Source organism: Coregonus lavaretus (assembly GCF_964263955.1).
Source record: "Coregonus lavaretus genome assembly, contig: HAP1_SCAFFOLD_859, whole genome shotgun sequence".
Lineage (NCBI taxonomy): Eukaryota > Metazoa > Chordata > Actinopteri > Salmoniformes > Salmonidae > Coregonus > Coregonus lavaretus.
This window is the reverse complement of record NW_028161861.1, coordinates 157,079-218,829: the sequence shown is the minus strand read 5'-3', so window position 1 is coordinate 218,829 and position 61,751 is coordinate 157,079. Positions and strand designations below refer to the sequence as shown.

Sequence of the window (61,751 nt, the reverse complement as noted above, 5' to 3'; positions counted from 1 at the left end):
AGTAGCCTATAGAAAACAGTCGGGCCCGCAACCTGGACCTACAGGCCGTGGTTTGCACACAAAAAAGGAGGACTTCAGGAGACCAGGGGAGTCTCTCAAGTTGGATTTAATTTACAGTGGGGAAAAAAAGTATTTAGTCAGCCACCAATTGTGCAAGTTCTCCCACTTAAAAAGATGAGAGAGGCCTGTAATTTTCATCATTGGTACACGTAAACTATGACAGACAAAATGAGAAAAAAAATTCCAGTAAATCACATTGTAGGATTTTTTATGAATTTATTTGCAAATTATGGTGGAAAATAAGTATTTGGTCAATAACAAAAGTTTCTCAATACTTTGTTATATACCCTTTGTTGGCAATGACACAGGTCAAACGTTTTCTGTAAGTCTTCACAAGGTTTTCACACACTGTTGCTGGTATTTTGGCCCATTCCTCCATGCAGATCTCCTCTAGAGCAGTGATGTTTTGGGGCTGTCGCTGGGCAACACGGACTTTCAACTCCCTCCAAAGATTTTCTATGGGGTTGAGATCTGGAGACTGGCTAGGCCACTCCAGGACCTTGAAATGCTTCTTACGAAGCCACTCCTTCGTTGCCCGGGCGGTGTGTTTGGGATCATTGTCATGCTGAAAGACCCAGCCACGTTTCATCTTCAATGCCCTTGCTGATGGAAGGAGGTTTTCACTCAAAATCTCACGATACATGGCCCCATTCATTCTTTCCTTTACACGGATCAGTCGTCCTGGTCCCTTTGCAGAAAAACAGCCCCAAAGCATGATGTTTCCACCCCCATGCTTCACAGTAGGTATGGTGTTCTTTGGATGCAACTCAGCATTCTTTGTCCTCCAAACACGACGAGTTGAGTTTTTACCAAAAAGTTCTATTTTGGTTTCATCTGACCATATGACATTCTCCCAATCCTCTTCTGGATCATCCAAATGCACACTAGCAAACTTCAGACGGGCCTGGACATGTACTGGCTTAAGCAGGGGGACACGTCTGGCACTGCAGGATTTGAGTCCCTGGCGGCGTAGTGTGTTACTGATGGTAGGCTTTGTTACTTTGGTCCCAGCTCTCTGCAGGTCATTCACTAGGTCCCCCCGTGTGGTTCTTGTGATCATTTTGACCCCACGGGGTGAGATCTTGCGTGGAGCCCCAGATCGAGGGAGATTATCAGTGGTCTTGTATGTCTTCCATTTCCTAATAATTGCTCCCACAGTTGATTTCTTCAAACCAAGCTGCTTACCTATTGCAGATTCAGTCTTCCCAGCCTGGTGCAGGTCTACAATTTTGTTTCTGGTGTCCTTTGACAGCTCTTTGGTCTTGGCCATATTGGAGTTTGGAGTGTGACTGTTTGAGGTTGTGGACAGGTGTCTTTTATACTGATAACAAGTTCAAACAGGTGCCATTAATACAGGTAACGAGTGGAGGACAGAGGAGCCTCTTAAAGAAGAAGTTACAGGTCTGTGAGAGCCAGAAATCTTGCTTGTTTGTAGGTGACCAAATACTTATTTTCCACCATAATTTGCAAATAAATTCATTAAAAATCCTACAATGTGATTTTCTGGATTTTATTTTCTCATTTTGTCTGTCATAGTTGACGTGTACCTATGATGAAAATGACAGGCCTCTCTCATCTTTTTAAGTGGGAGAACTTGCACAATTGGTGGCTGACTAAATACTTTTTTTCCCCACTGTAACGTACGCAGTTTGAGCTGGTCCAGAAAGGGATGTTTCAGGCTGCGCGACCAGGGGAGAACGACTGACCCCTCTCATTGAGTATCTCAAGTTGAAGGCCGACCGGAGTACCCCAAACATCAATGAGAGGGGCCAGTCATTCTCCCCTGGCTAAATGGTCGATATTCTATTGATATTATTGTGGTGTTCTCGGGTTGTTTACCTCCAGAGTATTGTCATAGTAACATGGACAATAAGGAACTAATGTATAATTGATGTCGATCCCAAAACTGGGACTGTGTCTGACATCCGTGACTGTCTGTCCGTCCGTCTGTCCGTCTGTGTTTCAGGTGAGAAGGGAGACACCTGCGTGAACTGTTTCTCCAGCCGCAACTGTGTCCCTGGAGCACCAGGCCCTCCCGGACCTCCCGGGTTCCCAGGTAAGACTGCACCCCTCTCACCTGGTCACCTATCTCTCTACCTGGTTCTGTATATCCTCACCTGGTAAGACAGAGTAGAGAGGAGAAAACAGACACCTGATTTGGCAATGTGCAGGCCACCGCAACACAATACTCTACATAACACCTCTCTCTCATGCTTCTCTCCTCCCACCTCCTCTTCTCCTTCTTTCATCCCTCTCTTCTCCCTCTCTTCTCCCTCTCTCCTCCTTCTCTCCTCCTTCTCTCCTCCTTCACTTCTCCTCTCTCAGGTCGACCAGGAGGACCAGGGGTTAAAGGTGACATAGGATTCCCAGGTGGCCCAGGGCCCTCAGGTTCTTCTGTAAGTACTTATTGCTTTTAATTTCCTACTTCCTGTTTTCAAACCTCCACTTCCTGTTTTCAAACCCCCACAATTCTAGGGACCAATGTTTCGGACTGTTTTATTGTTCAACAACATAAGAACATTGGATTTTTGCCCCACCTAGCTCATATTGACACTGGCTTGAAGCTGGTTTGAAACTGGGTCTACACTTAGAATACCTTTATAGTAGGCTAACCTAGAGGCTGACTAACTAACTTAGGGCCTGTTTCCCGGACACCAATTAGAGAATCTCCATTGAAAAAGCTTTTTAGTCTAGGATTAGGCTTAATCTGTGTCCTGGAAACTGTCCATAAGTGTCTATAATAGCCTTGACAGAGTATCTAACTGACCCCTCCATCCTTCCATCTCTCTCTCCTCCATCCCGCTCTCTACCCCAGGGTTTGCCCGGTCCCCAGGGTGCTCCTGGTTTCCCAGGAGAGAAGGGTGACCCAGGTAATGCTACTGCTTTGAACGGGGTGAGGGGAGACCAGGGAGACACAGGGCTTCCAGGACCCGCTGGCCTGCCTGGCCTGAACGGAAGACCTGGGTTGGATGGCGGTCCTGGAGCTCCTGGACTCAAAGGAAAATCTGTGAGTAGCGATGTGTTCCTCTCTCTCTCTTCCCTTCATCCATCCATCCATTCATCCATCCATCCCATCCAACCGTTCTTCACTCCCTCCATTTCTCCTTTACTCTATCCATCCTTCCATCCATTCATCCCTTCACTATTTCTCTTTCCCTCTATCCCTACCTCCATTTGTCTATCCATTCATTCATTCATCCATCCATCCATCCATCCATCCATCTATACCTCCATCCAACCATCCATCCATCCATCTCTCCCACAAGATAGCATTCTACATAACGCTCTCTCTCTCTCTCTCTCTCTCTCTCTCTCTCTCTCTCTCTCTCTCTCTCTCTCTCTCTCTCTCTCTCTCTCTTGCTCTCTCTCTGCAGGGATCTCTATTAGTGAAGGGTGAGCGAGGACCTCCAGGTGAGCCCGGTTTGCAGGGTCTCCCAGGTGACAGGGGTGGCACCGGATCCCCAGGCTTCGGCCCCCAGGGCCCCCCCGGAGAGAAGGGTGTCCAGGGTGTGTCGGGGAGAACAGGAACACCTGGAGCACCAGGTAAGATACGTTGGTTGATATTCTTGAAGACCAGGGATGTAGTAACTGAAATGTTGATAAAAGTGAGATACATTAACACATGGAGTCCAGGGATGTTGTGTATGTTATTTTTGTTATCATACATTTGCCATTAGCTGTGCCTGGCATCGATTACTACAACTGGTTACCATTAGCTGTGCCTGGCATCGATTACTACAACTGGTTACCATTAGCTTGCCTGGCATCGATTACTACAACTGGTTACCATTAGCTTTGCCTGACATCGATTACTACAACTGGTTACCATTAGCTTTGACTGACATTGATGACAACAACTGGTTACCATTAGCTTTGCCTGGCATCGATTACTACAACTGGTTACCATTAGCTGTGCCTGGCATCAATGACTACAACTGGTTACCATTAGCTGTGCCTGGCATCGATTACTACAACTGGTTACCATTAGCTTGCCTGGCATCGATTACTACAACTGGTTACCATTAGCTTGCCTGGCATCGATTACTACAACTGGTTACCATTAGCTTTGACTGACATCGATGACAACAACTGGTTACCATTAGCTTTGCCTGGCATCGATTACTACAACTGGTTACCATTAGCTTTGCCTGGCATCGATTACTACAACTGGTTACCATTAGCTTTGCCTGGCATCGATGACAACAACTGCTGCTCTTATAATAATATAATAATAATATGCCATTTAGCAGACGCTTTTATCCAAAGTGACTTACAGTCATGTGCGCATACATTTTTACGTATGGGTGGTTCCGGGGATCGAACCCACTACCCTGGCGTTACAAGCGCCATGCTCTACCAATTGAGCTACAGAGGACCACTCTTCTATGACTACAACTCTTGTACCCCAACTCCCTAATCTCTGACCCTTGACCTCTGACCTGTAGGAGGTAAAGGGGAGCCGGGTCAGACGATAGCAGAGAAGGGCCACCCAGGACCCCGAGGACAGGATGGAGACCCCGGTCTACCTGGAAGCCCAGGTAGATAACACCTGTACCTACACAGGTCTACATTCACCTGGATGGATAGAATTGGTACTTTAGCTTTCATCCAGAATGATGAGGTAGAAGGTAAAGTCGGTGGGAAAGTAACGGAGAGATGTTCGGTGTTGTTTGGGAGAATATTTGATGTAATTCTATGAGGTATACACTAGTGAACTGTTTAGTAGTAGTGTAGTAAATGTGTTCACTTCCGTGTCGACAGGTAACCCTGGCGGGCCAGGATTGCCCGGTTTCCCCGGGTCACCAGGTCCCAAGGGTGACCCCGGGCCCTCCGGCATCGGATTGCCAGGACCCCCCGGAGCTAAAGGTAAACACTAAATACATGGACAGACACAGTCTCACCTGTATGGTTATAATATGAACTCCAAGGTCCAATTTCCCGGACACAGATTAAGCCTAGCCCTGGACTAAGAAGGGTTTTCAATTAAGAATCTCTATTGAACATGCTTTTTGGACTGGGACTAGGCTTAAAGCCCTGACTTACAGTTGAAGTCGGACGTTTGCATACACTTAGGTTGGAGTCATTAAAACTCGTTTTTCAACCACTCCACACATTTCTTGTTAACAAACTATAGTTTTGGCAAGTCGGTTAGGACATCTACTTTGTGCATGACACAAGTAATTTTTCCAACAATTGTTTACACACAGATTATTTCACTTATAATTCACTGTATCACAATTCCAGTGGGTCAGAAGTTTACATACACTAAGTTGACTGTGCCTTTAAACAGCTTGGAAAATTCCAGAAAATGATGTCATGGCGTTAGAAGCTTCTGATAGATTAGTAAACTATTATCATCATCACTGACCTGTCATCTCACCTGTCCCCACCCGTAGGATTCCCTGGCTCACCTGGTGTGCCAGGTGGTCCCGGAAGTCCAGGTAGACCAGGTGTGGACGGGTTCCCCGGACAGCCAGGTGCACCTGGAGCTAAGGTACAGCCCCACAACTGTAGATAGAGACTACATTTACTACTGTAGATACAGACTAGCACTACTACTATAGATACAGACTAACACTACTACTATAGATACAGACTAACACTACTACTATAGATACAGACTAACACTACTACTATAGATACAGACTAACACTACTACTATAGATACAGACTAACACTACTACTATAGATACAGACTAACACTACTACTATAGATACAGACTAACACTACTACTATAGATACAGACTAACACTACTACTATAGATACAGACTAACACTACTACTATAGATACAGACTAACACTACTACTATAGATACAGACTAACACTACTACTATAGATACAGACTAACACTACTACTATAGATACAGACTAACTATACTACTATAGATACAGACTAACACTACTACTATAGATACAGACTAACACTACTACTATAGATACAGACTAACACTACTACTATAGATACAGACTAACACTACTACTATAGATACAGACTAACTATACTACTATAGATACAGACTAACACTACTACTATAGATACAGACTAACACTACTACTATAGATACAGACTAACACTACTACTATAGATACAGACTAGCACTACTACTATAGATACAGACTAACACTACTACTATAGATACAGACTAACACTACTACTATAGATACAGAATAATAGTACTACTATAGATACAGACTAGCACTACTACTATAGATACAGAATAATAGTACTACTATAGATACAGACTAACACTACTACTATAGATACAGACTAACACTACTACTATAGATACAGACTAACACTACTACTATAGATACAGACTAACACTACTACTATAGATACAGACTAACACTACTACTATAGATACAGACTAACACTACTACTATAGATACATACTAACTATACTACTATAGATACAGACTAACACTACTACTATAGATACAGACTAACACTACTACTATAGATACAGACTAACACTACTACTATAGATACAGACTAACACTACTACTATAGATACATACTAACTATACTACTATAGATACAGACTAGCACTACTACTATAAATACAGAATAATAGTACTACTATAGATACAGACTAGCACTACTACTATAGATACAGAATAATAGTACTACTATAGATACAGACTAACACTACTACTATAGATACAGACTAACACTACTACTATAGATACAGACTAACACTACTACTATAGATACAGACTAACACTACTACTATAGATACAGACTAACTATACTACTATAGATACAGACTAACACTACTACTATAGATACAGACTAACACTACTACTATAGATACAGACTAACACTACTACTATAGATACAGACTAACACTACTACTATAGATACATACTAACTATACTACTATAGATACAGACTAACACTACTACTATAGATACAGACTAACACTACTACTATAGATACAGACTAACACTACTACTATAGATACAGACTAACACTACTACTATAGATACAGACTAACACTACTACTATAGAGACAGACTAACACTACTACTATAGATACAGACTAACACTACTACTATAGATACATACTAACTATACTACTATAGATACAGACTAGCACTACTACTATAGATACAGACTAACACTACTACTATAGATACAGACTAACTATACTACTATAGATACAGACTAACACTACTACTATAGATACAGACTAACACTACTACTATAGATACAGACTAACTATACTACTATAGATACAGACTAACACTACTACTATAGATACAGACTAACTATACTACTATAGATACAGACTAACACTACTACTATAGATACAGACTAACACTACTACTATAGATACAGACTAACACTACTACTATAGATACAGACTAACACTACTACTATAGATACAGACTAACACTACTACTATAGAGACAGGCAGCAAGGTGGACCCGGAGCTAAGGTATGTACCACATCCCCACTACTGTAGATGGACTTAATTACTGTCATTTCCATGTACAGCAATGAGAATCCGAACTAGATAGCATTGGATCAAGCTAAGGTCAACAGCAAATGTAGACCTAGTTATCTGACAAACACAGTTGACTCTGTTTACATTTGTCTGTGTTTGGATATTCATTTACGTTTTTCTTTGTGTGTGTGTGTGTGTGTGTGTGTGTGTGTGTGTGTGTGTGTGTGTGTGTGTGTGTGTGTGTGTGTGTGTGTGTGTGTGTGTGTGTGTGTGTGTGTGTGTGTGTGTGTGTGTGTGATAGGGAGAGCCAGGATTCGGGCTGCCAGGTCCCCAGGGCCCACCAGGCTTCCTCGGATGTAAAGGATTACCTGGACCCAAAGGAGACTCTGGTTTCCCTGGCAACCCCGGCTTGCCAGGACGATCCGGCTTTGACGGCTACCCTGGTGCCAAAGGTACGGTTCCAACTTCTGATGGTGTGGTCGGTTGGAGTTTGGTGCTTAGAAACACTTTGTGGGTTTGATTCCCACATTGGTCACCTAATGTATACTGAATAAGTGTGTGTCAGTGGTTTCTGTCAGTGGTTTCGAATTAAAGTCATTTTTAAGATGACTATGTTATTATTTACTGTCTTTATATGTGAACAATATCATACTATAATCTAACCAAATATTTTCTGAACTGATTTTACCAGACACAGATTAAGCCTAGTTCAAGACTAAAAGCATGCTCAATGGAGAATCTTCAATAAAAGTTATCCTTAGTCCAGATATAGAGAATTTTATTAGCTAGCTAGTTTGTTAATATTGCTATATTAACAGTTGTGTGGTCTGTATCTGTCTGTCTGTCTCCCAGGTGACTCTGGAATCCCTGGTAGACCCGGAGCTTGTGGCCCTCCAGGATCACCCACCATCGGCTCCCAGGGTGTCCCCGGCCCTGTCGGACCCCCAGGACTTCTGGGTGTTCCAGGTAAGCCTTATAACGACAAACAGAACAGAGCTGACTTTTGACTAGCTGATTGATTAGAGATCGATAGAGTTTGATTCTGATATTGAGATTGTGATTAATATTGATACCATTGATTGAGATTTAGTTTGATAGAGATTGAATCTGATAGATCTATTGATTGGAGATTGAATGAGTTTGATTCTGATTGAGATTGAGTTATAGCATTTGATTGAGATTGATAGCATTTATATGTGGTTATATCTTCTAGTATCACCATATTGTAGATGTAATGCTAAGAATTGTTATCATATTAAACCTATGCAAAGGAAAACCCATGTAATATGTGTATTTATGCAGCATTTCAAAACACATAGTTACAGTGAGGGAAAAAAGTATTTGATCCCCTGCTGATTTTGTACGTTTGCCCACTGACAAAGAAATGATCAGTCTATAATTTTAATGGTAGGTTTATTTTAACAGTGAGAGACAGAATAAATAAAACAAATCCAGAAAAACGCATGTCAAAAATGTTATAAAACGTTTTGCATTTTAATGAGGGAAATAAGTATTTGACCCCCTCTCAATCAGAAAGATTTCTGGCTCCCAGGTGTCTTTTATACAGGTAACGAGCTGAGATTAGGAGCACACTCTTAAAGGGAGTGCTCCTAATCTCAGCTTGTTACCTGTATAAAAGACACCTGTCCACAGAAGCAATCAATCAATCAGATTCCAAACTCTCCACCATGGCCAAGACCAAAGAGCTCTCTGAGGATGTCAGGGACAAGATTGTAGACCTACACAAGGCTGGAATGGGCTACAAGACCATCGCCAAGCAGCTTGGTGAGAAGGTGACAACAGTTGGTGCGATTATTCGCAAATGGAAGAAACACAAAAGACCTGTCAATCTCCCTCTGCCTGGGGCTCCATGCAAGATCTCACCTCGTGGAGTTGCAATGATCATGAGAACGGTGAGGAATCAGCCCAGAACCTCACGGGAGGATCATGTCAATGATCTCAAGGCAGCTGGGACCATAGTCACCAAGAAAACAATTGGTAACACACTACGCCGTGAAGGACTGAAATCCTGCAGCGCCCGCAAGGTCCCCTTGCTCAAGAAAGCACAAATACATGCCCGTCTGAAGTTTGCCAATGAACATCTGAATGATTCAGAGGAGAACTGGGTGAAAGTGTTGTGGTCAGATGAGACCAAAATCGAGCTCTTTGGCATCAACTCAACTCGCCGTGTTTGGAGGAGGAGGAATGCTGCCTATGACCCCAAGAACACCATCCCCACCATCAAACATGGAGGTGGAAACATTATGCTTTGGGGGTGTTTTTCTGCTAAGGGGACAGGACAACTTCACCGCATCAAAGGGACGATGGACGGGGCCATGTACCGTCAAATCTTGGGTGAGAACCTCCTTCCCTCAGCCAGGGCATTGAAAATGGGTCGTGGATGGGTATTCCAGCATGACAATGACCCAAAACACACGGCCAAGGCAACAAAAGAGTGGCTCAAGAAGAAGCACATTAAGGTCCTGGAGTGGCCTAGCCAGTCTCTAGACCTTAATCCCATAGAAAATCTGTGGAGGGAGCTGAAGGTTCGAGTTACCAAACGTCAGCCTCAAAACCTTAATTACTTGGAGAAGATCTGCAAAGAGGAGTGGGACAAAATCCCTCCTGAGATGTGTGCAAACCTGTTGGCCAACTACAAGAAACGTCTGACCTCTGTGATTGCCAACAAGGGTTTTGCCACCAAGTACTAAGTCATGTTTTGCAGAGGGGTCAAATACTTATTTCCCACATTAAAATGCAAATCAATTTATAACATTTTTGACATGCGTTTTTCTGGATTTTTTTGTTATTATTCTGTCTCTCACTGTTCAAATAAACCTACCATGATCATGTCTTTGTCAGTGGGCAAACGTACATAATCAGCAGGGGATCAAATGCTTATTTCCCTCACTGTATCCTGTTGTTTTCACCAGTTTATCTTGTGTTTGAGATGACTGAATATGTGTTATCCAGAATGTCTGAGTCACACAGTGGTATGTGCATGGTCACCCTAAGGCCTCTTATACTAATGTTAATTATGTATCTCAGTGGACTGGCTTTGTGGTTCGAGCTATGTTCCCATACTTGTTATTAGGCCAGTAACCCCACCCCACTGCAAGGCTTTTGAGCACCAAAGGGTTTGTAAACAGTTTGTAAGTGGTTCACCTGTAAAGGGTTTGTTTGTTGAGCACTGAATGATGTCAACATGGCGATAGCATGTCTCTATGGGTGATCCTGTCTCAGAGAGATGCATTATGAATTATCAGTCAGTGACGGTAACCGCACCCTGTTCTTGGGAGTTCACTCTTCCTTCATCTTCATATTCTCATCTCACCTCACAACAATCTTTTTCTGTTCTTCTTTTGCGTGTTGTCAATGTCTCTTTGGCGAATCCCACTTGTGTAGCTGTCAGCTATCACCCACCTGCACAATTCCACAAGTCCAACTTTCCTGTACTTGTTCTCCTCACTCTTAAACACAATTTACCTTTCTGGTTCAAGCCAAAACCTCACCAATAACTTCACACTCTCCTCTACCTGCCTGTTACACAAAACAACTTACCAACCCCTTAGTCACCTCCACCCAGGGCACTCTCAGTTCTGAAGGCTCTTTCCTCATGTACAGTGGGGAAAAAAAGTATTTAGTCAGCCACCAATTGTGCAAGTTCTCCCACTTAAAAAGATGAGAGAGGCCTGTAATTTTCATCATAGGTACACGTCAACTATGACAGACAAAATGAGAAAAAAATATCCAGAAGATCACATTGTAGGATTTTTTATGAATTTATTTGCAAATTATGGTGGAAAATAAGTATTTGGTCAATAACAAAAGTTTCTCAATACTTTGTTATATACCCTTTGTTGGCAATGACACAGGTCAAACGTTTTCTGTAAGTCTTCACAAGGTTTTCACACACTGTTGCTGGTATTTTGGCCCATTCCTCCATGCAGATCTCCTCTAGAGCAGTGATGCTTTGGGGCTGTCGCTGGGCAACACAGACTTTCAACTCCCTCCAAAGATTTTCTATGGGGTTGAGATCTGGAGACTGGCTAGGCCACTCCAGGATCTTGAAATGCTTCTTACGAAGCCACTCCTTCGTTGCCCGGGCGGTGTGTTTGGGATCATTGTCATGCTCTAAGACCCAGCCACGTTTCATCTTCAATGCCCTTGCTGATGGAAGGAGGTTTTCACTCAAAATCTCACGATACATGGCCCCATTCATTCTTTCCTTTACACAGATCAGTCGTCCTGGTCCCTTTGCAGAAAAACAGCCCCAAAGCATGATGTTTCCACCCCCATGCTTCACAGTAGGTATGGTGTTCTTTGGATGCAACTCAGCATTCTTTGTCCTCCAAACACGACGAGTTGAGTTTTTACCAAAAAGTTCTATTTTGGTTTCATCTGACCATATGACATTCTCCCAATCCTCTTCTGGATCATCCAAATGCACTCTAGCAAACTTCAGATGGGCCTGGACATGTACTGGCTTAAGCAGGGGGACACGTCTGGCACTGCAGGATTTGAGTCCCTGGCGGTGTAGTGTGTTACTGATGGTAGGCTTTGTTACTTTGGTCCCAGCTCTCTGCAGGTCATTCACTAGGTCCCCCCGTGTGGTTCTGGGATTTTTGCTCACCGTTCTTGTGATCATTTCGACCCCACAGGGTGAGATCTTGCATGGAGCCCCAGATCGAGGGAGATTATCAGTGGTCTTGTATGTCTTCCATTTCCTAATAATTGCTCCCACAGTTGATTTCTTCAAACCAAGCTGCTTACCTATTGCAGATTCAGTCTTCCCAGCCTGGTGCAGGTCTACAATTTTGTTTCTGGTGTCCTTTGACAGCTCTTTGGTCTTGGCCATAGTGGAGTTTGGAGTGTGACTGTTTGAGGTTGTGGATAGGTGTCTTTTATACTGATAACAAGTTCAAACAGGTGCCATTAATACAGGTAACGAGTGGAGGACAGAGGAGCCTCTTAAATAATAAGTTACAGGTCTGTGAGAGCCAGAAATCTTGCTTGTTTGTAGGTGACCAAATACTTATTGTCCACCATAATTTGCAAATAAATTCATTAAAAATTCTACAATGTGATTTTCTGGATTTCTTTTTCTCAATTTGTCTGTCATAGTTGGCGTGTACCTATGATGAAAACTACAGGCCTCTCTCATCTTTTTAAGTGGGAGAACTTGCACAATTGGTGGCTGACTAAATACTTTTTTCGCCACTGTATGTCATGTTGGATAGACCTAGAATATTGTAACCCCTCACCCCCCTTCCCCACATCTCTTTCCCATTCTCCGATACACTCCATCCTTCCATCGGCTCCGTTTCGAACATTTGCCCTGCTTACCTGCCACTCTCTGAACTTTGACCTCAAAGCAAGGAAGGTATTGTACCGCAGCCTATCTGGACTAAAGTCTCTTTCTGGCAGCTGATTGGTTGATTGGTTAATTGGTACTGTATTTCTGTGTGATTGGTTGATTGGTTTAGGGACTGTACTTTTGTTCTGCGTGACATTACTCCAGCTATGAGGTAATGATATACAATTGGGTTATTTTATTCTGGACTGACATATGGGACCTTTACAATGTGTTGAATAGTCAATAGATTCCACTAGCACTACAAGTCAAATTCAAAAAGCTTTATTGTCCTTCAAATTTCCATAAAACGGAATATATATTTTTGCATTTGACAAAATGGACTTTCTGTGATGTCATAGATGAGGGACAGATGCTGATCAGAAAGTGATAATCTGTCCTGACACTGTCATTGATTCTCGGCGTTGCAGGATACTCAGGCAACAATGGAGATAAGGGAGACCCCGGTCTTCCCGGCCCGGGCATTCCAGGGTTGCCAGGCGACAGAGGAAGTCCCGGTTTTCCCGGCAGCCCCGGGGGAGTTGGACCTCAGGGTAACCCCGGTGGCCCCGGCCGCGACGGACTACCTGGCCTGCCTGGTAAGATAACATCAACGATGTCTGATCTATGGCAGCGTTTACCCAGGAGCTCAATTCAGATATGTTGTTCAATTATTGGTCTTTTGACCAATCGAATCAGATCTTTTGCCAATAATTAGGCAAAAGATCAGAATCAGTTTTAAACAGGCAGCCCAATTCTGATCTTTTGCCCAATTAGTGGCATACGATCAGAATTGGGCTGCCTGTGTAAACACACCCTATGTGTCTGTTTCAGTCTCTGTCTGATTATACATCTCTTTCTGTGTTATGTATGTATGGACGGCCCAGTAAGATATTATATTCAGTTTGACGTCTCTGACTGAATGTCTACAAGTCATGCTTGTTACTCTCCAACTGCATCCCAAATAGAATCCATTTCCCTTTATAATGCACTACTTTTGATAAGAGCACTGGTCCAAAGTAGTGGGAATAGGGTGCCTTTTGGAACGCATCCTCTGACTTCCAGTAAAGCCCCAAAGTAACCTGTGTTGATGGGAAGATGCCAGTCAGAAGATGTTTAACCTGTGTTGATGGGAAGATGCCAGTCAGAAGATGTTTAACCTGTGTTGATGGGAAGATGCCAGTCAGAAGATGTTTAACCTGTGTTGATGGGAAGATGCCAGTCAGAAGATGTTTAACCTGTGTTGATGGGAAGATGCCAGTCAGAAGATGTTTAACCCGTGTTGATGGGAAGATGCCAGTCAGAAGATGTTTAACCTGTGTTGATGGGAAGATGCCAGTCAGAAGATGTTTAACCTGTGTTGGTGGGAAGATGCCAGTCAGAAGATGTTTAACCTGTGTTGATGGGAAGATGCCAGTCAGAAGATGTTTAACCTGTGTTGATGGGAAGATGCCAGTCAGAAGATGTTTAACCTGTGTTGGTGGGAAGATGCCAGTCAGAAGATGTTTAACCTGTGTTGATGGGAAGATGCCAGTCAGAAGATATTTAACCTGTGTTGATGGGAAGATGCCAGTCAGAAGATGTTTAACCTGTGTTGATGGGAAGATGCCAGTCAGACGATGTGTAACCTGTGTTGATGGGAAGATGCCAGTCAGACAATGTGTAACCTGTGTTGATGGGAAGATGCCAGTCAGAATATGTGTAACCTGTCTCCTCTCTCTCTATTTTATCTGTCTTTATTTTCTGTTTGACGTTTTTTGACTGACTGTCTACATATCATGCTTGTTGCTCCATCTCTGACTTCCAGTAAGGTGATAACTTTTCCCAAAGTCCCTAACTTACCTGTCCTCTCTCTCTCTCTCTCTCTCTCTCTCTCTCTCTCTCTCTCTCTCTCTCTCTCTCTCTCTCTCTCTCTCTCTCTCTCTCTCTCTCTCTCTCTCTCTCTCTCTCTCTCTCTCTCTCTCTCTCTCTCTCTCTCAACAGGTGGTAAAGGAGACATGGGTGTGATGGGAGCTCCTGGATCTCTGGGATCCCCTGGCAACCCCGGAGGGCCTGGCTTCCCTGGACCTAAAGGCAACCACACACACACACACACACACACACACACACACACACACACACACACACACACACACCCACACACACACGCACACACACACACGCGCACACACCTAAAGGTACTGCTACTATATACACCATGGAGCTGTAGGACAACAGTCGCAATAGATCCACATATTACCAAGATCACACAGATGTCAGGTCTTACAATCAAACAAACGAGTCCAAAACATCTGCTGCATTAGCTATAAGGAAACCACAAACACATAAGCACACACATATTAGTACTCTATGTGTATTGGATAATAAACACTCTGACCCTGAGTGTCTCCATCCTCCAGGTGATGATGGTTTCCCAGGGCGACCAGGTGGACTCGGCTCTCCGGGTCTGAAGGGAGACAGGGGAGACTCCGGTCTCATAGGACTCCCAGGTCCCAGCATCCTTAACATTTCATTCAAGGGAGCCAAGGGAGATGCAGGAGAACCAGGTACGTCTGTTTGTCGGCCAGTCTGTCTTTCTATCTATCTGTCATGATCATAATTACTATAAAATGAAGCATTTTAGTAAATAAAGGGGTGCCCAATGGTGCTCCACTGGGCACTCCCAAAACAAATCAAGGCACCTCTGCAAGCGTTACGAATGTAGAAGTTTTCCCCAGTGTAGAAGAAAGACATAGCTTCTCTTGGGAATTTTCTCTTACACTCAGTCAAGATAACACTTGTTTGATATGTTTGCTGCTATGGCTGAAACATTGTCCTATTTGTCTGTCTGTCTGTATATCTGTCTGTCTGACTGTCTGACCATCCTGTCTGTGCTGAGTAGGTTTGGGAGGTCAGCCGGGTCACAAGGGTATTTCCGGTCTCCATGGAGACGCTGGTATACCAGGACAGGATGGAAGACCTGGGTTACCTGGACCTCAAGGTATAGGACAGTCATCCTATAGTACAGTCATCCTATAGCACAGTCATCCTATAGTACAGTCATCCTATAGTACAGTCATCCTACCTAGAGATCTCACTTGATAACGTTTCCTGTTGACTTCAATGAGCCATTCACATGTTAATTATTTAATTATTAGAGTGTTTTGCATCTTCAGCTACGTCCAACCCACATGGGCTTATAAAATACCTCTATCTCAAGTTGTCATTGAGCTCCATAATGTTCTCCGTAATGTCCCCTACTGAACAATCACTCCTAACATCCTCTTTCCAGTATGCTCAGGTCCCAAACGAGACCTCTAATGTCATGTATTGATTATTCACCATTCTTTACGTAAAATCTCCAGGTCCCAAAGGAGACATGGGCATCCCCGGAGTATCAGGCTCACGAGGAAGCCAAGGACCTAAAGGCAACATGGGAGAGATGGGCTTCCCAGGTGGGTGTCAGCCAGCCGATAACCCCATATCCCCACCATCATGTTGTATAACCTCATATCATCACCATCATGTTGTATAGCCTCATATCATCACCATCATGTTGTATAGCCTCATATCATCACCATCACCATCATGTTGTATAGCCTCATATCATCACCATCATGTTGTATAGCCTCATATCATCACCATCACCATCATGTTGTATAGCCTCATATCATCACCATCATGTTGTATAGCCTCATATCACCACCATCACCATCATGTTGTATAGCCTCATATCATCACCATCATGTTGTATAGCCTCATATCATCACCATCATGTTGTATAGCCTCATATCATCACCATCATGTTGTATAGCCTCATATCATCACCATCATGTTGTATAGCCTCATATCATCACCATCATGTTGTATAGCCTCATATCATCACCATCATGTTGTATAGCCTCATATCATCACCATCATGTTGTATAGCCTCATATCATCACCATCACCATCATGTTGTATAGCCTCATATCATCACCATCATGTTGTATAGCCTCATATCATCACCATCATGTTGTATAGCCTCATATCATCACCATCACCATCATGTTGTATAGCCTCATATCATCACCATCATGTTGTATAGCCTCATATCACCACCATCACCATCATGTTGTATAACCTCATATCATCACCATCATGTTGTAAAGCCTCATATCATCACCATCATGTTGTATAACCTCATATCATCACCATCATGTTGTATAGCCTCATATCACCATCATGTTGTATAGCCTCATATCATCACCATCATGTTGTATAGCCTCATATCATCACCATCAAGTTGTATAACCTCATATCATCACCATCATGTTGTATAAATCCCCATGTCATCACCATAATGTTGTATAAATCCCCATATCATCACCATAATGTTGTATAAATCTCCATATCCCCTCTGCACCACCATGTTGTATAAATCCCCATATCCCCTCTGCACCACCATGTTGTATAAAAATCCCCATATCCCCTCCATAATGTTGTATAAATCCCCATATCCCCTCCATAATGTTGTATAAATCCCCATATCCCCTCCATAATATTGTATAAATCCCCATATCCCCACCACCATGTTGTATAAATCCCCATATCATCACCATAATGTTGTATAAATCCCCATATCCCCTCTGTATAAATCCCCATATCCCCTCTGTATAAATCCCCATATCCCCTCTGTATAAATCCCCATATCCCCTCCATAATGTTGTATAAATCCCCATATCCCCTCCATAATATTGTATAAATCCCCATATCCCCACCACCATGTTGTATAAATCCCCATATCCCCTCCATAATGTTGTATAAATCTCCATATCCCCACCACCATGTTGTATAAATCCCCATATCCCCACCACCATGTTGTATAAATCCCCATATCCCCTCCATAATGTTGTATAAATCCCCATATCCCCACCACCATGTTGTATAAATCCCCATATCCCCTCCATAATGTTGTATAAATCCCCATATCCCCTCCATAATGTTGTATAAATCCCCATATCCCCACCACCATGTTGTATAAATCCCCATATCCCCTCCATAATGTTGTATAAATCCCCATATCCCCACCACCATGTTGTATAAATCCCCATATCTCCACCACCATGTTGTATAAATCCCCATATCATCACCATAATGTTGTATAAATCCCCATATCCCTGCTGTATAAATCCCCATATCCCCTCTGTATAAATCCCCATATCCCCTCTGTATAAATCCCCATATCCCCTCTGTATAAATCCCCATATCCCCTCCATAATGTTGTATAAATCCCCATATCCCCTCCATAATATTGTATAAATCCCCATATCCCCACCACCATGTTGTATAAATCCCCATATCCCCTCCATAATGTTGTATAAATCTCCATATCCCCACCACCATGTTGTATAAATCCCCATATCCCCACCACCATGTTGTATAAATCCCCATATCCCCTCCATAATGTTGTATAAATCCCCATATCCCCACCACCATGTTGTATAAATCCCCATATCCCCTCCATAATGTTGTATAAATCCCCATATCCCCTCCATAATGTTGTATAAATCCCCATATCCCCACCACCATGTTGTATAAATCCCCATATCCCCTCCATAATGTTGTATAAATCCCCATATCCCCACCACCATGTTGTATAAATCCCCATATCTCCACCACCATGTTGTATAAATCCCCATATCATCACCATAATGTTGTATAAATCCCCATATCCCTGCTGTATAAATCCCCATATCCCCTCTGTATAAATCCCCATATCCCCTCTGTATAAATCCCCATATCCCCTCTGTATAAATCCCCATATCCCCTCTGTATAAATCCCCATATCCCCTCTGTATAAATCCCCATACCCCCTCTGCACCACCATGTTTTGTTTATTTTCTTGTCGCTCTTATGTTTTATTCACTGAAATGAATAAATAAACATTATATAAAATGTGTTTAAAGACTCCCCATAACCCCTTAGACTTGGCCACTCTCAAACCTCCTCTAACACTCTCCTGTTGATATAAACCCCTTATCAACTGATATGCCTGAATACTTTTCTGTGTGTCCAGTAGTTCTGTAACAGTTTAATGATGGAAAAACAAGTATACAAATACAGTTCGATCCATTGATTGATGAATCACAGTTAATCAGTGTTGTCAGTGACTGATTGATAGATTAATCACAGTTAGTGTTGTCAGTGGACTTATTGATAGATGAATGACAGTTAGAGTGTTGTCAGTGAACTGATTAATAGATGAATCACAGTTAGTGTTGTCAGTGAACTGATTAATAGATGAATCACAGTTAATTAGTGTTCTCGGTGAACTGATTGATAGATTAATCACAGTTAGACAGTTGTTAGTGAACTGATTGATAGATTAATCAATATTAATTAGTGTTGTCAGTGAACTGATTGATAGATAAATCACAGTTAATTAGTGTTGTCAGAGAACTGATCGATAGATTAATCACAGTTAATTAATGTTGTCAGTACACTGATTATTAAATTAATCATAGTTAATTAGTGTTGTCAGTGAACTGATTGATAGATTAATCACAGTTAGAGTGTTGTGAATGAACTCTATTTGGCCAACTGCGCCAATCTTATTGTCCATTTATGATGATGTCACAGGACCCACGGCAGCAAAAGGAACACCAGGTCAGCCAGGTTGGTCGGGCGCACCCGGTAGTTCAGGAGCACCAGGATTCCCCGGAGCTAAAGGAGACCCAGGTTCCCCCGGATGTGGTGCCACAGGAGCTACAGGTCCCAAGGTATGGAACTGACTTCAGAACCATCTAGAACTGCATAGAACCATAGGTTCCTTTATGCTTGAATCTTTATCTCTCCAGGTTTAGATGAGTTATTTGAGTATTTTGTAGTGAACTGTCTACTCATTATGAATGAGATTTGTAATATATAGAAAAGTGCTTTATTGATAAAGTTGTTATCGTTATTATCAGTAGTTGTAGAGCTAGTACTGATAGTTTAACTATCATATTAGATAAATGACTGTATAATTTAACTTTATTCCTCTCTCTCACTCACACTCACACACACACACACACACACACACACACACACACAGGGTGAGCCCGGTCAGTCGGGATTCCCCGGACAAAACGGAGTGAAAGGAACTCCTGGAACACCAGGTCTTCCAGGGTTTCCCGGCTGCCCCGGAGCCAAAGGCGACCCCGGCCTCCCAGGATTCCAAGGTACGCTTACGGTAACTAACGGATATGGTGCTACGGTCTAACCACCAGTGCTGGGTTAGTAGAAAAACCAGGAATAGAGTATTCTTCAGAGTCTTCATGTGACAACCTCGACTAACCTGTACACCAGCACATTGACTCGGTACCGGTACCCCCTGTATATAGCCTCGCTACTGTTATTTTATTGTGTTCTTTTTTTCATTATACACTGCTAAAAAAAATAAAGGGAACACTAAAATAACACATCCTAGATCTGAATGAATGAAATAATCGTATTAAATACTTTTTTCTTTACATAGTTGAATGTGCTGACAACAAAATCACACAAAAATTATCAATGGAAATCTAATTTATCAACCCATGGAGGTCTGGATTTGGAGTCACCCTCAAAATTAAAGTGGAAAACCACACTACAGGCTGATCCAACTTTGATGTAATGTCCTTAAAACAAGTCAAAATGAGGCTCAGTAGTGTGTGTGGCCTCCACGTGCCTATATGACCTCCCTACAACGCCTGGGCATGCTCCTGATGAGGTGGCGGATGGTCTCCTGAGGGATCTCCTCCCAGACCTGGACTAAAGCATCCGCCAACTCCTGGACAGTCTGTGGTGCAACGTGGTGTTGGTGGATGGAGTGAGACATGATGTCCCAGATGTGCTCAATTGGATTCAGGTCTTGGGAACGGGCGGGCCAGTCCATAGCATCAACGACTTCCTCTTGCAGGAACTGCTGACACACTCCAGCCACATGAGGTCTAGCATTGTCTTGCATTAGGAGGAACCCAGGGCCAACCGCACCAGCATATGGTCTCACAAGGGGTCTGAGGATCTCATCTCGGTACCTAATGGCAGTCAGGCTACCTCTGGCGAGCACATGAAGGGCTGTGCGGCCCCCCAAAGAAATGCCACCCCACACCATGACTGACCCACCGCCAAACCGGTCATGCTGGAGGATGTTGCAGGCAGCAGAACGTTCTCCACGGCGTCTCCAGACTCTGTCACGTCTGTCACATGTGCCCAGTGTGAACCTGCTTTCATCTGTGAAGAGCACAGGGCGCCAGTGGCGAATTTGCCAATCTTGGTGTTCTCTAGCAAATGCCAAACGTCCTGCATGGTGTTGGGCTGTAAGCACAACCCCCACCTGTGGACGTCGGGCCCTCATACCACCCTCATGGAGTCTGTTTCTGACCGTTTGAGCAGACACATGCACATTTGTGGCCTGCTGGAGGTCATTTTGCAGGGCTCTGGCAGTGCTCCTCCTGCTCCTCCTTGCACAAAGGCGGAGATAGCGGTTGTTGCCCTCCTACGGCCTCCTCCACGTCTCCTGATGTACTGGCCTGTCTCCTGGTAGCGCCTCCATGCTCTGGACACTACGCTGACAGACACAGCAAACCTTCTTGCCACAGCTCGCATTGATGTGCCATCCTGGATGAGCTGCACTACCTGAGCCACTTGTGTGGGTTGTAGACTCCGTCTCATGCTACCACTAGAGTGAAAGCACCGCCAGCATTCAAAAGTGACCAAATCATCAGCCAGGAAGCATAGGAACTGAGAAGTGGTCTGTGGTCACCACCTGCAGAACCACTTCTTTATTGGGGGTGTCTTGCTAATTGCCTATAATTTCCACCTGATGTCTATTCCATTTGCACAACAGCATGTGAAATGTATTGTCAATCAGTGTTGCTTTCTACGTGGACAGTTTGATTTCACAGAAGTGTGATTGACTTGGAGTTACATTGTGTTGTTTAAGTGTTCCCTTTATTTTTTTGAGCAGTGTATATATATTTTTTACTTTAGTTTATTTAGTCAATATTTTCTTAACTCTATTTTCTTACAACTGCATTGCTGGTTAAGGGCTTGTAAGTAAGCATTTCACGGTAAGGTCTACACCTGTTGTATTCGGCGCATGTGACAAATAAAATGTAATTTGATTTGATTTGTAATCCATCTACCTGTGTCATTAAATCTGTCCGTCTGTCTTTCCGGTAATATCCTTTAGGTTGTTCCGGTATTCCCGGGCCTAAGGGTCTGGATGGTACCCCTGGTAACCCCGGTCCCGGCGGAGGCCCCGGCCGACCGGGAGAGAATGGCCGAGCCGGATCACCTGGGTTCCCAGGCGACAAGGGTCAGGCAGGTTGCAACGGAATCCCTGGACCAGCGGGAGTCAAAGGAGACCAAGGCAAGTGGCGTAGTCACACAAGAAAACTACATTACCCATGATACGGTTCTCATCACTGAGTTGTGCTTGTCATGGTGATATTATGCAGTTAGACCATGTACTTGTATAATGGTATGACTATTATCTTTCAAATCTCTTTGAAAACGAAGATGCTTCAAAAATGTGTTAAATAATTAGTTGGATGTCTAAATCTCACTCCTCTTTTTCCCATGATCTTCTCCTCCAGGTCTTTCTGGTTTCGGCAGCCCCGGTTCTCCTGGTCTCCCAGGGTTACCAGGTGAGAGTCACCCCACCTGATTGTACCCACCATACACACAGCATACACACAGCATACACACAGCATACACACAGCATACACACCATACACTAGCTCCAAGAAACTATAGATGAAAACCCACTATAGACCATATAACACTTAAATAGCATTCTCCATTGGTATCAGTCGATCTATTTATCAATAAATATCTACAACAACCACTACTACTGCTACTGCTGCTACTACTACTGCTACTACTACTACTACCACTACTACTGCTACTGCTACTACTGCTACTACTACTATTACTACCACTACTACTACTACTACTATTACTACCACTACTACTACTACTACTACTACTACCACTACTACTTCTGCTACTGCTACTGCTACTACTGCTACTACCACTACTACTACTACTGCTACTACTACTACTACTACTACTACTACTACTACTACTACTACTACTACTACTACTACTACTACTACTACTACTACTACTACTACTACTACTACTACTACTACTACTACTACACTACATCAACCAACATCCTTCAATCAACACTTCTCTCCCACCACACCAATTGTTCAATGTATCTGGTTTGCTGTATTTATATTGTATATACTGTCTGTATAATGTTTGTATTCCATCTGTATTCTCTTTACAATTTGTCTATTGCTGGCAGCACCAATTCACTGAGTCCATTCACTGAGTCCATTCACTGAGTCCATTCACTGAGTCCATTCACTGAGTCAATTTCCCAGTATGTGTAAATGTACTTGGCAAATTAAAGTGATTCTGATTCTGAAATGACCCTGTGTTGTTGCTGTCTGTCCCCTCCAGGTGCTAAGGGAGATCTCGGCTCCCCTGGTCTTCAAGGTAACCCTGGGTTCTCTGGTCAGAAGGGAGAGGTGGGCTTCCCCGGCCTGCCTGGGTCCCCCGGGTGCATCGGGCCCCCTGGTGCCCCAGGTGTGACCCTCCAGGGGCCCAAGGGTAGCAGCGGACCCCCCGGCCCCCCTGGAAGACCAGGTATGTTATGAATCGATCACTCCATCACCTGATAGCCAACGTTGCTGCCTGGTTTTCTGGCCATTTTGAAGTGTAGAGCCTCCTTGTTGGAGTATATGTTATAGTTAAGATTTTGGAAGCGAAAGAAACACACACCTGTTTAGGAGAGGTGCTGGCTAGCGGAGTAGAACACCTGTTTAGGAGAGGTGCTGGCTAGAGGAGTAGAACACCTGTTTAGGAGAGGTGCTGGCTAGCGGAGTAGAACACCTGTTTAGGAGAGGTGCTGGCTAGCGGAGTAGAACACCTGTTTAGGAGAGGTGCTGGCTAGCAGAGTAGAACACATGAAAAAGAAAAAGAGATCCTCACACTCTAGGAGCTCAGATGCAATAATTTAATAACCTAATAACCAAGGTTTGGACAGACAAGCTGTCTTCATCAGGGTATAATGACAAACACTGCGGGTCACTAGTTATATAGTGTCAAAGGACACACACAGGTGTCTGTAATCATGGCCTGGTGTGGCTTGACATCATTGGTTAATTTACAGATATAAATAGAACATATACAAAACATGAATGGATAGCATATGATCATAGATACAATTTGGCTACATAGGCCTACAAACATTTACAATGAATAGCTAAATCACAATAATCACAAGAATGGCTTCAAATCAAAGTCTACATTGAGACCGAAAGGAGCAAGGGTCTTAAAATTAAAGATCCAGGCAGCCTCTCGTTTTAACAATAAATGATCGAGTTAAGATTTTTAAATGTATTGAGTCATGGACTGGGAAGGAGATTTGATAGATAGATAGATAGATAGATAGATAGATAGATAGATAGATAGATAGATAGATAGATAGATAGATAGATAGATAGATAGATAGATAGATAGATAGATAGATAGATAGATAGATAGATAGATAGATAGATAGATAGATAGTATTCCGACCCCTTTACTTTTTCCACATTTTGTTACGTTACAGCCTTATTCTAAAATTGATTCAATCGTTTTTTCCCCCTCATCAATCTACACACAATACCCCATAATGACAATGCAAAAACAGGTTTTTAGACATTTTTGCTTAATTATTTAAAATAAAAATGGAAATATGACATTACATATGTACTCAGACCCTTTACTCAGTACTTTGTTAAAGCACCTTTGGCAGCGATTACAGCCTTGAGTCTTCTTGGGTATGACGCTACAAGCTTGACCTACCTGTATTTGGGGAGTTTCTCCCATTCTTCTCTGCAGATCCTCTCAAGCTCTGTCAAGTTGGATGGGGAGCGTCGCTGCACAGCTTTTTCAGGTCTCTCCAGAGATGTTTGATCGGGTTCAAGGACATTCAGAGACTTGTCCCGAAGCCACTCCTGCGTTGTCTTGGCTGTGTGCTTAGGGTCGCTGTCCTGTTGGAAGGTGAACCTTCGCCCCAGTCTGAGGTCCTGAGTGCTCTGGAGCAGGTTTTCATCTAGGATCTCTCTGAACTTTGCTCCGTTCATCTTTCCCTCGATCCTGACTAGTCTCCCAGTCCCTGCCGCTGAAAAACATCCCCACAGCATGATGCTGCCACCACCATGCTTCACCGTAGGGATGGTGCCAGGTTTCCTCCAGATGTGACGCTTGGCATTCTTGTTTCTCATGGTCTGAGAGTCCTTCAGGTGCCTTTTGGCAAACTCCAAATGGGCTGTCATGTGCCTTTTACTGAGGAGTGGCTTCTGTCTGGCCACTCTACCATAAAGGCCTGATTGGTGGAGTGCTGCAAAGATGGTTGTCATTCTGGTAGGTTCTCTTATCTCCAATAGTGTGCAAAGCTGTCATCAAGGCAAAGGGTGGCTACTTTGAAGAATCTCAAATCTCAAATATGAAATAGGAAATATTTGATTTGTTTAAGTTATTTGGTTACTACATGATTCCATAGTTTTGATGTCTTCACTTTTATTCTACAATGTAAAAAATAGTAAAAATAAAGAATAATTTAGTGATATCCAAATATGATCTTGTCTCATCACTGCAACTCCCCAACGGGCTCAGGACGCGAAGGTCGAGTCATGCGTCCTCTGAAACATGACCCGCTAAAAACATGTTTTCGCTTTGTCATTATGGGGTATTGTGTGTAGATTGATGAGGAAAATGTTTGTTTTTTAAACCATTTTAGAATAAGGCTGTAACGTAACAAAATGTGGAAAAAGGGAAGGGGTCTGAATACTTTCCGAATGCACTGTAGATAGATAGATTATTGAGAGATTCTCTCTCTGACATGTGGCATAGATGCACACAACCAATCCACCCAAATTCAAGTGAAAACCAGGCAGCAAACCAGCCCTAACTGACATACTGTGAGAATGCTTCATGTTAATCCCATTTATTTGCATGAGACGTGAACCTCTTTGTCAATCACCACTAGTCCCAGATCAGCTATATCTCACTGAGCATAAACACACACTGTCACTCAAATCACCATCGTCGTACTGCATTGTACACACTGAGCACTGAACCAAACCAACTGATTGTATCACCACCACCACCACTATGCACACTGCAACCAAACTTCCCCCACCCCCTACCCCCTTACTATGAAATGTTAGGGTGTGCTGCCACCACACACCAATCAGTGTGTCTCGCCAGAGTTCCAGCCACGCCTCCCAATGTCTACGTCCTCCATCCATCCATCCATCCATCCATCCATCCATCCATCCATCCATCTGTTTGTTATTCATCCCTCCATCCTTGTGTCTCCTCACCCCCTCTCCCTCCCTCTCTCGGTTGCAGGGGAACGGTTCCTGATCTGTTCATCTCTCCACAGGGTTGATGTGTGTGTGTGTGTGTGTCCTGTCGATGTCTGTGTTTGTCTAATTGCGTTAGATTGGTGTGATGCAGTTGAGCCAGATCAAACCTGTAACAGTTTTAACTGTGTGTTATACTAGTGGGGGGGTACTAGCTTGCCTTTAACTAATGCTAAAAGGTTAAACTAACGTTTGGGGAATGAATCTCGAAACAAGGAAGACCATGAACTAAAAGTATAAAGTGACATTTATTATTATTACAAATCATTAGTCAAACATGGATTGCAAGTTTCAACTAAACATTTTGAGTGCAGCTGTAGGCTATAGCATGGACCCTGACAGCTGTAGGCTATAGCATGGACCCTGACAGCTGTAGGCTATAGCATGGACCCTGACAGCTGTAGGCTACAGCATGGACCCTGACAGCTGTGGGCTATAGCATGGACCCTGACAGCTGTGGGCTATAGCATGGACCCTGACAGCTGTAGGCTATAGCATGGACCCTGACAGCTGTAGGCTATAGCATGGACCCTGACAGATGTAGGCTATAGCATGGACCCTGACAGCTGTAGGCTATAGCATGGACCCTGACAGCTGTAGGCTATAGCATGGACCCTGACAGCTGTAGGCTATAGCATGGACCCTGACAGCTGTAGGCTATAGCATGGACCCTGACAGCTGTAGGCTATAGCATGGACCCTGACAGCTGTAGGCTATAGCATGGACCCTGACAGCTGTAGGCTATAGCATGGACCCTGACAGCTGTAGGCTATAGCATGGACCCTGACAGCTGTAGGCTATAGCATGGACCCTGACAGCGCTTAAGACTGAGAAGGTTTTTCTGTGACTCTTCTGTGTTTCTGTCACAGTGATCTGTGTCTGTCGGTCCCCTGTCCTGCATGGGCCATGTGTGTCCAAGAGCACCCGAATCACAACGCCAGCCTATAGCGCAGAGTTGGACTAACTGGGCTCAGTTCAAACGTTAAACATCACAATTTAACATGATTTAATTTCCGATTGAATTCCAATTCCCTTAGACATAGAGTCACATTGATAATGTGTCTAAAAGGGGATTGCTATAGGTCTATAATCCTCTATACCAGGGGTACTCAACTCTTACCCTACGAGGTCCGGAGCCTGCTGGTTTTCTGTTCTACCTGATAATGAATTGCACACACCTGGTGTCCCAGATCTAAATCAGTCCCAGTGGAACTGGCTTCGAGGTCTAGAGTTGAGTTTCCATCCTATTCGATTTCCTCAAATCACTATTTCCTTACCACCTATAGCTGTACTAGAAGTAAGATTATTTCATGCTCAAAATACCTCCTAAAAGTCTCTTATACACTGCTAAAAAAAATAAAGGGAACACTTAAACAACACAATGTAACTCTAAGTCAATCACACTTCTGTGAAATCAAACTGTCCACTTAGGAAGCAACACTGATTGACAATACATTTCACATGCTGTTGTGCAAATGGAATAGACAACAGGTGGAAATTATAGGCAATTAGCAAGACACCCCCAATAAAGGACTGGTTTTGCAAGTGGTGACCACAGACCACTTCTCAGTTCCTATGCTTCCTGGCTGATGTTTTGGTCACTTTTGAATGCTGGCGGTGCTTTCACTCTAGTGGTAGCATGAGACGGAGTCTACAACCCACACAAGTGGCTCAGGTAGTGCAGCTCATCCAGGATGGCACATCAATGCGAGCTGTGGCAAGAAGGTTTGCTGTGTCTGTCAGCGTAGTGTCCAGAGCATGGAGGCGCTACCAGGAGACAGGCCAGTACATCAGGAGATGTGGAGGAGGCCGTAGGAGGGCAACAACCCAGCAGCAGGACTGCTACCTCCGCCTTTGTGCAAGGAGGAGCAGGAGGAGCACTGCCAGAGCCCTGCAAAATGACCTCCAGCAGGCCACAAATGTGCATGTGTCTGCTCAAATGGTCAGAAACAGACTCCATGAGGGTGGTATGAGGGCCCGACATCCACAGGTGGGGGTTGTGCTTACAGCCCAACACCGTGCAGGACGTTTGGCATTTGCCAGAGAACACCAAGATTGGCAAATTCGCCACTGGCGCCCTGTGCTCTTCACAGATGAAAGCAGGTTCACACTGAGCACATGTGACAGACGTGACAGAGTCTGGAGACGCCGTGGAGAACATTCTGCTGCCTGCAACATCCTCCAGCATGACCGGTTTGGCGGTGGGTCAGTCATGGTGTGGGGTGGCATTTCTTTGGGGGGCCGCACAGCCCTCCATGTGCTCGCCAGAGGTAGCCTGACTGCCATTAGGTACCGAGATGAGATCCTCAGACCCCTTGTGAGACCATATGCTGGTGCGGTTGGCCCTGGGTTCCTCCTAATGCAAGACAATGCTAGACCTCATGTGGCTGGAGTGTGTCAGCAGTTCCTGCAAGAGGAAGGCATTGATGCTATGGACTGGCCCGCCCGTTCCCCAGACTTGAATCCAATTGAGCACATCTGGGACATCATGTCTCGCTCCATCCACCAACGCCACGTTGCACCACAGACTGTCCAGGAGTTGGCGGATGCTTTAGTCCAGGACTGGGAGGAGATCCCTCAGGAGACCATCCGCCACCTCATCAGGAGCATGCCCAGGCGTTGTAGGGAGGTCATACAGGCACGTGGAGGCCACACACACTACTGAGCCTCATTTTGACTTGTTTTAAGGACATTACATCAAAGTTGGATCAGCCTGTAGTGTGGTTTTCCACTTTAATTTTGAGGGTGACTCAAAATGTGTTAATCCAGACCTCCATGGGTTGATACATTTGATTTCCATTGGTAATTTTTGTGTGATTTTGTTGTCAGCACATTCAACTATGTAAAGAAAAAAGTATTTAATAAGATTATTTCATTCATTCAGATCTAGGATGTGTTATTTTAGTGTTCCCTTAATTTTTTTGAGCAGTGTATTAGAGAGCTAGTTACACAAACCGGTAACTGCCAAAATAAAGGAAACACCAACATGAAGTGTCTTAATAGGGCGTTGGGCCACCACGCAGCTTCAATGCACCTTGGCATGGATTCTACAAGTGTCTGGAACTCTATCGGAGAGATGCAACAAATTCCATCCTTTGGTGTTTTGTTGACGGTGGTGGAAAACGCTGTCTCAGGCGCCGCTCCAAACTCAATTGGGTTGAGATCTGATGACTGAGACGGCCATGGCATATGGTTTACATCGTTTTAATGGTCATCAAACCATTCAGTGACCACTCGTGCCCTGTGGATGGCGGTATTGTCATCCTATGGGGGTATAGCCATGGTAGCCAAAATAATACTTTAGGTAGTTACCTGTATTTAGTATAAGGTACTGTATATTAATAATATTATATCAAGCCGTATTGAGCCCAGTACTACAAGCCCAGCTCGGTGTGGCTAGCGTCATCCCCAGTTCGTGTTGAGAGCGATGACATGTACTTCCTGTTTCCTGTGGCTTGGCTCCACCCCCTGTGGTGTGGCCCCGCCCCTCTGATGACACGTACGTCCGTGACCAGGTCCCTCAGGACAGAGTTCCAGTACCCAGGCATGTTCTCCTGATCTAGAACACAATCTAGAACTCTTTAATCTCACTGTGACCCTGTTCTGGAAAACAAATCTAGAACCTTTGACTGCACCGTGTGTTCTAAGTGTTGCCAAATGATCTTGATTTTGATTTGATCAATCACTTTCTTCCTATAATTTCTGATCATGCCTTTTTTACTCCTGCTAATCTCAATTTTCCTCTGATTGAGTACTCACACTGGTCAAAGAACCTTAACTAAAAGGACGTAACTTTTGCTAGAATGCTTTTATATTTTTTGTCTTTAAATGTGGTAACACACTAACATTTTCTAAAACAAACCATGTTTAGAAATAATCTAAATATTTTTTAACAACCACTATTTCTGATGATAATTTCAATTAATAATTAGTTAGTTAACACACAAACTTCCAACACTAAATACAGTAATTGTGTTAAACTTGGAATTGACACATTTGTTGATTAAGTAGTTGATCAACATGAATTTAGCATTATGTAGTGTAAGATAATATAGAGTTGTTAGCATTTTCTCCATTAACATTAAATACTTTAAGAACTGGCACTATTTACAGTGAGGGAAAAAAGTATTTGATCCCCTGCTGATTTTGTACATTTGCCCACTGACAAAGACATGATCAGTCTATAATTTTAATGGTAGGTTTATTTGAACAGTGAGAGACAGAATAACAACAACAAAATCCAGAAAAACGCATGTCAAAAATGTTATAAATTGATTTGCATTTTAATGAGGGAAATAAGTATTTGACCCCCTCTCAATCAGAAAGATTTCTGGCTCCCCGGTGTCTTTTATACAGGTAACGAGCTGAGATTAGGAGCACACTCTTAAAGGGAGTGCTCCTAATCTCAGCTTGTTACCTGTATAAAAGACACCTGTCCACAGAAGCAATCAATCAATCAGATTCCAAACTCTCCACCATGGCCAAGACCAAAGAGCTCTCCAAAGATGTCAGGGACAAGATTGTAGACCTACACAAGGCTGGAATGGGCTACAAGACCATCGCCAAGCAGCTTGGTGAGAAGGTGACAACAGTTGGTGCGATTATTCGCAAATGGAAGAAACACAAAATAACTGTCAATCTCCCTCGGCCTGGGGCTCCATGCAAGATCTCACCTCGTGGAGTTGCAATGATCATGAGAACGGTGAGGAATCAGCCCAGAACTACACAGGAGGATCTTGTCAATGATCTCAAAGCAGCTGGGACCATAGTCACCAAGAAAACAATTGGTAACACACTACGCCGTGAAGGACTGAAATCCTGCAGCGCCCGCAAGGTCCCCCTGCTCAAGAAAGCACATATAAAGGCCCGTCTGAAGTTTGCCAATGAACATCTGAATGATTCAGAGGAGAACTGGGTGAAAGTGTTGTGGTCAGATGAGACCAAAATCGAGCTCTTTGGCATCAACTCAACTCGCCGTATTTGGAGGAGGAGGAATGCTGCCTATGACCCCAAGAACACCATCCCCACCGTCAAACATGGAGGTGGAAACATTATGCTTTAGGGGTGTTTTTCTGCTAAGGGGACAGGACAACTTCACCGCATCAAAGGGACGATGGACGGGGCCATGTACCGTCAAATCTTGGGTGAGAACCTCCTTCCCTCAGCCAGGTCATTGAAAATGGGTCATGGATGGGTATTCCAGCATGACAATGACCCAAAACACACGGCCAAGGCAACAAAGGAGTGGCTCAATAAGAAGCACATTAAGGTCCTGGAGTGGCCTAGCCAGTCTCCAGACCTTAATCCCATAGAAAATCTGTGGAGGGAGCTGAAGGTTTGAGTTGCCAAACGTCAGCCTCGAAACCTTAATGACTTGGAGAAGATCTGCAAAGAGGAGAGGGACAAAATCCTTCCTGAGATGTGTGCAAACCTGGTGGCCAACTACAAGAAACGTCTGACCTCTGTTTATTGCCAACAAGGATTTTGCCACCAAGTACTAAGTCATATTTTGCAGAGGGGTCAAATACTTATTTCCCTCATTAAAATGCAAATCAATTTATAACATTTTTGACATGCATCTTTCTGGATTTTTTTGTTGTTATTCTGTCTCTCACTGTTCAAATAAACCTACCATTAAAATTATAGACTGATCATGTCTTTGTCAGTGGGCAAACGTACAAAATCAGCAGGGGATCAAATACTTTTTTTCCCCTCACTGTAGCTTTCCCTTTCAAACTATTAAAAAATACTTATGGTTCATCATATACACTACCAGTTTGGACACACCTACTCATTCAAGGGTTTTCTTTATTTTTACAATTTTTTACATTGTAGAATAATAGTGAAGACATCAAAACTATGAAATAACACATATGGAATCATGTAGTAACCAAAAAAGTGTTAAACAAATAAAAATATATTATATATTTGAGATTCTTCAAATAGCCACCCTTTGCCTTGATGACAGCATTGCACACTCTTGGCATTCTCTCAACCAGCTTCATGATGTAGTCACCTGGAATGCATTTCAATTAACAGTTGTGCCTTCTTAAAAGTTAATTTGTGGAATTTAATTCCTCCTTAATGTGTTTGAGCCAATCAGTTGTGTTATGACAAGGTAGGGGGGGTGTACAGAAGATAGCCCTAATTGGTAAAAGACCAAGTCCATATTATGGCAAGAACAGCTCAAATAAACAAAGAGAAACAACTGTCTCTTCAAGTGCAGTCGCAAAAACCATCAAGCGCTATGATGAAACTGGCTCTCATGAGGCCCGCCACAGGAATGGAAGACCCAGAGTTACCTCTGCTGCAGAGGATAAGTTCATTAGAGTTACCAGCCTCAAAAATTGCAGCCCAAATAAATACTTCACAGAGTTCAAGTAACAGACACATTTCAACATCAATTGTTCAGAGGGGACTGTGTGAATCAGGCCTTCATGACCGAATTGCTGCAAATAAACCACTATTAAAGGACACCAATAAGAGGAAGAGACCTGCTTGGTCCAAGAAACACAAGCAATGGACAATTTGTCCTTTGGTCTGGAGTCCAAATTTGAGATTTTTGGTTGAAACCGCCATGTATTTGTGAGACGTGGTGTGGGTGAACAGATGATCTCCGCATGTGTAGTTCCCACTGTGAAGCATGGAGGAGGAGGTGTTATGGTGTAGGGGTGCTTTGCTGGTGACACTGTCTGTGATCTATTTAGAATTCAAGGCACACTTAACCAGCATGTCTACCACAGCATTCTGCAGTGATACGCCATCCTATCTGGTTTGGGCTTAGTGGGACTATCATTTGTTTTTCAACAGGACAATGACTCAACACACCTCCAGGCTGTGTAAGGGCTATTTTACCAAGAAGGAGAGTGATGGAGTGCTGCATCAGATGACCTGGTCTCCACAATCCCCCGACCTCAACCCAATTGAGATGGTTTGGGATGAGTTGGACGGCAGAGTGAAGGAAAAGCAGCCAACAAGTGCTCAGCATATGTGGGAACTCCTTCAAGACTGTTGGAAAAGCATTCCAGGTGAAGCTGGTTGAGAGAATGCCAAGAGTGTGCAAAGCTGTTGTCAAGGCAAAGGGTGGTTATTTGAAGAATTTTGGTTACTACATGATTCCATGTGTTATTTCATAGTTTTGATGTCTTCACTATTATTCTACAATGTAAAAAAAAAAATTTTTAAATAAAGAAAAACCCTTGAAAGAGTAGGTGTGTTCAAACTTTTGACTGGTACTGTATGTACACAGCCAGACCCCAAGCAGGTATTAATTGAAATGAAATAACGATATTGAAAATAAGCTACATAAGATTTGACTTCTTAAAACAGTTATTTGGTTTGCCTTGAGGTCTGGCTGTGTCAGATGTTAGTTATCCTGATGGTGTCTATGTCTATGCTAACTCTTGTTTTACCCCTGCACATTCTGCCGCCCAGCTCTGCTATACCGGGATTTCTGGGATACCTAGGTCCTCCAGGTTAGACTCCATGGTGTTTGATGATGATGATGACCACTGTTGTTCTGTTGTGACAATGCTGATCTGTGTTCATATTGAATAGCGCCCATTTTGTTAGCCCTGGTACCTGATCCGTTTGTGCTCTTGCCAACTCCATTGTTGTTGGCATGATAGCACGAACAGACTGGCACTCGCTACCATTTTGTTGGATTGGGTATGACTTTACTACGAGATGATTTGTTAACCACTTTTAACTTTTCAGGATGGGTTGTGTAGCCTAACAAAGGACTGTAGGCTACACAAACTGTACACACACACACACACACAAGAATACACCCCAAAATAAACAAAACACACTTGAACACACACTCGTGTCCCCCCCTTTGTACTGTGTTCATACCAGAGGAGGATGGTGGGAGGAGCTATAAGAGGACGGGCTCATTGTAATGGCTTGAATGGTATAAATGGAACGGTGTCAAACACAACCAACATATGGAAACCACATGTTTGGCTCCGTTCCATTTATACCATTCCAGCCATTACAATGAGCCCGTCCTCCTATAGCTCCTCCCAATAGCCTCCTCTGATCCATACTGTGTTTTCCGTATAGTAGCTAATACATCTACAGTGATATTTGAACGGGTGTGTTTCATAAAACCAACTGTATTACAACAGGTTAGTACAGAAATCATAGAGATGGATCAGATAGTGTTATACAGTAACCATAGAGATGGATCAGATAGATCTAGTTTGAACTGTATGGTTACTATTATTGTTGTTTGTTATAATGTCAGTATGAGTAGTTTGTTATCTCTGACCTCTAATTTCTGACCACTGTGTGTGAAGGTCCTCCTGGCCCAGAGGGTCCCTATGGCCTTAGGGGCAGCGGAGGGACCAAAGGTGAGAAGGGAATCTCTGGATCTTCCGGATCCCCTGGTTTCCCCGGAGCGAAGGGAGAAATGGGATCGGCCGGATGTCCAGTAAGGAACCAAACAGCTTAGATCCATAGATTTCCCTTCACCCATTGATAGAAGGATGAATTACATTTCAATCATGGACCTAATTGCTTTCATTGATCCTCTCCTCTCAAATATAGATCCTAACCCAGGGGAAAGGGCTATGGGTTGGTTTGGGATTGTGTGAAGTAAATTTGAATTCCATCTAGGTTGTGATGTCACATGACCCCTGACCTCTCCCCTATCATGTGACCAGGGTATTCCTGGCCCTCCTGGTGCCAGCGGGCTGAAGGGAGACATCGGACTTCCCGGCATTCCCGGATTCCCAGGTAAAAGAGTAACAACATTCTTCCAGACGTTTACATTACAAACAGCATTGACATTGTCAACACTGACATTGACTCTCTCCACTCCCTCTCTCTCCCTCTTTCTCCTCCCTCGTTCTCTCTCTCTCTCTCTCCACTCCAGGACCAAAGGGAGATTCTGGAAACCCTGGATCATCCGGTCTCCCTGGAGATCCTGGAGATCCTGGTCCTGTTGGTGAGTCTAGTGTTGCACCCTAAAGGAGAAACACCAGAAAGATGAATGGCTGAAAGCAGTGAGTGTAGGTTAGCGATCACACACACACACTCTAACCCCTGTCTTTGTTAACTCCAGGAAACCAAGGTGACCCAGGTGTTGCTCCGCCCCCCACCGTGCTGAAGGGAGCCAGTGGCCCCCCCGGCCCTTCAGGTCTGCCAGGCAGCTCTGGCTCCCAAGGACCCCCCGGACTGGAGGGATACTCAGGTCAGTGGACTGTCACACCCAGTGTCTGTTTGACACAGGAGTTAGTTTATAAAGTTACAGTTAGCTTCGTTTAGCCAGAGAAGGCTTAAAGCTGCAGTTAGCTAGTTTTCCTCTCAAATGGAGAGCACTCAATGATGAGTCCTCTGGTCTGTTTCAGGTCAGCCCGGTCAGCCAGGGGACCCCGGTCCTGAAGGACCCCCAGGATTCAGTGGAGCCTTCGGCCGCAAGGGAGACTCTGGACCCACCGGACAGCCAGGTAAGATTGCCATCTAGCTCAGGTCCATACAACACTAATAATGTTTCAAACCTCCTGAACTATATATTCAATGTTACACAGACCTAACCTTCCATCTTTCTCAGGTACTTAGCATTGCTCAAGGGCACAGCTACAGATTTTTCACCTAGTCAGCTCGGGGATTCGAACCAGCAACCTTTTAGTTACTGGCCCAATGCTCTTAACCGCTAGGCTACCTGCCGCTCAGACTTAACCTTCCATCTAGCCTACTAATAATGTTTCAAATCTCATGGAGTACATATGTTACACAGACCTAACCTTCCATTGTGTATGTCAGTCATGTATCATTGTGTATATCAGTCATGTATCATTGTGTATATTAGTCATGTATCATCGTGTATATCAGTCATCTATCATTGTGTATATCAGTCATGTATCATTGTGTTTATCAGTCATGTATCATCGTGTATATCAGTCATGTATCATCGTGTATATCAGTCATCTATCATTGTGTATATCAGTCATGTATCATTGTGTTTATCAGTCATGTATCATCGTGTATATCAGTCATGTATCATTGTGTATATCAGTCATGTATCATTGTGTATATCAGTCATGTATCATTGTGTATATTAGTCATGTATCATCGTGTATATCAGTCATCTATCATTGTGTATATCAGTCATGTGTCTTTGTGTATATCAGTCATGTATCATTGTGTATATCAGTCATGTATCATTGTGTATATCAGTCATGTATCATTGTGTATATTAGTCATGTATCATCGTGTATATCAGTCATCTATCATTGTGTATATCAGTCATGTATCATTGTGTTTATCAGTCATGTATCATCGTGTATATTAGTCATGTATCATCGTGTATATCAGTCATCTATCATTGTGTATATCAGTCATGTATCATTGTGTTTATCAGTCATGTATCATCATGTATATCAGTCATGTATCATTGTGTATATCAGTCATCTATCATTGTGTATATCAGTCATGTATCATTGTGTTTATCAGTCATGTATCATCGTGTATATCAGTCATCTATCATTGTGTATATCAGTCATGTGTCTTTGTGTATATCAGTCATGTATCATTGTGTATATCAGTCATGTATCATTGTGTATATCAGTCATGTATCATTGTGTATATTAGTCATGTATCATCGTGTATATCAGTCATCTATCATTGTGTATATCAGTCATGTATCATTGTGTATATCAGTCATGTATCATTGTGTATATTAGTCATGTATCATCGTGTATATCAGTCATCTATCATTGTGTATATCAGTCATGTATCATTGTGTTTATCAGTCATGTATCATCATGTATATCAGTCATGTATCATCGTGTATATCAGTCATCTATCATTGTGTATATCAGTCATGTATCATTGTGTTTATCAGTCATGTATCATCGTGTATATCAGTCATGTATCATTGTGTATATCAGTCATGTATCATTGTGTATATCAGTCATGTATCATTGTGTATATTAGTCATGTATCATCGTGTATATCAGTCATCTATCATTGTGTATATCAGTCATGTGTCTTTGTGTATATCAGTCATGTATCATTGTGTATATCAGTCATGTATCATTGTGTATATCAGTCATGTATCATTGTGTATATCAGTCATGTATCATTGTGTATATCAGTCATGTATCATCGTGTATATCAGTCATGTATCATCGTGTATATCAGTCATGTATCATTGTGTATATCAGTCATGTATCATCGTGTATATCAGTCATGTATCTTTGGTCAATAGTCATTACAATAAATAGCTCTAGAAGTGTAAAATAAACTCCAATCAAGTCAACTTAGTTATAGTAGCCTTAATGTTCCTTGTTCTCTGTGTCAATGACTGGACGGTATTGACAAGATTGAGTCCAATGTACCGACCAAACTAAACCAAGTATTAGATAATTTTTTTCCAATTTTGACCCAGGTCTGCCAGAAATAGTTTGGCCAAATGATACTCCATGCTGGAACCATTATTAAAATGGATTAATATTAATATCAATCATCTTTCATATTCATGTAATGTTATTATTATTGTCCTATATCTTTCCTAGTCAATAGTCATATCAATATATAGCTCAAGAAGTGTCAAATAAACTGAAATCAAGTCAACTATAGTATTGTTCAGTGAGTGTATTGAGTTATTAATGTCTGTCCCCAGGTCAGCGTGGGTACCCAGGTCCCCCTGGTTCAGACGGTCAGCAGGGCCCCCCAGGTAACCCCGGCTCAGCCTCTGTGACCCACGGCTTCCTGATCACTAGACACAGCCAGGCTGAAGATGTCCCCATCTGCCCCGAAGGGACCAGCCTCATCTACGACGGATTCTCTCTGCTCTACGTACAGGGCAACGAGAGGGCACACGGACAGGACCTGGGTAAGGATGGAGACTGGAGTTACACGATGGCATCCACATACATTAACATAGATGGTTGTTGTTGTGAGAGAAGCACCTCACAGTATTAACCTCTTCTCTTCTCTTCTCTTCTCTTCACTTACTTTTTCCTGTTTTCTTCTGTTTTCTTCTCTTCTGCTCCCTCCCTCCCTCTCCTCCCTCCCTCCCTCCCTCCCTCTCCTCCCTACCTCCCTCCTCTGCTCCCTCCCTCCCTCCCTCTCCTCTGCTCCCTCCCTCTTTCCTTTCCTCTCCCCTCACCTCCCTCCCTCTCTCCTCTCCTTTCTCAGGTACTGCTGGTAGTTGCCTGCGTCAGTTCAGCACCATGCCATTCATGTTTTGTAACATCAACAACATGTGTAACTTTGCCTCCCGTAACGACTACTCCTATTGGCTGTCTACACCCAAGCCTATGACTATGGCCCCCATCACTGGAGAAGGCATCAAACCTTACATCAGCAGGTAAAGAGGGATGGAGGGAGGAGAGAGAGGGAGGGAGAGAGAGGGATGGAGGGAGGGAGGGAGGGAGGGAGGGAGGGAGGGAGGGAGGGAGGGAGGGAGGGAGGGAGGGAGGGAGGGAGGGAGGGAGGGAGAGATTGAGAGAGAGAGAGAGAGAGAGAGAGAGAGACAGAGAGAGAGAGAGAGAGAGAGGTAGAGAGAGAGAGAGAGAGAGAGAGAGAGACAGAGAGAGAGAGAGAGAGAGAGGTAGAGAGAGAGAGAGAGAGAGAGAGAGAGAGAGAGAGAGAGAGAGAGAGAGAGAGAGAGAGAGAGAGAGAGAGAGAGAGAGAGAGAGAGAGGTAGAGAGAGAGAGAGACTAAATGACTAAAATGTAAATGCCTGCCAGCTGAGAATCTTTGGCCCTCCCCTCTGAAGTATAGGTTACTGTAGCCTACTGACGACGTTACAAGCGTAATTCAGAAATTAGGGAGAGATGTTTAACTTTTTCAATGCTAGTTAAGGATACTGTGGTTATCACGTTTCACATTGGATTTATTAACTACAAAAAGGTAAGACGTGTTTTTAATTCTAGTGCTGCTTTGCACACACAAGTTTGTTAGCTAGCTAGATAACATTTGCTCTGTGTGATAAGTGTGATGGAAGGAGTCAGGCGCAGGAGGGTAATCACCGAATACAGAGTTTATTCCTTTGTTGACACACAAATGCGCTCAAATAGCGATCAACGAAACAGGCACAGGGGAAACTCTAATCCCTGGCAAATACACTGTAACGGTAGAATCCAATAATACACAGGCACAGGGGAAAATCTACCCTGGCAACAAAATGTACGAGTAGCTACACTACTCTCACAAATAACAATCACCCACAAGGACAAGGGGGCAGAGGGAACACTTATACACAGACTAATGAGGGGATTAGAACCAGGTGTGTGTGATTGACAAGACAAGACAATTGTGATGATGATTGGGGCGGCAGTGGTTAGTGACGACGAACGCCCGAAGCCTGCCCGAACAAGGAGGGGAGGCAGCCTCGGCCGAAGTCGTGACACTCTGGTCCAAAGTTAATCCAACTCGGAAGTTCAAAGACATTCAAAGTTCCTCCATAGAAGCCACTCCTCCGTATGTATAATTCTGTGGCCCTAATTCAGATAATGCATGTCATAAGAAGATGCCGAGTGCTTCAAGGCAAGCTTCCTTCATCCTCACCCTCAACATGTCAGTTGCATCTTGCGCCTTGGCAGCACAGTGTGTATGTGTTGGTCTTTCATTATAGTGAAACCATGCTGTTACCGCAAAATACAATTTGCTCTTAGCGACTTTTGTCACGAATTCCGCCGAGACTGCTCCTCCTCCTTGTTCGGGCAGGCTTCGGCGTTAGTCGTCCCCGGAGTACTAGCTGCTACCGCTTGATGTCCTCTATGTTTGTTTGGTTTTGTCTTGTTGGTGCACCTGTTTCGTCTTATGTATTTATTATGTCACCTATACGTTTCCTTTGATATTTTTTTGCAGTTGTGTGTTGTTGTCCGCCTGTCCGTTGGTGATTCGTTATTGCTCTCATGTATTTAGTGTATTGACACACTGTATGCGTAATCTCTTGTATTTAGTGTATTGACGCACTGTATGCGTAATCGCTTGTATTTAGTGTATTGACGCACTGTATGCGTAATCGCTTGTATTTAGTGTATTGACGCACAGTATGCGTAATCGCTCGCCTCCGTTGTTTTGAGGCCCGTTATTTTGTATTGTCGTGTTTTGACAAGTAAAGTCGGTTTGACTAAGCTTCTGTGTCCTGCGCCTGACTCCAACACCACATCCACATCAGCTCGTGACAACTTTCCTATACAGATTAAATGGCTTACCCGCTCCACAGCAAGCTGCTCTATCCACACTGATTGGTGAAGTCATTTAATATCAAGCTAAATGTAAAATATATGTATATATTTCAGAGGTTTAAAAAATAACCGAAATGACTTTTTGGGGGTTTGAATTGGTTCAGAACTTTATTTTGCTGGTCGGAACAGTGGAACGGAACAGAAAAAATAATGGTTCTGTTCAGAACAAAATGATTGGAAAATAATTTTGGTTCCAACCCCTAAATATATTAGTTTACAAAATGTCAGTGGAGGCTGCTGAGGTGAGGACGGCTCATAATAATGGCTGGAACGGAGTGAATGGAATGGCATCAAACACATGGAAACGATCCCACCTATTCCGCTCCAGCCATTACCACGAGCCCGTCCTCCCCAATTACGGTCCCACAAACCTCCTGTGAAGTAGGTATATCTAGCTGTCCGATAACACGTTCTGATGGAATGGCTTGTCCTGTACTTTTACCTAGAGTGCATTGAGTGAATGTTGGAAAAATATCTTGGTTCCTTTCTAAACATAACAATGTGAATGCAAAAGAGGACTCGGACCACAAAATAGGTGAAGTGAACTGGCAAAAGAGTCCTCATTCAAAAGTAAAGGCAGTGTGAGAGTTCTAAGACGTATTCTTTAAAGTGAGTGTATTTAACTCCTCACTGTGTGCTTTAGGTGTGCGGTGTGTGAGGCCCCTGCCATGGTGATCGCTGTACACAGTCAGACCATTCAGATCCCCACCTGCCCCAACTACTGGGAACCACTGTGGATCGGATACTCCTTCATGATGGTGCACACATACACATACACACACATGCACACGCACACAAACACACACACATACACACGCACACAGACACACACATACACTCACATACACACACACACTCACAGACACGCCAACAACCCTTGCCAAAGTACACATGAATGAAGTTTGACATTTTAAGTGTGTTAATAATGCATATTCAAAGCCCACTATATCCACACACAAATTAATCTTTCTTCCACTCTCTCTCTCTCTCTCTCTCTCTCTCTCTCTCTCTCTCCCCCCCCCCCTTCCTCCACCTCCCTATCTAACAGCACACCAGTGCAGGTGCTGAGGGCTCTGGTCAGGCTCTGGCCTCCCCTGGCTCCTGTCTAGAGGAGTTCCGGAGCTCTACCTTCATCGAGTGTCACGGCCGAGGGACCTGCAACTACTATGGCAACACATACAGCTTCTGGCTGGCCACTGTCGACCAATCAGAAATGTTCAGGTACCATCAATCAATCAACAAATGATTTTCCAAACAGAAATGTTTAGGTACAAGACACTGAGGTTGCTACTGAAATAGCGACCTATTTCCTATATAGTGCACTCTAACTCTAACTGGAAGTGCTAGCTAAACAGATTGGTTATTTTCATATACGATGTAAAGATCCCAGTGCACATACAGTGATGCCAACCTCTGACCCCTAATCCCTGACCCCTGACCCATAACAGGACGCCACAGTCAGAGATGCTGAAGGCAGGTAACTTACGGACGCGCATCAGCCGCTGTGTGGTCTGTATGAAGAGGACGTAACAGCGCGGTGGCAACCGTTTCCGGGGACGACCGACAACAACCATGACAATGGCGGCGGCGGGCAGAGTGGGGATGATGTTGACGTCTCCATGACAACAAGGTGGAATTCCAATGGTGCATTGTCTTCCGGAAACAACAACTTAAATGGTGCTACTGTGCAACACAGCAACAAAAGAAAAAACTTTGATCAAATGAATCAATTTAATCTTTTATTATTTTTACTTACCTCAAGTACGGCAAAAAGAAACAAAAATGGTGAATGTGTGACAAAAGTGCATTTTGTTTTAATTTTTTCTCTATTTCGCAGAGAATAGATTAAAAAAATGGTTTTATTATAAATAATGGTAACACTTCATTTTAAGGGGTCCTTATTACAGGGTAATTAGATGTGTAATTACACTGTAACAAATATTGTAGGTAATTGTAATAACTCATAGTTACACTGTCATAACAACATGTAATTGGTGGTCATTGCAGTCTAATTACAGAGGTGTAACAACAAATGCTTGTTACCGTGCTTGTTACAAATGGGAAAGTTTCCACAAAATTCACCAGTAAGTAATAACTGTCACAAGGTTGTAATATCTTGTGGACAGATGCGCTGGGTGTCCAAGATTACCAAAGGTTGGAGGCTCAATAGGCTCTAATTAACTACCCGTGAAGTTGCACGCTTCAAAATCTCCACTCATTGTTGTTGCTTGCAGTTGCCCCCCAAAAGTGTATCAACTTGGTTGAGTTTCCAAAAACAGATCAGATATAGGACAACCTCACTGACTGGGGTCTACCATGAAGTACTTATAATGAATGTGTATGTTGCCCATTATGACAACCTGAACCTCCTTGCCATCCAAGTGGGAGGATAAACCCACAAGTACACCACAGAGTACATATAAGATCTTCACAAGTACAATGTAATTACTAGATGTTACACAGGAGTTATCTAGTTAAAATGAAGTGTATCTTGAGGGGTACTTACTTGTAATTAATATGTACTTATACAGTCATTACCCATCCTGACAACCTGGCCCTCATTGTAAAGCTTCTGGAAGCACCATCCAAGTGAGAAAATAAACACACTAGTACAATGTATAAGTACAATGTAATTATTTCTGCTAGCTAATCCAAAATAACTCAACATATTGCATTAAAAGTCTATTCTGTAGATCGTAACTAGATAGCTAGCTAGCTAGCCTAGTTGGTAGGCCCAAGAAAAAACGGCAGCTAACTTTTGCTAGCTAGCTAGCTACAGTTAGCTAGCTAGCCAACACCAGGATAGCTAACTAGCAAAGGCTACCTAACTACATTTACATTACATTTGAGTCATTTAGCAGACGCTCTTATCCAGAGCGACTTACAGTTAGTGAATACATTTTTTTTTTATACTGGCCCCCCGTGGGAATCGAACCCACAACCCTGGCGTTGCAAACGCCATGCTCTATCAACTGAGCTACATCCCTGCCGGCCATTCCCTCCCCTACCCTGGACGACGCTGGGCCAATTGTGCGCCGCCCATGAGTCTCCCGGTCGCGGCCGGCTGCGACAGAGCCTGGATTCGAACCAGGATCTCTAGTGGCACAGTTAGCACTGCAATGCAGTGCCTTAGACCACTGCGCCACTCAGGAGACTATACAACCTTCTTAGAATCATAACAATAACAGATAGCACTACCTATGTTAAATCGTCCAGCAGAATTCATGTATCCAAAAAAGCAAAACAAATTGCATGGAAAATGTACTTTCTCTCTCCCGTGTTGACGTTTTTGACCTACAACACTGTCTGTTTTGCGGAAAACGTTAATGTCTGGATTTTGCACACTGACCTTCTCAACCCCCGTTCTTTGCGCACTGTCACATGATGTCAGCGTCAACACATGTGGGCACGTTCGAGGTCACCGTTGTTTTGAGCGTGTTGCGCAGATGGGCAGATCTTGACTTTAATTCCTGCAATAAATAAATAATTGCACCCAATGCATCCCATCCAAAAGTGAGAATTGTCCTCAACAGTAAAACCCTTGCGAAGTTACATGATAGAATAACAGTTTTAAGTGCATTTATAAACCATTATTCAACCATAGGCTTACAATTTGTCAAGCACGAATGACTATCTGACAATTTTAACCATAACTGTTTATTAATATGTCTAAAAATGTTTAATTGATGGTTAAAGTAATTGACCCATTGTCAAATGCACCGTTAAATGATTAAACAATTTAAAGTTTTTTTTTTTATGTGAACCCATTTTTGCCATTGGGCCGGGTCATCAGACTTTATTGCAGAGTTGTGTCAATGAGGTGGTCGGTTTTCAATTGGCTAACACTTATCACGTGTTTTTTTGCAGCCTGAAATATGGTGCGTTGGGATGCTATCAGAAACATTAACAAGCATGGTAACAAGCATTCGTTGTTACACCCCTGTAATTACAGACTGCAAATACCACCAGTTACATGTTGTTATTACAGTGTAACTATGAGTTATTAGAGTTATTTCAATTAATTACAATACTTGTTACGGTGTAATTACATATGTAATTACGCTGTTTATAAGGACCCATTAAAATGAAGCGTTACCAAAATAATAAATGTGGGTTTTTGGTTATTGGCACAGATGTGGTACATCATTTTGTTTTTAGACAGATGTGCTATTTTTCTTTGTTTTTAGTATATATTTTTGTTGTTGTTACCAAATCGGCACTTTGACTTCGGAATATCAAAGATAACAGATGCACTGATGAGCTTTCTTAGCTTTTTATTTATTTCGTTTTTTTCTCCTTTGTGCTACTAACGAACACTGCTGTGTCTCTCCCAGCCCGTTAACAACTGGCCTTTTTTCTCTTCATGTAAGTAATTCAATGTGTATATTATGACATAAAATAGGTATTTAGCTATATTATGAATTTCTGGGTTATTTTTGTTTGTTCACTCTGCTTCACTCATTGCGTTGATTCATGCATTCATTAATTCACTCACTCACGGATATTGTACAAAGTATGGCATCTATAAATGAAACAGTATTAGTGGTTGAGAGCGTTGTGCCAGTAACCGAAAGGTCGCTGGTTCTAATCCCCGAGCCGACTAGGTGAAAAATCTGTCGATGTGCCCTTGAGCAAGGCACTTAACCCTAATTGCTCCTGTAAGTCGCTCTGGATAAGAGCGTCTGCTAAATGACATAAAAAAATAAAATAAAAAAAATATATAAATATATATATATATATATATATATAGAGAGAGAGAGAGAGAGAGAAAAAAAAGTATAATTATATCAACTTTATTATTTTTATTTGGCTACGGGTGGGATGTTTCTTCATGATTCATTTTTTTTTTATCTCCAAAAGGTCGTCATTCTTTTCACATTTCACAAAACTATTGACTGTTGTCCTGACTCCTGACAACAAAACAGTGTTTCCCGGTCAACCAATCAAAGGCCCTATCCTATGATGATGTACTGTGTATGATAATGCCAATCACTCAAGCTTTTGTATTAGATTTTTACTAGTAATCTATCGTTGAATGTGTTAATAAGTTGATAATGAAATCCACTCCTGAAAATGTATATTATTGATATGAATTCCAGTGGTGAAAAAAGTACCCAATTGTCATACTTGAGTAAAGGTAAAGACACCTTAATATAAAATGACTAAAGTAAAAGTGAAAGTCCCCCAATAAAATACTACTTGAGTAAAAGTCTAAAAGTATTTGGTTTTAAATATACTGAAGTATCAAAAGTAAATGTAATTGCTAAAATATACTTAAGTGTCAAAAGTAAAAGTAAAAGTATAAATCATTTCAAATTCCTTATATTAAACAAACCAGATGGCACCATTATCTAGTTTTTATTTATTTACGGATAGCCAGGGGCACACTCTAACACTCAGACATCATTTACAAACGAAGCATGTGTGTTTAGTGAGTCCACCAGATCAGAGGCAGTAGGGATGACCAGGGACGTTCTCTTGCGAAGTGCGTGAATTTGATTTCAGTTTCCTGTCCTACTAAGCATTTGAAATGTAATGAGTACTTTTGGGTGTCAAGGAAAATGTATGGAGTAAAAAGTACATTATTTTCTTTAGGAATGTAGTGAAGTAAAAGTAGTCAAAAATATAAATAGTAAAGTAAAGTACAGATACTCCAAAAAACTACACAAGAAGTACTTTCAAGTATTTTTAATTAAGTATTTTACACCACTGATTAATTCACATCTTTACACTGGTCTACATTGTCCCACTATGAACTGGTGGTAGGTACATCACGTATTGTTACAAGAATAGAATTGAATAGAATGTAGTCTATTCTTTCTTTTTCTATTCTATTCTACGGCCAATGAGGAGAGCTGTGGGGGGATGATTCTTCCTGTGATGTTTTTCCAAGCTACTTTTGTATTATTATTGTCGTAATGTACTTCTGGGGTGCACATTTTTTTTTCTATTAATTTCAGAAAATCTATTGTTGTTGTTTTTTTCATGTTATGTTATCCAGAAGTTGTTATAAACTTCTAAGACTGAAAAATAAACCCAATGTCCATCGTTTTGTGTGCAAATGTTTCCCCCCTATCTTGGAAGTGCACACTATCTTGAAAGTGCACACTATTTTGAAAGTGCACACTATCTTGAAAGTGCACACTATCTTGGAAGTGCACACGCCAATCCACGATAGCACAGTGGTGGTCGATGTCTTTTATGATTAGGGAGGACGATTTTTGTTTTTTATGAGCATGGCCTTATTTCTATTACAGCATATTGGATGACTGTCATTCATATTCCATTCACCCAGATCAATGGAACATCGATAGGTTTAGGCTACTACATGATACTCTAATTTTCCCTATACCCGTCATGAGGTTGCTTCAACCTATGAATGAAAGTTTACAACGTAGGTGCACAGGTCGAGAGAATTTTGAGTAACCAAGGTGACAGACAGTGACACATTCAATATCGCCATGGACAATCTTGCCTGCATCTAGCTGATCTAGGGTGTAATCATTAGTCCAAACAGTTGCAAACAAGAGTTTCTATTGGACAAATTCAGGTATGTTTATCCCGGTTTCGTTACGTTTTAACAGAATCGGCGGATTGAATACACCCCTGATCACCCCCAAACACAGTTCACTTTCATAGCAGCCACACAAACAGCATGACCTCTTTGCTCATTGTATAATTCCTTATCGCATCGACGCGCTATTCTGTGACCAGGCGAAAAAAACTTTCCATAACTGTTAACCACTACACACAGCCTACATCATTGTCACCATATTAGCTAACGTCATAGTCAACTGGAACTAATGTGTTAGTAAACCCGCTACAATCTTTCAGTACAGTTTACAGTCAGCAGCAAGCAGTTTAGCAGTTACACCAGCGGGCCCCGGTGGCAATAAATTAATAAAACCAAAAGCTTACCTTGACTTGGAAGAGTTCCAGTGTTGGATAGCCATAGACAGCTAGCTAACATAGCATCCCTCTCTGTTTGAGCCGGGTGTTTGAGTAGTATAAACTAGCTAGCTGCATTCGTAATATGTAACTTTTTAGGGTTACACGACCAAATTCATATAGAAATGTGTGTTATAGATCTGTCATTATCATTGTAAGCAAGTCTAAGAAGCGGTAGATCTGTTCTATGTTCGCTATTTCTATGCTTCCCGTTCTTAAGTTTCGTTTTTGCATCTTTTACTTTCGGTTTTGTACACCAGCTTCAAACAGCTGAAAATATAATATTTTTGGTTATGGAAAATATGTTTCACAGTGGTTTAGATGGTACAATGATTCTCTACACTATACTTGCTTGTTTTGTCACTAACTGAAATTAAGTGAACAATTAGAATTTTAGCAATAAGGAAATGGCAGACCGATTTCTACATAGTGCATCTTTAAGTGAAAGTAGAAAAAATGCTACAAAATATAGCTAGCTCTCTCTCTCTCTATCTCACTTGTTTCTCCTTAATTTTTGAAGAAATTAATTTGTTCAAAACTGTTCAACTATTGTCTTTCTCTCTCTTTGAGTCAATTACTCACCACATTGTATGCACAATCTGTAGCATATGCTTTCAGTACTAGATTAATTATCTGATCCTTTGATTGGGTGGACAACATGTCAGTTCATGCTGCAAGAGCTCTGTGTAAGTCTATGGAAGGGGGTGAGAACCATGAGCCTCCTAGGTTTTGTATTGAAGTCAATGTACCAAGAGGAGGATGGAAACTAGCTGTCCTCCGGCTACACTATGGTGCTACCCTACAGAGTGCTGCTGAGGCTACTGTAGACCTTCATTGCAAAACAAACAATTATTTTGGTGACGTGAATATATCTAGTACAGTTTTATCTAAAAATGATAACTTTTGTATTGTATCACTATTTCTATTTTTTATTAAATTCACTTAGGAGGATGGTCCTCCCCTTCCTCCTCTGAGAAGCCTCCACTGCTGTAGCAGTACCTTGACTACTGTGCTTCTGTGCATTGTCTTATCAACATGCGTGCAGCTCACACAGTAAACTTTAATGCTGCACAGCCAAGCTTCAAGGAGACTTTGACTATGATAGAAAATCACTAGAGACATGATAGCATATCATAGAATGGAGTAGAATACTGTCTGTAAATCAACGTTGTAATTCACAGCATTATGTAGACGGGGATGGAGGGGTACACCACTTTGCTTTGGGAGGAATTTTAATGTCTCAAAGCCACCACTAGAGGGAGCAGGATGAAGGGAGTAGGGAAGAGTGGATCAACGTCAGTCCCCAAGTCACATTTAAAAAGCTATGAATCTAAATTAGCTTACATATCCCTAAATAGCCCTTATTAAACAAAACCAATAAAACACAAATAGATCATTAAACCACACTGCAGGCTGTTTTGATTCTTGATATAGTTATTTACTCTAATCCCATTACTATTGTCCTCAGGTCACTAAAGCTACCTGTCTGTTTCTCACAATAGGTCTTTAACTCTAATATCAGACCCATTATACGCTCATTGAGTAGCGTGGAAAGATGAATGAATCCCTTTTTAAGGACTTGGGCTTGGAAGGAGGTGACAGTACGTGTCTCTCTGTGGCCCCGTACACACTCAGGTTGTACAACTGATGTAGCCTACACCTGTCTAAATTGGTGTTGTTCGCAGAATGATCATTATATGGCTAGTAATGGGGGCCTCGAGATTTTAAAAAAAGGGTTGGCGTGTTAGAAATTCCCGGGTCGATTTCTGGTCTCCGATTTATAGCACCATAACTGTTTCCACACCTGTCAATATAAGGTCCCACAGTTGACAGTGTATGTCAGAGCAAAAACCAAGCCATGAGGTCAAAGGAATTGTCCGTAGAGCTCCGAGATAGGATTGTGTCGATCTGGGGAAGGGTACCAAAGAATGTCTGCAGCATTGAAGGTCCCCAAGAACACAGTGGCCTCAATCATTCTTAAATGGAAGAAGTTTGGAACCACCAAAACTCGATGATCACTCTGACAGAGCTCCAGAGTTCCTCTGTGGAAATGTTAGAACCTTCCAGAAGCACAACCATCTCTGCAGAACTCCAATCAGGCCTTTATGGTAGAGTGGCCTGACGGAAGCCACTCCTTAGTAAAAGGCACATGACAGCCCGCTTGGAGTTTGCCAAAATGCACCTAAAGGACTATCAGACATCTCTGAAGAAAACTGAAAATAGCTGTGCAGCGACGCTCCCCATCCGACCTGACAGAGCTTGAGAGGATCTGCAGAGAAGAATGGGAGAAACTCCCCAAATACAGGTGTGCCAAGCTTGTAGCTTCATACCCAAGAAGACCTGAGGCTGTAATCACTGCCAAAGGTGTTTCAACAAAGTACTGGGTAAAGGGTCTGAATACTTATGTAAATTTAATATTTCAGTTGTGCTTTTTTATACATTTTCTAAATTTTCTAAAAAACTGTTTTTGCTTTGTCATTATGGGGTATTGTGTGTAGATTGATGAGGGATTTCTTTTTTAAATCCATTTTAGAATAAGGCTGTAACGTAACAAAAAGTCAAGGGGTCTGAATACTTTCCAAATGCACTGTATGTACTAAGCCAAGGCTACAATATCTAGAAAGAGCTGTTGATGTCCTTAGGAAGATCCGCCGTTCTGTCCCCAGCTATCGTCTTGACTGCATAGAAGCTCTTAACTGTCTTAACTGACCGCAAACAAACATTCCAGGCACTAGTTGAGTGGAGGTGGTGCATTATGGTCCTACTGATCTCTCTGTCCCCTGCTAGCTGTTGTCTCTGAAAAAAAAGCTCAATGCTGGGGTATCTGGTAAATCTGTCTGGTGTGGTCAATTGATCAATCATTCAAATGTATTTTATAAAGCCCTTTTTACATCAGTAGTTATCACAAAGGGCTTTACAGATACCCAGCCTAAACCCAAAGTGTGGTGGTGGTATTGGTGGTCTAGGACCTAATATGCTAGGATAATAGGCTAATAATGTTGCAGTGCCATTCTAATATATTGTAGTCCTACTTATCCCTTTGTCACCTGCTGAAAGATGGCTCTTAAAGGTCAATGGTCAGTGGGTCTGGTCTAGTGAGGTGGTCTAGGTCCTATAGGCCCTATGGTAGTCCCATGTAGCTCAGTTGGAAGAGCATGGCACTTGCAACGCCAGAGTTGTGGGTTTGTTTCCCACAGGGGGGCAGTATGAAAAATGTATGCACTCACTAACTGTAAGTCGCTCTGGATAAGAGCGTCTGCTGAATGTAATAAATAGGCTTGGAGAGGACAGTTCTTAGTAGGACTGCTTGACCGGTTTCCTATGAATTCAGTTTGTGAATGAACTAATGATCAGATAAGACACATACACACTTGTTGGTCTGGTTTGATAGTCTAGGCCCTGTCGGTAATAGGCTTGGAGAGTCCCGTTCTTAGAAGGATATCTGTAATATGTAGGTTACAAATGAAGTTTGGGAATGAGGTTTCACACAAACACGAAGGCACACACACACACACATGGTAAAATAAGAAGATTACATGATTGTCAACAGGAAACTGAAATCTTTTTATCTTTTGGATTTAATCCCAACTCTCCCAAGACACACACATAATCCCTGTTTATACCAGGTGCTAACATGCATCATGTGTACTGATCTTGTACACATTCTGATTCAGCCCACATTTCTAGACAGGTGTCTAGACGATTAAAATAGCTGATTTGGATGTTCTTGATTACACGAAAAGCACGTGAATGCAAGGTTCAACCAAGGTTTTACATACATCCACAACCCTCTGTTACACTGGTCCACCTCTCACCTCTAGTTTCCTCCCCAACAATAGCATTAGTTACACGCTCCCCATCCCTTCCTGTGTCTGGTGGATCTGAGGACCAACAGGTTGTTTCCTATAGCAGGTTGATTCCTGGTATTGTACATTGTACAACACACACACACAAACACACACACACACACACACACACACACACACACACACACACACACCCACTGACTGCATGCTGTTTTCAGTGTGGTGGTCGAGGTTAAAGGCGTGTGGAGGGGAAAGACTCCTTGAAGACAAGAGGGACAGCAGGTTGTGTACCCAGAAGTTCTAGGAGAGATCCCTGGTTGAGTATAGTGATAGAAATGTGTGTGGTTGCAGTGTGAATGAATCCCATTTACAGTGCATTCGGAAAGTATTCAGACCCCTTGACTTTTCAACATTTTGTTACGTTACAGCCTTCTTCTAAAATAGATTAAATAAATAAAAAATCTACACACAATACCCCATAATGACAAAGCAAAAACAGATATTTAGATATTTTAGAAAATCTATAAAACCAAAAAACAGAAATACCTTATTTACATAAGTATTCAGACCCTTTGCTATTAGACTCGAAATTGAGTTCAGATGCATCCTGTTTCCATTGATAATCCATGAGATGTTTCTAGAACTTGATTGGAGTCCACCTGTGGTAAATTCAATTGATTGGACATGATTTGGAAAGGCACACACCTGTCTATATAAGGTCCCACAGTTGACAGTGCATGTCAGAGCAAAAACCAAGCCATGAGGTCGAATTAATTGAATGTAGAGCTCCGAGACAGGTTTGTGTCGAGGCACAGATCTGGGGAACGGTACCAAAAACTTTCTGCGGCATTGAAGGTCCCCAAGAATACAGTGGCCTCCATTCTTAAATGGAAGAAGTTTGGAACCACCAAGACTCTTCCTAGAGCTGGCCGCCCTGCCAAACTGAGCAATCGGGAGAGAAGGGCCTTGGTCAGAGAGGTGACCAAGAACCCGATGGTCACTCTGACAGAGCTCTAGAGTTCCTCTGTGGAGATGGGAGAACCTTCCAGAAGGACAACCATCTCTGCAGCACTCCATCAATCAGGCCTTTATGAGAGTGGCCAGATACAGTGAGGGAAAAAATTATTTGATCCCCTGCTGATTTTGTACGTTTGCCCACTGACAAAGAAATGATCAGTTTATAATTTTTATGGTAGGTTTATTTGAACAGTGAGAGACAGAATAACAACAACAAAATTCCAGAAAAACGCATGTCAAAAATGTTATAAATTGATTTGCATTTTTTAAATGCCAAGCGTAACGTTTGGAGGAAACCTGGCACCATCCCTACAGTGAAGCATGGTGGTGGCAACATCATGCTGTGGTGATGTTTTTCAGCGGCAGGGACTGGGAGACTAGTCAGGATCGAGGGAAAGATGAACAGAGCAAAGTACAGAGAGATCCTTGATGAAAACCTGCTCAGACTGGGGTGAAGGTATACCTTCCAACAGGACAACGACCCTAAGCAGACAGGCAAGACAACGCACGAGTGGCTTCGGGACAAGTCTCTGAATGTCGTTGAGTGGTCCAGCCAGAGCCCGGACTTGAACCCGATCAAACATCTCTGGAGAGACCTGAAAATAGCTGTGCAGAGACGCTCCCCATCCAACCTGACAGAGCTTGAGAGGATCTGCAGAGAAGAATGGGAGAAACTCTCCGAATACAGGTGTGCCAAGCTTGTAGCGTCATACCCAAGAAGACTCAAGGCTGTAATCGCTGCCAAAGGTGCTTCAACAAAGTGCTGAGTAAAGGGTCTGAATACTTATGTAAATGTAATATTTCAGTTGGGTATTTTTTAAAAGTTTGCAAAAATGTACAATACCAGTCAAAGGTTTTAGAACACCTACTCATTCAAGGATTTTTCTTTATTTTTACTATTTTCTACATTGTAGAATAATAGTGAAGACATCAAAACTATGAAATAACACATATGGAATCATGTAGTAACCAAAAAAGTGTTAAACAAATCAAAATGTATTTTATATTTTAGATTCTTCAAATAGCCTCCCTTTGCCTTGATGACAGCTTTGCACACTCTTGGCATTCTCTCAACCAGCTTCACCTGGAATGATTTTCCAACAGTCTTGAAGGAGTTCCCACATATGCTGGTCACTTGTTGGCTTCTTTTCCTTCACTCTGCGGTCCGACTCATCCCAAACCATCTCAATTTGGTTGAGGTCAGGGGACTGTGGAGGCCACGTCATCTGATGCAGCACTCCATCACTCTCCTTCTTGGTAAAATAGCCCTTACACAGCCTGGAGGTCTGTTGGGTCATTGTCCTGTTGAAAAACAAATGATAGTCCCACTAAGCCCAAACCAGATGGGATGGCATATCCAAACAGTGTCACCTGCAAAGCACCCCCACACCATAACACCTCTTCCTCCATGCTTTACGGTGGGAACTACACATGCAGAGATCATCCGTTCACCCACACCGCGTCTCACAAAGACACGGCGGTTGGAACAAAAAATCTCCAATTTTGACTCCACACCAAAGGACACATTTCCACCGGTCTAATGTCCATTGCTCGTGTTTCTTGGCCCAAGCAAATCTTCTTATTATTGGTGTCCTTAAGTATTGGTTTCTTTGCAGCATTTCGACCATGAAGGCCTGATTCACACAATCTCCTCTGATCTGTTGATGTTGAGATGTGTCTTTTACTTGAACCCTGTGAAGTATTTATTTGGGCTGCAATTTTTGAGGCTGGTAACTCTAATGAACTTATCCTCTGCAGCAGAGGTAACTCTGGGTCTTCCATTCCTGTGGCGGACCTCATGAGAGCTTGTTTCATCATAGCTCTTGATTGTTTTTGTCAAGGGATCTGAATACTTTCCAAATGCACATCAGGTGTTTCTCATTAGAGATATATCCTGTGGGCAATACAGAGAGAATACCAGAGTCAAGGCTCTGATGGACACTTGTGTGACATTTGACACACACTCCAGTCCTCAAACACACACACACAATGTTACAAAAGACGCTGATCTCCAAAAGAAACAGATGCAGATGCTTACTACGTTGTCCGTAAAATCCCTAACCTTTCCTCTTGATGAACTGCCAAATTCGAAACACACACACACACACACTCAGACACTGTTTTGAAACTGAAGTTCGCCACAAATACTACCTCTCCTGAGAGGTATCCGGTAGGTATGTGTGTGTGTATGTCTGTGCTGCCCGCTGCTAACGGCAGTCGTAATTAAACTCTACCAATCACATGATTGTGTTGAAATGCCATCCTCCATACCAACCCCACACACAGGACTAACCTACGTCACACACACACACACACACACACACACACACACACACACACACACACACACACACACACACACACACACACACACACACACACACACACACACACACACACACACACACACACACACACACACACACACACACACACACACACACACACACACACACACACACACACACACACACACACACACACACACACACACACACACACACACACACACACACGTCATATTTCCATACCTCCAGAGCCCCTGTGGAGGTCAGTCTGTCAGCAGGGCAAGAGGAGCCTCATCTCCCTGTGACGGAGTACATTTCCCTGGAAGAAACGCACCAGGGCTGCACCCTCTTACCTCCTGCGATTAGGGCCTGGTCCTGGGTGAGGAGTATGTCCTGCACCTCCGACTTCATGGCAGAAACATTATGTACAAATGGGATTTTGAATGGGACTAAATTGTGTGTCCCCACAAGGTTAGCTTTACAAGACTGTGTGTGTGTGTGTGTTCTATGTGTGTGTGTCAAGTGGCTGGGCGATGGCAGGTTGTGAGGGATCAATGGATATGGTATTATGGGTCAAGTAGATAACTGACTAGACAGGATCAGACCTGGTAAAGAACTTCAGAAGGATGACTGGCTCTCATGTTGTCTGTATCTGTGTCTTCTGTAGATCAGCGTATTTTGTGGCGTTGTGGTCAGGTTGTGGTCAGGTTGTGGTCAGGTTGTTGTCAGGTTGTAGTCAGGTTGTGGTCAGGTTGTGGTCAGGTTCAGTGGCCAATGTCGTTTAAGATGAGGGAGGATTATTCTTTTTTTTATGAGCATGGCCTTATTTCTATCACAGCATATTGGATGACTGTCATTCATATTCCATTCACTGTCACGATCGTCGGATACAGAGGACCAAGGCGCAGCGTGGAAGGTGAACATATTTATTAAATAATGATTACACAAACAAAAACAACAAATCGATACGTGACGTCCAAAGGTGCAAAACACAAACCTACACAGGAACAAGATCCCACAAACACTGTGGGAAAACTGGCTGCTTAAGTATGGTTCCCAATCAGAGACAACAAGCAACAGCTGATACACGTTGCCTCTGATTGAGAACCACACTGGCCAACATAGAACTACAAAACTAGAACGAAAAACTAATGAAAACTCACACCCTGGCTCAACATACTAGAGTCCCCAGAGCCAGGGCGTGATATCAATCAATCAATCAATCAATCAATTTTATTTTATATAGCCCTTCTTACATCAGCTAATATCTCGAAGTGCTGTACAGAAACCCAGCCTAAAACCCCAAACAGCTAGTAATGCAGGTGTAGAAGCACGGTGGCTAGGAAAAACTCCCTAGAAAGGCAAAACCTAGGAAGAAACCTAGAGAGGAACCAGGCTATGAGGGGTGGCCAGTCCTCTTCTGGCTGTGCCGGGTGGAGATTATAACAGAACCATGCCAAGATGTTCAAAAATGTTCATAAGTGACAAGCATGGTCAAATAATAATCAGGAATAAATCTCAGTTGGCTTTTCATAGCCGATCATTAAGAGTTTAAAACAGCAGGTCTGGGACAGGTAGGGGTTCCATAACCGCAGGCAGAACAGTTTAAACTGGAATAGCAGCAAGGCCAGGCGGACTGGGGACAGCAAGGAGTCACCACGGCCGGTAGTCCCGACGTATGGTCCTAGGGCTCAGGTCTCTCAGTTGGCTTTTCATAGCCGATCATTAAGAGTTGAAAACAGCAGGTCTGGGACAGGTAGGGGTTTCGTAGCCGCAGGCAGAACAGTTGAAACTGGAATATTCACCCAGCTCAATGTAACATCGATAGGTTTAGGCTACTACATGGTACTCACATTTTCCCTGTAACCATCATGACGTTGCTACAATTTACAGTAGCCTATGAATGAAAGTTTACAACATAGGTGCACAGGTCAAGAGAATTTTGAATAAATAAGGTGACAGAAAATGTCACGTTCAACACTGCCTTGGACACTCTGCCGGAATCTAGCTGATCTATGGTGTAATCATTAGTCCAACAGTTGCAAACAAATTCTATTGGACAAATTCAGTTACGTTTATCCCCAATTCGTTCTGTTTGCTTCCATTTAAGAAACGTTTTTCAACAGAATCGTCGGAATGAACACACACCTGATCACACGCAAACACAGTTCACTTTCATAGCAGCCACATACAAACAGCATGATCACTTTGCTTGTTGTATAATTCCTTATCACATCTACTCGCTCTCCTCTTCTCACCTTTTCCCTTCACCTGGGGTTTTCAGTGCACAACAAATCAGCTATCTGTGACCAAGTGAAAAAACCTTTCCAAGCCAAACCTTCATATCATAACCGCTAACCGCTACACAAAGCCTACATCGTTGTCACCATATTAGCTAACGTCATAGTCAACATAGCTACTAGAACTAACGTGTTAGTAAACCCGCTACAATCATGCAGTACAGTGTACAGTCAGCAGCAAGCAGTTTAGCAGTTACATCGGAGGGCCCCGGTGGCAATAAATTAATCAAACCAAACGCTTACCTTGACTTGGAAGAGTTCCAGTGTTGGATAGCCATAGACAGCTAGCTAGCATAGCATCCCTCTCTGTTTGAGCCAGGTGTTTGAGTAGGCTAAACTAGCTAGATGTATTCCATGCTAAGTAATTAAAAGGGAAAGTGAAAAAAACATACTGCAAAATATATCTAGCTCTCTCTCTCTCTAGCTTCTCTTTATTTTTGGAATAAGCAGGTTTATTGCATGGTTTCCTATTCATTAAGTTTGTGGACTAATGCTCAGTATGACCTCAGAGACACACACTTCACATGCACACAAACACACACACGCACACACTGCATGCTGTTTTCAGTGTGGTGGTCGAGGTTAAAGGCGTGTGGAGGGGAAAGACTCCTTGAAGACAAGAGGGACAGCAGGTTGTGTACCCAGAAGTTCTAGGAGAGATCCCTGCTTTAGTATAGTGATAAAAATGTGTGTGGTTGCAGTGTGAATGAATCCCATTTACAGTGCATTCGGAAAGTATTCAGACCCCTTGACTTTTCAACATTTTGTTACGTTACAGCCTTCTTCTAAAATAGATTAAATAAATAAAAAATCTACACACAATACCCCATAATGACAAAGCAAAAAACAGATTATTAGAAATTTTATCAAATAAATAAACCAAAAAACAGAAATACCTTATTTACATCAGTATTCAGACCCTTTGCTATGAGACTCGAAAATTGAGCTCAGGTGCATCCTGTCTCCATTGATCATCCTTGAGATGTTTCTAGAACTTGATTGGAGTCCACCTGTGGTAAATTTAATTGATTGGACAGGATTTGGAAAGGCACACACCTGTCTATATAAGGTCCCACAGTTGACAGTGCATGTCAGAGCAAAAACCAAGCCATGAGGTCGAATGAATTGAATGTAGAGCTCCGAGACAGGTTTGTGTCGAGGCACAGATCTGGGGAATGGTACCAAAAACTTTCTGCAGCATTGAAGGTCCCCAAGAATACAGTGGCCTCCATTCTTAAATGGAAGAAGTTTGGAACCACCAAGACTCTTCCTAGAGCTGGCCGCCCTGCCAAACTGAGCAATCGGGGGAGAAGGGCCTTGGTCAGAGAGGTGACCAAGAACCCGATGGTCACTCTGACAGAGTTCCTCTGTGGAGATGGGAGAACATTCCAGAAGGACAACCATCTCTGCAGCACTCCACCAATCAGGCCTTTATGAGAGTGGCCAGATACAGTGAGGGAATAAAGTATTTGATCCCCTGCTGATTTTGTACATTTGCCCACTGACAAAGAAATGATCAGTCTATAATTTTAATGGTAGGTTTATTTGAACAGTGAGAGACAGAATAACATCAAAAACATCCAAAAAAATGCATGTCAAAAATGTTATAAATTGATTTGCATTTTAATGCAACATGAAAGCCAGTTTGGAGTTTGCCAAATTGAACTCTTTGGCCTGAATGCCAAGCGTCACGTCTGGAGGAAACCTAGCAACATCCCTACAGTGAAGCATGGTGGTGGCAACATCATGCTGTGGTGATGTTTTTCAGCGGCAGGGACTTGGAGACTAGTCAGGATCGAGGGAAAGATTAATAGAGCAAAGTACAGAGAGATACTTCATGAAAACCTGCTCAGACTGGGGTGAAGGTACACCTTCCAACAGGACAATGACCCTAAGCAGACAGGCAAGACAACGCACAAGTGGCTTCGGGACAAGTCTCTGTATGTCGTTGAGTGGTCCAGCCAGAGCCCGGATTTGAACCCGATCAAACATCTCTGGAGAGACCTGAAAATAGCTGTGCATCCAACCTGACAGAGCTTGAGAGGATCTGCAGAGAAGAATGGGAGAAACTCTCCGAATACAGGTGTGCCAAGCTTGTAGCGTCATACCCAAGAAGACTCAAGGCTGTAATCGCTGCCAAAGGTGCTTCAACAAAGTGCTGAGTAAAGGGTCTGAATACTTATGTAAATGTGATATTTCAGTTGTGTGTTTTTTAAAAGTTTGCAAAAATGTACAATACCAGTCAAAGGTTTTAGAACACCTACTCATTCAAGGGTTTTTCTTTATTTTTACTATTTTCTACATTGTAGAATAATAGTGAAGACATCAAAACTATGAAATAACACATATGGAATCATGTAGTAACCAAAAAAAGTGTTAAACAAATCAAAATGTATTTTATATTTCAGATTCTTCAAATAGCCTCTCTTTGCCTTGATAACAGCTTTGCACACTCTTGGCATTCTCTCAACCAGCTTCACCTGGAATGATTTTCCAACAGTTTGAAGGAGTTCACACATATGCTGGACACTTGTTGGCTGCTTTTCCTTCACTCTGCGGTCCGACTCATCCCAAACCATCTCAATTTGGTTGAGGTCAGGGGACTGTGGAGGCCACGTCATCTGATGCAGCACTCTATCACTCCCCTTCTTGGTAAAATAGCCCTTACACAGCCTGGAGGTCTGTTGGGTCATTGTCCTGTTGAAAAACAAATGATAGTCCCACTAAGCCCACACCAGATGGGATGGCATATCCAAACAGTGTCACCTGCAAAGCACCCCCACACCATAACACCTCTTCCTCCATGCTTTACGGTGGGAACTACACATGCAGAGATCATCCGTTCACCCACACCACGTCTCACAAAGACCAATTTTGACTCCACACCAAAGGACAAATTTCCACCGGTCTAATGTCCATTGCTCGTGTTTCTTGGCCCAAGCAAGTCTCTTCTTATTATTGGTGTCCTTTAGTAGTGGTTTCTTTGCAGCATTTCGACCATGAAGGCCTGATTCACACAATATCCTCTGATCAGTTGATGTTGAGATGTGTCTGTTACTTGAACCCTGTGAAGTATTTATTTGGGCTGCAATTTTTGAGGCTGGTAACTCTAATGAACTTATCCTCTGCAGCAGAGGTAACTCTGGGTCTTCCATTCCTGTGGCGGTCCTCATGAGAGCTTGTTTCATCATAGCTCTTGATTGTTTTTGTCAAGGGATCTGAATACTTTCCAAATGCACTTCAGGTGTTTCTTATTAGGGATATCTCCTGTTGGCAATACAGAGAGAATAACAGAGAGTCAAGGCTCTGATGGACACTTGTGTGACATTTTGACACACACTCCAGTCCTCAAACACACACACACAATGTTACTAAAGACGCTGATCTCCAGAAGAAACAGATGCAGATGCTTACTACGTTGTCCGTAAAATCCCTAACCTTTCCTCTTGATGAACTGCCAAATTCGAAACACACACACACACACTCAGAGACTGTTTTGAAACTGAAGAGGTACCCGGTAGGTATGTGTGTGTGTATGTCTGTGCTGCCCGCTGCTAACGGCAGTCGTAATTAAACTCTACCAATCACATGATTGTGTTGAAATGCCATCCTCCATACCAATCCCACACACAGGACAAACCTACGTCACACACACACACACACACACACACACACACACACACACACACACACACACACACACACACACACACACACACACACACACACACACACACACACACACACACACACACACACACACACACACACACACACACACACACACACACGTCATGTCTCCATACCCCCAGAGCCCCTGTGGAGGTCAGTCTGTCAGCAGGGCAAGAGGAGCCTCATCTCCCCGTGACGGAGTACATTTCCCTGGAAGAAACGCACCAGGGCTGCACCCTCTTACCTCCTGCGATTAGGGCCTGGTCCTGGGTGAGGAGTATGTCCTGCACCTCCGACTTCATGGTGGAAACATTATGTACAAATGGGATTTTGAATGGGACTAAATTGTGTGTACCCACAAGGTTAGCTTTACAAGACTGTGTGTGTGTTCTATGTGTGTGTGTCAAGTGGCTGGGCAGGTGCAGGTTGTGAGGGATCAATGGATGTGGTATTATGGGTCAAGTAGATAACTGACTAGACAGGATCAGACCTGGTAAAGAACTTCAGAAGGATGACTGGCTCTCATGTTGTCTGTATCTGTGTCTTCTGTAGATCAGCGTATTTTGTGGCGTTGTGGTCAGGTTGTGGTCAGGTTGTAGTCAGGTTGTGGTCAGGTTGTAGTCAGGTTGTGGTCAGGTTGTAGTCAGGTTGTGGTCAGGTTCAGTGGCGGCCATTGCCGTTTAAGATGAGGGAGGATTATTCTTTTTTTTATGAGCATGGCCTTATTTCTATTACAGCATATTGGATGACTGTCATTAATATTCCATTCACCCAGCTCAATGTAACATCGATAGGTTTAGGCTACTACATGATACTCACATTTTCCCTGTAACCATCATGACGTTGCTACAATTTACAGTAGCCTATGAATTAAAGTTTACAACATAGGTGCACAGGTCAAGAGAATTTTGAATAAATAAGGTGACAGAAAATGTCACGTTCAACACTGCCTTGGACACTCTGCCGGAATCTAGCTGATCTATACTGTAATCATTAGTCCAACAGTTGCAAACAAGAGTTTCTATTGGACAAATTCAGTTACGTTCATCCCCAATTCGTTCTGTTTGCTTCCATTTAAGAAACGTTTTTCAACAGAATCGTCGGAATGAACACACACCTGATCACACGCAAACACAGTTCACTTTCATAGCAGCCACATACAAACAGCATGATCACTTTGCTTGTTGTATAATTCCTTATCACATCTACTCGCTCTCCTCTTCTCACCTTTTCC

The 61,751-nt window shown here is 42.9% G+C and overlaps 1 protein-coding gene across 1 annotated transcript; it reads left to right on the top strand.

Moving 5' to 3' along the window:
- Positions 1-2,026: 2,026 nt before the first annotated feature.
- Positions 2,027-42,016, top strand: LOC311119989 (uncharacterized protein; the record flags this gene model as incomplete). Its single annotated transcript, XM_084194623.1, has 25 exons — positions 2,027-2,116; positions 2,386-2,456; positions 2,876-3,067; positions 3,435-3,603; positions 4,506-4,598; positions 4,822-4,926; positions 5,457-5,554; positions 7,816-7,966; positions 8,367-8,480; positions 13,299-13,466; positions 15,267-15,413; positions 16,212-16,301; positions 22,043-22,222; positions 22,449-22,499; positions 23,326-23,511; positions 34,580-34,713; positions 34,946-35,018; positions 35,158-35,229; positions 35,347-35,475; positions 35,633-35,731; positions 37,909-38,121; positions 38,427-38,598; positions 41,130-41,244; positions 41,535-41,707; positions 41,935-42,016. Coding segments are annotated over 25 exons (3,167 nt in total), but the record flags the coding sequence as incomplete, so codon positions are not given.
- Positions 42,017-61,751: the final 19,735 nt, after the last annotated feature.